Here is a 72,089-nt window from a genome sequence, read left to right as displayed (position 1 = left end):
AATATAAGTTAAAAGAGTTTAATAAAAATATTTGATATGTAAAAGAGTTTGTAAAACAGTTTGAAGTAAAACAGTTTGATAACACAGTTTGAAAAGTAAGAAATCCACTTGTTTGGTAGTTATTAATCACATGTGATTGATATAATAACTATAATAGTTCAACTTGTATTCCCCCCCATAAAAGCATTTAAAAACATTTAAAAGGTTAATTAAGGGGTATGAACTCACCTGTAGTGAGTGGTTTGGATGAACTGATGATATAGGATTGCTAGGTGTCAAGTGAAGACTTGTACACACACAATGATCCTAGTTAACATATAATAACACATATATGTATCCAATTAGTCTTTAAACAACTAATTAACAAATTTAAGACATCCTAGGACATGTAAAACACCTTATTTAAGTGCTATAAGTCCTAAGGATCGCATCTAAGTGTTGTAGGACATTGCTATTGAGTTTAGGGTTCAAGGGGACCCTTTATTGGAGTTTACGGTTTTGTGACCATAACTCATTGAGTTTATGGTCGTAAACCCATGAGTTTACGGCCGTAAACTCATGTTTCTTTGACCGTTTTGTGTTTTGAAGCCTTAAAGATCACAAGAAGCATTCCTACTTCATGTTTAAGCCTTAGGAAGAGATTAGGGCACCATTTCACTCCTTTTAGGAGTTTACGTTCCTTGGACCATTTCCCTTTGGGTTTACGGCCGTAAACCCAAATGGTTTGTGGTCTTTTGATGTTTTCAAGTACTAAGCACATCAAGGAAGGGATCTAGGCTAGTTTCAAAGGCTTAGAAGGGACTAGGGCACACTTTGGCACCCTTTTTGGGGTTTACGGTCCAAGAACATCTTGGACCGTAAACACCTTTGATCCTTGGTTTCTTGGGTGTTTTCTTGATGTTTAGAAGTGTAACAAGCTCTATAATACTCTAGGATAGAAGTACTTACTAGGTAGAAGCTTGAAAAGGTGCTAAAAGTCCAAGAACACTAGTGTGTGTTCTTGGTGAAACTTGAAGATCTACACTTTTGGAATGATTTCATGGATGGAATCATGTTAGATCACTAGATTAAGGTATATATCAACTTATTAGGGTAAGAAACACCTACAAGTTGAAGATCTTGAAGAAATGTTGGATGATACTTGAGAGAGAATTGAGATTTGGATCTTGAAAATGTGAAAAATGGTAAAATATGACTAAGTGTCATATTTATACCCCCTTTTAGGGTTTACAGCCGTAAACACCCTTGTTTAGGCCGTAAGCTCCAAACTCTTGGAGTTTTGGAATAATATTGTTGCACAATAAACCCTAGGGCATCCTCTCTCTGGTTATCTCCTGAAGTACTAATCTTAAAATACTCAAACTTATTCCAAAAACCTTGAAAATTAGCAGAAACAGTTTTGACTCCTATTGAAGTGAATGGTTGTACAGAATAGAAATTTCGGGTTGTCACATCATCCCCCCGTTAGAAGGAATTTCGTCTCGAAATTAGAATTTAAGCAAATAAGTAGTTACAAATAACTAAGTAAAAAGACGAGGATATTTCAGTTTCATCTGATCCTCTCGTTCCCAAGTGAATTCAGGTCCTCGCTTGGCGTTATAGCGAACCTTCACTATCGGGATACGGCTTTGTTTCGTTTGCTTGACCTCCCGGTCCATGATCTCTACAGGTTCTTCCATGAAGTTGAGGCTCTCGTTGATCTCGATCTCGTCGAGTGGGATTACAAGAGTCTCGTCGGACAGACACTTTTTCAAGTTCGTGGCGTGGAAAGTAGAATGTACGTTACTGAGTTCGCGCGGTAAGTTAAGTTTGTAAGCTACAGGGCCGATTCTTGCGAGAATCTCGAAAGGCCCTATGTACCTTGGATTTAGCTTTCCACGCTTTCCGAAGCGTATCAAGCCCTTCAAGGGTGAGACCTTCAATAGAACACGGTCGCCCACCTGGAATTCCAACGGTTTCCTTCGTTTATCAGCGTAGCTTTTCTGTCGGTCTCTAGAGGCTTTCAATCATTCACGAATCTGAACGATCTTCTTTGTCGTTTCCCGTATGATCTTCGGGCCCGTGAGAGTGCTTTCAGGAACTCGTCCTTTAGCTAACTGGGTATCACCCACCTCAGCCCAGCACAGAGGGGATTTTCACTTTCGGCCATAGAGGGCCTCGAATGGAGCAGCCTTTATGCTCGTGTGATAACTGTTGTTGTAGGAAAATTCGACAAAGGGTAAATCAGTATCCCATGCTTTCCCAAAGTCGATCACACAGGCTCGCAGCATATCTTCCAAGGTTTGGATAGTCCTCTCACTTTGCCCATCTGTCTGTGGATGGTAGGCTGTACTCATGTCCAGCCTAGTTCCTAGGGAACTTTGTAACGACTGCCAGAACCTCGAAGTGAATCTACTATCTCTGTCTGAGATAATGGATATGGGAACACCGTGCAGTCGTACAATCTCCCTAATGTAAGTTCTTGTATGCTTCTCCATCTTGTCTATTTCCTTGATAGGCAGGAAGTGTGCGGACTTGGTCAATCTGTCGACGATGACCCATATGGTATCAAGTCCACCCGTTGTCTTGGGCAACTTGGTTATGAAATCCATAGTGATCCGCTCCCACTTCCATTCTGGTATCTCTGGCTGTTGTAGTAGACCGGAGGGTTTCTGGTATTCGACCTTGACCTTGGCGCAAGTAAGGCATTTACTCACGAAGGTAGCAATCTCTGCTTTCATGTTAGGCCACCAGTATAGCTTTTAAGATCCAGATACATCTTATCTGAACCTGGGTGGACGGAATAACGAGTGTTGTGCGCCTCGTTCATGACCAAGTCTCTGAAACCACCAAGTTTCGGGATCCAGATCCGATCCATGAGGAAATAAGCTCCGCCACCCTTCACCTCCAAGTTCTTATCCATCCCTCTCAGGGATTCACCCGCCACATTTTCAGATTTCAAAGCGTCGAGCTGAGCCTCCTTAATTTGCATGGACAAGTGTGAATGGATAGTCATAGTCAATGATTTGACTCTACGACCAGAATATTCTTTCCGACTTAGGGCGTCAGCTACTACGTTGGCTTTACCCAGATGATAACGAATTTCGCATTCGTAATCACTTAGTAGCTCGACTCACCGTCGTTGTCTCATGTTGAGCTCCTTCTGGTCGAATATGTGTTGTAGGCTTTTGTGGTCTGTAAAGATTGTGCTCTTTGTACCGTACAGGTAGTGTCTCCAGATCTTCAGAGCAAACACAATTGCTCCTAGTTCAAGATCGTGTGTGGTGTAGTTGACCTTATGTGTCTTCAGCTGTCTCGAGGCATAGGCGATGACCTTACCTCGCTGCATCAGAACACATCCGAGTCCTTGATTCGACGCATCGCAATAGACAATGAAGTCTTCTATCCCTTCGGGGAGGGATAGTATTGGTGCGGTGCACAAGGCTCGTTTGAGCGTTTGGAACGCTATCTCCTGCTTCTCTTCCCAGTAAAAGGCCACGCCCTTCTGGGTCAGTGTCGTAAGAGGTTTCGCAATGCGGGAGAAGTTCTGAATGAACCTGCGATAGTAGCCAGCGAGGCCTAGAAATGGACGAATTTCTGTAGGCGTCTTCGGTGCTGACCAGCTCTCAATGGCTTTGATTTTGGAAGGGTCCACGTGTATTCCCTCTTCGCTAACCACGTGCCCTAAGAATTCGACTCTTCGGATCCAAAATTCGCATTTTGAGAACTTCGCATAAAGCTTCTCCGCACACAGGGTTTCTAAGACTAGTCGCAGATGTTGACTATGCTCCTCCTCACTAAGAGAGTAGATAAGTATGTCATCGATGAAGATGATGACGAACTGATCCAAGTAAGGACGACACACCCTATTCATTAAGTCCATGAATACAGCGGGCGCGTTTGTTAATCCGAACGGCATCACTACGAATTCGTAGTACCCATAACGAGTTCGGAAGGATGTCTTCGGAACATCCTCCCCTAGCACTCGTAGTTGGTGATATCCGGACCTTAAGTCGATTTTTGAAAAGAAGTTCGCCCCTTGGAGTTGATCGAATAAATCGTCAATCCGAGGCACAGGATAACGATTTTTGATGGTCAGTTTGTTGAGCTCCCTGTAGTCGATGCACATACGAAACGATCCGTCTTTCTTCTTGACGAACAAGACTGGAGCTCCCCAGGGTGAGAAGCTTGGTCTTATAAAGCCCTTGCTGAGCAGCTTGTTAAGTTGACAGGATAGTTCTTGCATCTCTGCAGGTGCTAGACGATAGGGCGATTTGGCTACGGGGGTAGCCCCTGGAACTAAGTCGATTCGAAACTCGACTTGACGTTGCGGAGGTAGTCCTGGGAGTTCTTCTGGAAAGATGTCGGGATAATCGCGTACTACTGGAATGTTCTGAATGTCTTTCATTTCTTGGCTCACGTCGACCACATGAGCAAGGAATGCACGACATTCCTTTCGCAAGAATTTTTGAGCTTGAATGCTCGAGATGATACGAAGGTTCGTGCCGGGTTTGTCGCCATATACTACTAGAGTTTCGCCAGACGACAGATTAAGGCGTACAGCCTTTTCGTAACACATGATGTCGGCACGATGAAGACTCAACCAATCCATGCCGATAATGATGTCGAAACTTTTAATTGAGACCGGTATGAGATCGATTGAAAAAGAATGGTCATATAAAGTTAGGGTACACCCTACGTATATACTGCTAGTTCTCTCTGTCTTTCCATTAGCCATTTCTACAGTGAACGGTTCTTTAAGTGCTCGTGATTTTTGCTTAAGTAAATGAGCAAATTTTTGGTTCACGAAGCTCCTCTCCGCTCCACTATCAAACAGTATGCATGCATAAGAGTTATCGAGGAGAAACGTACCAGTGACCACTGTGGGGTCGGCAACTGCTTCCTCGTGGCCTATGGCCAGAACTCTTGCCACTCCACCGGCATTCCCTGCCTTCGGGCAGTTCCTTTTGTAGTCGCCTACCTCGCCACAACCGTAGCAAGTTTGGCTCACACCAACGCCTGGGACTTGGGTGATTGGCCTCGCCGGAGCTTTGCAGAAACGGGCAGTGTGCCCCTTCCTGTTGCAGTTCAAACACTGCATTTCCCGGCAGGCTCCTACGTGGTGGAAGTTGCACTTGTTGCACTTGGGTAAACTTCCAACATACTGCTTTACTGGAGCAGCAGCAGTGGCAGGTGCTATCACACTATGAACTGCCACGATCTGCTGCTTTTTGGGAGCCTTCATCTTTCTCTTGTCATCCCAAAACTTCCGCTAGGAATCAGCGGTTCTGGCGGGTTCCGAGATGGACAGGGTTGTTGTTGCGGCCGGGGTACAAATCCCATGGTCTATAAGTCGTTGTACCAATCGCTTGGCACTATCGAATGTAGTGGGGTTTGAAGCCAAAACATTTCCCTGGAATGGAGGCACCAGCCCCCATATGTATCTTTCAATCTTCTTCCCCTCTGTATGAACCATGTTGGGACAGAGGGCCACCAGTTCATAGAACCTGGCGGTGTAGGAGACTATGTTGGAGCCCTTCATGGTTAGGCTCCACAGTTCTTCCTCCAGTTTTTGGATTTCGCCCCTCGGGCAGTACTCTTCAACCATTAGCTCTCTCAGAGCTTCCCAGCCCATAGAATTTGCCACTATAAGGGATAGTGACTTGACATGGCTATTCCACTATGTTAGGGCTTTTGCCTCGAAGGTACAAGAAGCAAATTTGACTTTGCTTCCCTACGGGCATGAGCAGATCTCAAAGACCGACTCTGTCTTTTCGAACCATTACGAGAGGGCAATGACTCCGCCAGTCCCCTTAAAGGACAATGGCTTGCAGTTTGTGAAGTCCTTGTAGGAGCACTCTGTGGAGCGCACAGGGATTTCACCATGAGTAGATAGGACAGGGGTTCCTCCTCCAGTGGAACCAGAAGAATGATATTGTGCCATGGCTGTAGCCACAGCCGCAGCTACATCAGCATTTAGAGCTACCGTATCGAATTGAGGAGTAGGTGGTGTTGGTGCAGGAGGATCGCGTCTTGTCGATCGACGTGGAGGCATCTTTCAACTATAAGAGTAGAAAAATAAAGATATTGATAAGAATTTGATAGGGAAATTGATGAAAATGACTCATGAACTAACTCTCCATAGCCCAACAGCACAATTGAATAGCACGATTGAGTAGTATGATTGAATGAAGATCTAGTACTAACAGATGATAGCAATTGGATATTGATTTCCATAAGATTAGATATTTGTCAATAATACAGGAATTACAGATGTAATGAGTTCGGGAAAAATGACCTAGAAGTAGGTCTTACATCAACCAAGATGGAAAATTTTGACAGACTACTACCTAATCAAGACCTAACGGGTCTAAGATTTACAAAGATAGGAAATTAGACCAGAGTTTTTACATAACTAGGTTATATCCAAAAGAGAAGTCGATGAGACTCTATCGACGACGAGAACTACTAGAGTGAGTTCTTGAATCCGACAGAAGGCGTTCTATGTCCCTCATACGTCTTTCAGACCTTGCCTGCTGAGCTCGAAGTTCCCTGACTTCAGCTTGGGTTTCAGTAAGTTCCCTCTATAGAACTGCATTGCGGACCTGAGTCCTTTCATGAGCAGACTCTAGCTGGCGAATGCGGACTGTGTTAACGCTAGAGTTGGCGTCAATCTCCACGACTCGGTCGATAGTCGCTCGACCTTGCTCGGTGTTCCGAGCAATCATACGAATCATGATGGGTAGGACCCTGTCAGCTGAACCTCCCTCGGTGAGGTTGTAGAAGCTTCTGTCTCCAATGTAGGGAATGGGTTGACCCTGTTCCTGACTCCATCTATTCAAGTTTGTGGCCCACAGAGGAGTGGGTCCTTGAAATGTTGGACGAAGATTCAGGTTTGGGTCTAGAGCAGCTGGAGGTAGGTTGTTGACTTCAGGCTCTGAGTCAGAACCATCAGAAAAGCCTTCAGCTTCGTGATCATCCAAAGGGATTGGGTGATCATCTTCTGGCTCTTCTCCCAGCCATCTTGCATTGCCGTGGTTGGGATAGTACGGGTCTCCGGGGATATGGAATCCAGCCATGAAATCTACGTGAGAAAAGGGATAAGGAAATAATTAATAGACGAACTAACTAGATAATTATAAGATGATCTTTATGTTGGATTAATGTCTAAGTCCATAACTATATTTGGTATGTACTTGACCCGACCTGGCATGGTCCATTTGGGTTGCACTTCACCGGCACAATTTATATGGATAGTCTTTTGAGAATAGTATATTTATGATTTATATTAATATATTATAAGTTCTAATATATTAATATGGAATTATATTATTTAATTAGTATTGATCAAGAATTAATTTAGAATTAATTAAGTGATCAAAAAATGACTAATTAAATATGGACTCTTATATATATGGAATGGGCCAAGTTCATTTAGGTTGGGCTAAGCTTTCATGGATGGTCCATGGAGCTTTTAACCCATGGATCCTATGTAAATGAAAGGTCATGGGTATTAGGGTTTACATGGATGTAACCCTAATCCTCCATAATATATAAATGGGTCCTTGGCTCACAAAATTGGCACAAGTGTGTGAAAATAAGAGTGGGCCGATTTTAGTGTGAATACATATTCTCTCAAGTTCTTCCAAGGTGTTTTGGTGATTTGTGATTCCATTTGAGGCTTCCACACTATTGGGGCTAAGCTCATAAAGCTTGAAGACATCAAGCTACATCAAAAGGTATGTCATCTAACTACAACTTTGTAGTATAGGTGCTTCATAATATGCTAGTTAGGATGAAACCTTGGAATAGTTAATATTTGCATGTATAATAGAGAAAACATAGATCCAAGGTTTATAGGGTTGCATGTACACCATAGGAGTGTTAGAATGCTCAAAACCCAACAGTGGTATCAGAGCCATGGGTTGTTTTCTGTTATATTGATGCAAATGTTTTATTTTCAAGTTGGAAAAAAAAGGAAAAAACATGACGTTTGTCAAATTTTAAGATAATTACTTGTCTTGTGAAAAACGAATTATTTGTAAAATTTGAATCATTTGTTATATGAGTTGAATTAGGTCAAATTTAGTAAAAGATAAAATGATATGATTATTTTATTAGTTTTAAAAGTTTGATCTAAATGTTTTAAGGAGTTACAAATTTTGTCATAAAATTTTGGAGCTCAAAAGTTTTTTTTTTAAGTTGTGATCTTAAGGGTTTTTGAAACTTCCATAAGTTATGGATATGAAAGTTTTTTTTTTTTTTAAAAAAAAAATTTGATTCAAAGTTTTTATGGAGTTACAAAATTTGGTGTTAATGTTTTAAAGAATTCCCTAACTTGTTCTTAAGTTATGGAACATGGAAAGTTTCATCATAAAAACACCATTAATTCCATAAGTTATGGAATCCAAAGGTTTTCAAGAATTACAAAACTTGCCCTCAAGTTTTGGAATTTGAGAAAAGTTTTTTATGAAAAAAAGAATTGAATTCTAAAACTCTTGGGTTCATAACTTAAACAATTAATTAAATGGTTTTAATTTCGAGTTTAATAATTGGAATTATGATGTTTTGTTGAATAGTTCAAATTAACTCTAATGTACTTTATTAATAGTTAATTAAAACGTTTAATTAAAAGAGTATTATTAAATCCATAAATATATGGTTTGAGTTTAATTAAATTAAAAGCCTAGTTTAATTAATAGATTAAACCATCAAGTATTTTAAATGTCTAAAATACACCCTTATACTATTAATATATTATATGTATAAGAGCAAGTCGTCTTACCATTAGTAGGCCTCATTCACGAAACCGGTCTATAAGGGGGTATAAGGTTGTTGCCTATAAAATGGCAGCTTAATGGGTGTCCACTCTCATCCACCGCTTCCTTGACTGGTGGAGGGTCGTTAGCCGAACAGGTAGGACAATGACTATAATTCTCCCTTCATTAAAAGTATTAATGATAAATACTAAGTAACTAAACCTTTTATTAATTCCCAATCTTAGTTACTTAGGAAAATGTGAATAAGGTGCTAATCCATGAAATTACACTTTGCACTTTGTTTAAACCGTTAGTGGAGCGTGTGTGGTTAACCGGCACACTAACCTGGATTTAACAAAGTAGGCAAAGGGTAACTTAATATTTATCATAGTATCGGTGGAGCTCGTGTGGTTAACCGGCACATCGATTGAGGGGTAAATATTAAGGGTACCAAGTATATTTGCATGGTTACTTCACACCTTGTTTTGTGATCCTCGGCATCCCAGTCACAAAACCTGAAGGGCACACTCGAGATTGAAACATGCCATTGAAAAGTTCAATGAATCTCAAAAGATCTAGGAGTTTCAAATCCAAGTAAAAACCTAATTAAATTATTTCGTTTTTCATGGTGGAAATTGGTAAATCGTCATTTACCTACCTTCAACTATTTTATAACTCGGATTACGGCATCCCTCTTCCAGTTATAAATAGGTTGTTGGATCCTAGCCTTAATATTTCATATTGGGTGTTATATTAAGGACTTTAGATCAACTATCTTGAATATCTCCCAAAAGATGTCGAGTTCAGACATCTATGATCTTCCCAAATCTCTTGGAACTTTACTTCCTCCGCCTCCTCCAATTATTCTCCCTAACCCACAAGTTCAAGGTCACTCAAGCCCTAATGGCAAGCAAGGTCTATGTGTGATCACATCTTAGAGATGAAGTCACATATTGACAAGCCGGGAGAGTTGGGTTTCAAAGTCTTGAGAAAGTTGGATGTTCAATCATTTTCTAAGTCACTTATTGCTGTAATTTCTAGAATTGTTTAGACACACATGTGAATTATCTAAGGAAAGGTGTATGAGAAGCTTAGATAAAGGCTTATCAAAGGCTTATCGTATTAGAAATATGAACTTTAGAAGTCAATAAGTATTGCCTTCTAGAAGTCCAATGGTTTTTTGAATACGTGTCAAAGCTAGTGGGAGCATAAATGTTATGTTGGTATGGAGATAATTATCATGTTAGTGGGAGCATGATTATTATTTTAAGTGTTGCAAGTTAACAATATTAATTATAGAAACCAAAGTTTAATTCGCAAAGTTGCAAAGGTTGAATAGTTGTTTTGCTATAATTAAGGGAGAGAATATTATACTTCATTTCAAATCTAAAGGCTTAGATCGGGAAATTTTAATTAAATTTAGTCAAAAGACATATATGGATGTTATGTTGAAAAGATTCAACTTAAAAGCATTCTATATATGGCAGTATTATAGCAAGGAACCGGTAAGGTATCACGTTTTCGTTATGAATCGTGTCCCATACGCTTCGGGTATAGGATCGATTGCATATGCTGTAATAATCGACCGTTCTAAAATTTTCCAAATGCCTAAGAGAGAAAAGGGACTAGAACCGGTTTGACTAAAATGATTGAACAACTATTAAGGACAATCTAAGGTTCGCTAAGGATTGGTCGCTTGTGAGCAGTTGGAAGTATAGTGATGAATGGACCATAATGACATTATTATGATTAGATATGATTCTATTAATAATGAGTTGTCATATGGCAAATATGGAAATGTTTTCATATTAGAGTTGGATATTGAGAATCCATGTCTAGATTAGAAACTTTTATGCAAGAAGGATGTTCAAATGAATGTACTTTGAATGTGAGACTTTGTATCTATGGAATTGCCTTGTAGCAATCTCCAATAGAGAACTTTGTAATATCATTGGCAAAGTCTTGGTGGCTTTGGTGTTGTGACATTACGAAAGGATCGTTGCATAAAATGTTAGAATCTAACATATTCTAGTAGTGGCGAGAATTTTGTGTTCTTACACTAACGATAAGGATTAGGGATTGTGAAATGAGCATCACTGGAAATGTTTTCAATTGATCCATTTCACAAAGTATGGACCATAGGTAAACAGAGTGTGCATGCTTGGTGCATGGGAAAACTGCTGTTATAATTCAATTAATAAGTTGATTATCCGAAACATTATACAATGAATAATGTGTAATCAATATGGTGACTAAATAAAAGGAGTTTTATTTATACTCAAAAGTTTGGGGCCATATTGGATTCGATTATTCTTGTGTTTCACTTTGCATGTTTTGACTTACTGAATAATAAGATTATTCAAACGTTCCACAGTCGCTCATACTTTGGGAGTAGGTATGAAAGAAGATTGTCATGAATTGGTTTGTAGATTGTCTAAAGTGTATTAGACATAGCAAAAGTTTGCTGCAACGTTCATGAGTGCTTGTGAATATGATTTGAGCATTGGATTAAACCCACGCTCACTTGAATCACTTCATGGATTTTATCACGGGTGATTAGTGAGACGATAATATATTATATTCTTGAAACCGAGACGTGTGAGCTGTATTCTAAAAGTTGGTTGCACATTAATAATATGTAAACGCACCAGTAACTTGGTGTTATAAAACATATTGTTGTATGTGATTTGATGAGTAGGTACAAGCGAGCATTGAGTCAAAGTTTATCCGTTCCTTTTACCTAAAGTGGGATAAAAGCGATATTTGTGGGCCCCTCGATAATTTAGTGATGACACCCCTAAGCGCTTGGCCAAGCCGGGACTGAGTTGATGTGTTCATTTGTAGTCTGTTGTCAGTCGTCATAAATCGGAAATCGGGAAACAACACATGAACAGAGAGTATGATTAAAATCCATGTCTCAGTTCATACGATATCTAGAATGGAGGAATATATGATCCCTTATCTAAAGGACACGTTTCTGATAAGATCAGAGTTCGACCGTGTGTAAGGTCCTAAAACGGATATTTACCAATGATCAAGCAACAAACAATCACAATAGAAGTAGAAGAAGAAAAGAAATCAAGCTTGCACACGTTTATAGCATAAAACGTAAACGTCTGGTACAACTCGACAGAATGAACCATGAACACTATGGCATCAACAACCAGACAAAGACGTACAACTCTTATATATATACTCGACTTGGGCCGCAAACTGGGTTTACGGCCGTAAACGTGTTTACGGCCGTAAACTCACTATCCGACCGTAAACTGCTAAACAACCCACAAAATGACTTTAAGGACACAAAAGAACAAATACAATGAAAGCCTAGACCAAACCATTAACTGGACCCTTCAATCTCCCCCTTGGTTTGGTGCTAGCTTGGACTCGGTTTTTGTCGACCACCAGCACATCAGATTTTCCCATAGCTCCATTCCACATCTCCTTCTCGATAATCTCAGCAACCATCGAAGTGTACTCCTTTGCAGAGGACGCAAAAAGGTCTTCAGCCACCTTGATCTGATGAATGGAGAGCTGATGTATATCCCACCTACCAAATTGAAGCAGATCCCTCTTGTCATACAAACGGATACAATCGTCTTTAAGCTTGATGACAACAGAAGCTGTAGTTTCATCAAACACCCAGTATTGCATGGATTTGAGATATCCATCTGGATGATTTTGAAGAACGGGAATCTGCTTTACTTGAGCAGTAGCGGGCCACATCACTGACCGAAGTGGCTGATTTGTTTTGGGATCGATAACGCTAGGGTAAATCTTGATGATAGACTCTGCAGTCTTCATTGAAGGAAAGCCCTTAGCCACTTGATATTCCAAAAATGTCTTGAACTGAGTCGCCATGGGATTGTTTGATGGATTTGAGAAATGAGCATTAGACAGCTCCGTAAGATCAACCCTAGTAAAAGAGTGAAAATCGTGAGCATCTTTGTACATTTCAGTATTGCCGCTCTTTCTTCTCACGATCCACATGTTCATAGTGTCATGGAATCCCCACGAAATGATCCCTAACCTATCACCATAAACGTCTCTGAAACGATTTTCTCCCAGATCCGTAAAGGTTACTGACGGCCTAGAGCCGCCAGAAGAGTTATATGGACAGGCGACGATTTGAGCTGGAGTTTCAGGTCTGAGACATTGTGCTCCTGAAGGTATCCCCATGAAGGGGGTGATCCGGTTCAGGAAGCGGGTCAAGCTGGGCCACCGATACATCGGTACGTTCAGAGTGATTGCCAGAGTGGGTAAGGTAGCATACCAGTTGGAGCTACCCGCGGAATTGAGTCAGATTCATAACACCTTCCACGTGTCCCAGCTGAGGAACTGTGTGGCCGACGAGACGACAATGGTACCGCTAGAGTACACTCAGGTGGATGCGAGCCTGAATTATATTGAAAGGCCGATCACGATTTTGGACCGAAAAGTGAAAGTTCTAAGGAACAAGGAAGTGCCCCTGGTTCAGGTCCAATGGCAACATCGAAGAGGATCCGATTTGACTTGGGAGCCGGAGTCAGAGATGCGGGAGCAGCATCCAGAGTTATTTGCGGAACATGACTTCGAGGACGAAGTCTGATTCTAGTGAGGGAGAATTGTAACATCCGGATTCCCAGGTATGTTATTTTAAGTATTTATTTTTGAGGTTCATTGACCAACTCGACGAGTTGGTGCTATAACTCGCCGAGTAGAGACGGGATGGTCACGTGGGTTTAATGATCTACTCGACGAGTCCGGGAGTAGACTCGCCGAGTAAGCTGGGAGTGAAAACCCTAAATCCCCGGGTTTGAGACCTATTTAAAGGCACTTATAGCCTCTTTAGCGGCCACCTTCCCCAGAGAGAAACCCTAACCTGCCCTATTCGTGCATAGAGAGAGAGAGAGAGGCCATCTTGAGCATTCTTGAGCTTTTTGGAAGAAAGATTGGAAGAGTTGGTGAATCTAATCAAGAGGAGGTTGTGGATCTTGCATTCTTCTGTTATTGGCTGCTATTCAGAGGTATAAAGCTCTCATATTGACCTCTTGTTTGTTAGATCCCATTTTGGGAGCTTTTAGGGTTTTCTTCCAATTATCTTATGTCCTTGAGTTATTTGAGCATGGTATGAGGTTAGGACCTCAGATCTGGACTATAGGAGGCCTTGAGAGCCCAAAGAGTCAAGCTTTATTGAGCTAGAGGCAAGCTCATGTACTTTAAACCTTCTTTGGAGCTTGTAATGGCATATTGGAGCAAATATGCCATGCATGAACGTAAAGATCGAAGCTTTACGTGACATTCGAGCCTAGGGAGCCTAGATCTAGAGTTTGGAGTGATGGATCTGCCCTAAAACGTTTGAATGGGAATATAGACTGGATGAACTCGCCGAGTCCATGAACTGACTCGGCGAGTCGCTTAGGGTTTGCCCCGATGAGAGTGAGCACGCTATGACTCGACGAGTTGGCGGGCCTACTCGAAGTGTAGAGTTGGTCTTCATAAGGTCCCTGAGGGAACGAGGGAACTCGGCGAGTCTCCCCGATGCACTCGACGAGTTGAGTCAACACGGACTGTTGACTCAAGTCTCACTTCTGTTGACTTTTGGAGCTTTGACCAAATACGAGCGATGGGGACCATGGAGGGGTAGAAGGGTCTTTTGCCCTTACCAAGAGTTAAAGAGGGGTTAGAATGAGTTTATTAGAATTATGGTTTAATTAGAGATATTATCCTTATGATTTTTATGATATATAATATATGAGTTTTATGAGATTTAAAAATGAAAATTTGGTTTGAAAATTTACGTCGTTACATTACACATAATTCCTATGATCTTCTAAAACTCATAAGTATAAACATTCATATCAAACAATTTTCAAGAATCATATTAACACATATAAAACTTGAAATTTGATAATAACCATTGAATATGGATTAGCATAATCATTACCACTTCAAAAAACAGATTTTATAAGTCCAAAACAGTTTAGGGTAATGATTTTAGTCCATTTCCAGCAGCAAAACTCGAAAAAACTGCTCACAGGGACTTCTACTCGTCGAGTGCATGAACCTACTCCATGAGTAGGATGAATTTACTCATGGACTCGTCGAGTCCCCCCATGGACTCGGCGAGTTCATACGAATAGTGAACAGTTTTCGACTTTTTCAAGCAGTTTGCATCAAGTATCCAGAAAACAAGACTACCATCTGATACCACTGATGGGTTTTGAGCATTTTAACACTCCTATGGTGTACATGCAACCCTAGAAACCTTGGATTTATGTTTTCTCTAATATACATGCAAATTTAATTTTCCAAGGTTTACATCCTAACTAGCATGTTATGGGGAACTTGTAATACAAAAATCAAGTGGAATAACATACCTTTTAGTAGCTTGGATTCCTTGATGACTTTGTGAGCCTAGCACCCTAAATGTGATGCCTCAAATGCTTCACACAACACCACAATACTTGGAATAACTTGAGAGAAGTTCACTACGACACAAAATCGGCTTGTCCTCTAGTTCTTACACTTAGTGCCGATTTTAGAAGCTTATGGGGTCCTTTTATAGTTGTGCCACAATTAGGGTTACACCATGTAAACCCTAATTGACATGGATTTTCATTTCCCATGATCCATGGGTTTATAACCCCCATGGACTATCCATGGAGCACCTTATGGGTTTTAGCCCAACTCCATAAACCATGGATCATTAGCCTACTACATAAGAATGGATGATTTACACAATCAACCCTATATATTTAATTAGTCTCCTTTTGATCACCAAATTAATTCTAAATTAATTCTTGACCAGTACTAATTAAATAATATTATTAATATATTAGAACTTATAATATATTAATAAACCTTAAGTGTCCTTTTTCTCATTTTTGTCTATCCAAGTGTTGCAATGCCATGCAACCCAAATGGACCATGCCGGGTCGGGTCAAGTACATACCAAATATAGTTATGGACTTAGACACTATATCCAACAGTTAAACCTTAGTGCACTAGTATGGCTAAGAAGAGGAATCGGAAATTGTTGAAATTGTTAAATCAAAAGGTGAATCATACTTCGTTCCAAAATCAAGTCTTAGAGTCATACTCCAATATTGTGACTTAAGTGACACATCTTAAGAAGTTTTAACACACTCATCAAATGTAGAGTAGAAAATTGTTTTTCTTACTCTTGCACGTTTGAAATTTGTAAGTTGTGATGTTTTGGATAAGACAAAGACCAACTAAGACCAATTGTGTGTAGTAGTTTGTCTTGATAAGAATCCACACTAACGCTTGAATATTTGTTTGTCAAAAAATGTTTTTTGACAAGAGAATCTTATATGTCAAGAGGTCAGTGGGAGTCTAAATGATCTTGAAAAGTTTCAAGAACTAATCAAGAGTAAACCTATTAGAAACTAGCACACGACTTGAGGTTTGTAACCTATCGTGTTGACATATTGTTGTTTTTGTGCCTATTTCATTTAAAGTTACTTATGCATATGAGTTCTACGAGTTCTCAATTGACTACATAAAGGCATGCACCCTATTCAATGAAAGTACATTAACTAGTAGGGGTGAGCTGCTAAATATCTTGGAAGCAATGGTGGGACCCTTGATGGCAAGAAATTAAGAATGAACAAGTTTTGTCCAAAAGAGTTTGGATTTGTCACAAAAATTATCTTATGATTATGGTTATGACAAATTCACATGGATAGGAACACATACACCATAAAATCTAAGTGTCATAAGGTTTCTCTCCTTCATGAAAATGATTGTGAGGAAACGCTTTCACAAAGAGAGATTTTATGGAGATAGTGATTGTGTAAATTACATTCTTAAATTCGATTATGATTAAGGCATCCATCTTCATAGTTCAAATTGTGAGATTTGGCAATTAGTTTGAACATTCGAGACTTATTGCTGTAATTTCTAGAATTGTTTAGACACACATGTGAGTTATCTAAGGAAAGGTGTATGAGAAGCTTAGATAAAGGCTTATCAAAGGCTTATCGTATTATAAATATGAACTTTAGAAGTCAATAAGTATTGCCTTCTAGAAGTCCAATGGTTTTCTGAATACGTGTCAAAGCTAGTGGGAGCATAAATGTTATGTTGGTATGGAGATAATTATCATGTTAGTGGGAGCATGATTATTATTTTAAGTGTTGCAAGTTAACAATATTAATTATAGAAAACAAAGTTTAATTCGCAAAGTTGCAAAGGCTGAATAGTTGTTTTGCTATAATTAAGGGAGAAAATATTATACTTCATTTCAAATCTAAAGGCTTAGATCGGGAAATTTTAATTAAATTTAGTCAAAAGACATATATGGATGTTATGTTGAAAAGATTCAACTTAAAAGCATTCTATATATGGCAGTATTATAGCAAGGAACTGGTAAGGTATCACGTTTTCGTTATGAATCGTGTCCCATACGCTTCGGGTATAGGATCGATTGCATATGCTGTAATAATCGACCGTTCTAAAATTTTCCAAATGCCTAAGAGAGAAAAGGGACTAGAACCGGTTTGACTAAAATGATTGAACAACTATTAAGGACAATCTAAGGTTCGCTAAGGATTGGTCGCTTGTGAGCAGTTGGAAGTATAGTGATGAATGGACCATAATGACATTATTATGATTAGATATGATTCTATTAATAATGAGTTGTCATATGGCAAATATGGAAATATTTTCATATTGGAGTTGGATATTGAGAATCCATGTCTAGATTAGAAACTTTTATGCAAGAAGGATGTTCAAATGAATGTACTTTGAATGTGAGACTTTGTATCTATGGAATTGCCTTGTAGCAATCTCCAATAGAGAACTTTGTAATATCATTGGCAAAGTCTTGGTGGCTTTGGTGTTGTGACATTACGAAAGGATCGTTGCATAAAATGTTAGAATCTAACATATTCTAGTAGTGGTGAGAATTTTGTGTTCTTACACTAACGAGAAGGATTAGGGATTGTGAAATGAGCATCACTGGAAATGTTTTCAATTGATCCATTTCACAAAGTATGGACCATAGGTAAACAGAGTGTGCATGCTTGGTGCATGGGACAACTGCTGTTATAATTCAAGTAAAAAAGTTGATTATCCGAAACATTATACAATGAATAATGTGTAATCAATATGGTGACTAAATAAAAGGAGTTTTATTTATACTCAAAAGTTTGGGGCCATATTGGATTCGATTATTCTTGTGTTTCACTTTGCATGTTTTGACTTACTGAATAATAAGATTATTCAAACGTTCCACAGTCGCTCATACTTTGGGAGTAGGTATGAAAGAAGATTGTCATGAATTGGTTTGTAGATTGTCTAAAGTGTATTAGACATAGCAAAAGTTTGCTGCAACGTTCATGAGTGCTTGTGAATATGATTTGAGCATTGGATTAAACCCACGCTCACTTGAATCACTTCATGGATTTTATCACGGGTGATTAGTGAGACGATAATATATTATATTCTTGAAACCGAGACGTGTGAGCTGTATTCTAAAAGTTGGTTGCACATTAATAATATTTAAACGCACCAGTAACTTGGTGTTATAAAACATATTGTTGTGTGTGATTTAATGAGTAGGTACAAGCGAGCATTGAGTCAAAGTTTATCCGTTCCTTTTACCTAAAGTGGGATAAAAGCGATATTTGTGGGCCCCTTGATAATTTAGTGATGACACCCCTAAGCGCTTAGCCAAGCCGGGACTGAGTTGGTGTGTTCATTTGTAGTCTGTTGTCAGTCGTCATAAATTGGAAATCGGGAAACAACACATAAACAGAGAGTATGATTAAAATCCATGTCTCAGTTCATACGATATCTAGAATGGAGGAATATATGATCCCTTATCTAAAGGACACGTTTCTGATAAGATCAGAGTTCGACCGTGTGTAAGGTCCTGAAACGGATCTTTACCAATGATCAAGCAACAAACAATCACAATAGAAGTAGAAGAAGAAAAGAAATCAAGCTTGCACACGTTTATAGCATAAAACGTAAACGTCTGGTACAACTCGACAGAATGAACCGTGAACACTATGGCATCAACAACCAGACAAAGACCTACAACTCTTCTATATATACTCGACTTGGGCCGTAAACTCACTATCCGACCGTAAACTGCTAAACAACCCACAAAATGACTTTAAGGACACAAAATAACAAATACAATGAAAGCCTAGACCAAACCATTAATTGGACCCTTCAATCTCCCCCTTGGTTTGGTGCTAGCTTGGACTCGGTTTTTGTTGACCACCAGCACATCAAATTTTCCCATAGCTCCATTGCACATCTCCTTCTCGATAATCTCAGCAACCATCGAAGTGTACTCCTTTGCAGCAGACTCAAAAAGGTCTTCAGCCACCTTGATCTGATGAATGGAGAGCTGATGTATATCCCACCTACCAAATTGAAGCAGATCCCTCTTGTCATACAAACGGATACAATCGTCTTTAAGCTTGATGACAGCAGAAGCTGTAGTTTCATTAAACACCCAGTATTGCATGGATTTGAGAGATCCATCTGGATGATTTTGAAGAACGGGAATCTGCTTTACTTGAGCAGTAGCGGGCCACATCACTGACCGAAGTGGCTGATTTGTTTTGGGATCGATAACGCTAGGGTAATCTTGATGATAGACTCTGCAGTCTTCATTGAAGGAAAGCCCTTAGCCACTTGATATTCCAAAAATGTCTTGAACTGAGTCGCCATGGGATTGTTTGATGGATTTGAGAAAGGAGCATTAGACAGCTCCGTAAGATCAACCCTAGTAAAAGAGCGAAAATCGTGAGCATCTTTGTACATTTCAGTATTGCCGCTCTTTCTTCTCACGATCCACATGTTCATAGTGCCATGGAATCCCCACGAAATGATCCCTAACCTATCACCATAAACGTCTCTGATTTTCTCCCAGATCCGTAAAGGTGATCTTTGATTGATCCCATGGAGCATTGTGATATGAGCTCCTTTTGAATAAAAATTGACCCTTTTCAGCTGACTTGGCCAATTTAGCACGTTTCAATGCCACTATACTCGGAGCCTGCGCCAGTTCCTTGTCAAAACGATCAACAACGGTGGTTGTTCTTGTAGGTTGTGGAACTATGGGAGCATCTTGATCAGGAAGATAGATCTTTGGCTCATCGACAGATGACTTGAATTTGTCGCCAAAATCTTCTTCCAGCTTCTTCTTTAGATCGTAGTAGCTGGCGGTCAATAAGCCGAAATACGTCTGAAGATCAGTAATCTGCTTCGTCTTCAGAGCTTCATCTTCAATAAGTTCGGCAACTTGAATATTGAGCTTTGCATTTTCAGTCTGAAGGTCTGCAACCTTGATATCCAGCTCAATATTTTTCTGATCTAAATCAATATTTTTCTGATTCAGAGCATCGATCTCCTTCTGAAGTCCAAGTATTGAAGGATTCTCTTCTCCTGAGCTGCCACCCGCAATAGAAATTCCTTTTCCGCGCGAGGGAGGCGTTGTAAATTGTTCTTCGGCCAAAAACCTGGCTAGCTTCACAGAAGCAGCATCATGGCCTGGCCTGGGAGGAGAGAAACCTGTGGGGAAGGAAGAGCCACCAGCTTCATAGAAGGTACTAGGACCTTCACTGACGGGTTCAGATGAAACAATGGCAGGAGTAGTTGTTGGTGGAGTTGTAAAGCTTTGAAATACACCCGAATCAGGAATTCCCTGTCTAGGGTCAAGTCTTCGTCTTTTTGTTGGAGGTTGAGAGGCCTGTGTAGTTGTGCGATCACTTTCTAATGGCTCAGATGTAGGTGGAACAACATCAAGGGGAAGAGTCCCTGACACTGTCACCATAGGAATTGTTATTTCCACCATTGGATTGGTAAGAGGAGGCGTGGCTTCGAGAACGTCTTCATTTTCCCTTATCTCTGTTGCTAGATGGGCAACTTCATCGATATTGTCAAGTAGCGTGTTGAGGTTTTCACCGGTCATGAAGTCTTCATTACTACCAAAATTTAAAGGAATTTCATCGTTATCAAACCCAGTGAGATTGAGGTCTTCATATAAATCAGTCTCCGTTCCACTTTTTGAAGACCCCTCATTATAATCACTTTGGACCTGGACAGATGTCAGTTCATGTTCCTCAGCTACTTGTGCATTAGGAGATGGAGTTTCTTCTTCTTCAGCACGATCTGACACTGTAATAACATCATCTTCCGAAATGACTCTCTCAGAAGAAGTGGGCTTAGATGACATTTTGTCTGACGTTCCATGAGATTCGGAGGATTCATTTATCTCAGCAAATTTTCCGAATTTCACAAGAGGATGTAATCCTTGGAAGACGACCTTGCCCTTGCGATTCTGCTTAATAAGACCAACTGTGTGGGGGCCTAACGACTTCATATCTAGTGTGTCTCCCTCTTTGACCATCTCCGGAAATTGGGTGTCAATGAACAGCTGAATGAACCTAGGATACAGCAAGAAAGAATCTCTGGTCTCCCGGTTTATAGCATTGATGTTTACTAAGAACTTATCCAATATGAACTTTGAGAAGTTGAATTTGATACCAGCAGCCAGTGATACAATTGCCCCTGTGTTCCTGAGCGAGATTTCATCAGCACCTAATCTTCTGCCCGAGATACAGCTCACAAACACATGAGCCAAGAATCTCCAGTAGGGTGGTAGAAGCTTTTTCACTGTGGGAGGATAGATGCCTTCATACCCCATCTTCTTGAGAATCTTTTGCACATCTTCAATCCTGATTTCAGTAGGAAAATCAGATTGATCGTTAATCAGCCAAACAAGGAAAGCCTTCAGCTTCGTGATCATCCAAAGGGATTGGGTGATCATCTTCTGGCTCTTCTCCCAGCCATCTTGCATTGCCATGGTTGGGATAGTACGGGTCTCCGGGGATATGGAATCCAACCATGAAATCTACGCGAGAAAAGGGATAAGGAAATAATTAATAGACGAACTAACTAGATAATTATAAGATGATCTTTATCAGTTACTCCAACATTTGCGTAGTGCATACCAGTCATATGTAACCTAGACAGGATAGACCTTCGAATAAGTGACCCTAACTCTAAGCCCACAACCAAACAAGGAACAGGAAGTAAAGCAAAGATCACAGATTCTAAGTCTATGCCATCCTAGTTACCTATAACCTTAATGTATCCACCCCGCAACTATTGACATACTAATAAAGACCTTTTTAGTTCTCAGATAAGTAATTAATAGTCACACAAAATACTCCTATAGTATTTTAAGTTTATGTTCTGTTCTACTGTTCTTGTTGTAGAAGTGTTGGTAAGTTTTTAGACTTGTTGCAACCTCACAACCATACTTAGGCACATTCTAATCACTCCTCGGATAATGTAGTTGATCAGGCTTTATCTTCCCAGGGTTGACCATATGTCTCTAAGTCTACTTGTACTGTCCAAAAATCGTAATACTTTTGTTCTGTCCTAGTGACACTGATTTTAGTATGAATGCAGGTATGTATACTTGGTTAAATATTTTATCATTTAAAAGTATAAACTCTTTATCAAAGTATTTTAATCCCGCTGTGTTTATAGTTCGTATGTCTTTTATGGGTTGATACACTCGATTCACGATAAACAATGCTCTGATACCAATCTGTCACACCCAAAAACCGGAACGGCGGAAACGTTCGGGGGTGGAGGACGTCATGTTCAGTATCACAACAATGCAAAGTAGTAAACAAGCAACAACATCATCCATTGAATTAATAATATAATTTCATACAAGTGTGTTCTGTCAAGTTTTATAGACACCAAAAATATACATCAAAATAAAAGATGAGTCTTGAACGAGCTCCATCTTCTCAAAAACCTGACTCCGGTACCTGTCTACTGGCGACCTGAGAATACAAGTTATTTTGAAAGAGTTTATCAGCTTTAAAGCTGGTGAGTTCATAAGTATATTAGTGTCTGCATTTGTATGAAAGTGTTTGTAAGTCTGTAATGTATAAGTTTTGTAAAAGTTTGTAATTGTTTGAACTCTCCTAGAAAACCCTATGTTTCCTACTAAAAGTAGCCTTCTACCAAGGCATCTAGTATTTGTGTGTGTGTCTCTTGTAAGAGTGTGTATTTTCCCAAATCTGACTATCATTTAACCAAAAATATAGTTTTTACATTATTGTTTATTGTGTGAATATCACAAAGTAAATGTAAAGGGAAAATGAAACAGTACTGTAGTGTTGTATTAAGTAACTACTGATGTACTAATTACTTTAAACCAATTGTTATTTAAAGTACCATGTGATGGGCCTGTATCCTGCTACCAACTCTATAGAAAAACGACGATGTAAGACGTCGTAAGAAATGACGTTTGGCACCCGTAGACTTGCAAGTCCCACTGTAGCGAGCAACAAGGTGTAGGATAGTCAATCCAGTATAGATCTATACACAAACTCATACGCTCTCCTCTTAAGGAGATTCTGGATACAAAACGGGTCATGACAGGTAGTGCCATGCCCCCGCTAAGTGGCTCACATAACTGTAAGTAATGTATATGTATATGTATATGTATGTGCTAGCTGTATTGTGTGTTCTTTCTCTGTCTAGCCTGTATGTTTTGTTTCTCATCACTGTGTATTATGTTTGTTTCTCATCACTATGTATTATGTTTGTTTCTCATTACTATGTATTATGTTTGTTTCTCATCACTATGTATTATGTTGGTTTCTCATCACTATGTATTATGTTTGTTTCTCATCACTATGTATTACTCATGAATGAACTGACTCATTGTATGTTTCATTGTTCTAGTAATAGTATCTTCCTAAACTATACCTATTATAGTTTACTAGTAATGTTGTTTGTGTATATGAACATGTTTGTATACCTTTGCTACCCAAAGGCATTGAACTGAATGAAAGAAGTAACCTTTTATATCTATACACATATACATGATATATAACTAGGATTCAAACGACCTTCGGACAAATAACCCGAATACCCTAAGTCCACAACCAAACAAGGAACAGGAAGTAAGGTGAGCTATCAGTCCTAAGTCCTTTCAATCCTACTTATATAATTATATCCATATAGATACACAGAATATAAGTTAAAAGAGTTTAATAAAAGTATTTGATATGTAAAAGAGTTTGTAAAACAGTTTGAAGTAAAATAGTTTGATAACACAGTTTGAAAAGTAAGAAATCCACTTGTTTGGTAGTTATTAATCACATGTGATTGATATAATAACTATAATAGTTCAACTTGTATTCCCCCCCATAAAAGCATTTAAAAACATTTAAAAGGTTAATTAAAGGGTATGAACTCACCTGTAGTGAGTGGTTTGGATGAATTGATGATATAGGATTGCTAGGTGTCAAGTGAAGACTTGTACACACACAATGATCCTAGTTAACATATAATAACACATATATGTATCCAATTAGTCTTTAAACAACTAAATAATAAAGTTAAGACATCCTAGGACATGTAAAACACCTTATTTAAGTGCTATAAGTCCTAAGGATCGCATCTAAGTGTTGTACGACATTGCTATTGAGTTTAGGGTTCAAGGGGACCCTTTATTGGAGTTTACGGTTTTGTGACCATAACTCATTGAGTTTACGGTCGTAAACCCATGAGTTTATGGCCGTAAACTCATATTTCTTTGACCGTTTTGTGTTTTGAAGCCTTAAAGATCAGAAGAAGCATTCCTACTTCATGTTTAAGCCTTAGGAAGAGATTAGGGCACCATTTCACTCCTTTTAGGAGTTTACGGTCCTTGGACCATTTCCCTTTGGGTTTACGGCCGTAAACCCAAATGGTTTGTGGTCTTTTGATGTTTTCAAGTACTAAGCACATCAAGGAAGGGATCTAGGCTAGTTTCCAAGGCTTAGAAGGGACTAGGGCACACTTTGGCACCCTTTTTGGGGTTTACGATCCAAGAACATCTTGGACCGTAAACACCTTTGATCCTTGGTTTCTTGGGTGTTTTCTTGATGTTTAGAAGTGTAACAAGCTCTATAATACTCTAGGATAGAAGTACTTACTAGGTAGAAGCTTGAAAAGGTGCTAAAAGTCCAAGAACACTAGTGTGTGTTCTTGGTGTTCTTGGTGAAACTTGAAGATCTACACTTTTGGAATGATTTCACGGATGGAATCATGTTAGATCACTAGATTAAGGTATATATCAACTTATTAGGGTAAGAAACACTTACAAGTTGAAGATCTTGAAGAAATGTTGGATGATACTTGAGAGAGAATTGAGATTTGGATCTTGAAAATGTGAAAAATGGTAAAATATGACTAAGTGTCATATTTATACCCCCTTTTAGGGTTTACGGCCGTAAACACCCTTGTTTAGGCCGTAAACTCCAAACTCTTGGAGTTTTGGAATAATATTGTTGCACAATAAACCCTAGGCCATCCTCTCTCATGTTATCTCCTGAAGTACTAATCTTAAAATACTCAAACTTATTCCAAAAAGCTTGAAAATTAGCAGAAACAGTTTTGACTCCTATTGAAGTGAATGGTTGTACAGAATAGAAATTTCGGGTTGTCACAGACAGCCTTAATCCACTTGTCGGTACCTTTATCTTCACGTCTTTGTCTGGTCGATCGTCGGTATTATGGTCCACTTAAACACGAAAAATTGTGACAGAATTAGGACATACTATTACTTACAAGACAAAGTGATCCTAAGTTCCTAGATAATATTTCTTAAGGACCGTTCAGCTGACGACGACCAGGGATATTGTTGTCCACCTAAATTGAGCAGCGAGATCTATAGACAATCTGTAAGTGTTCAATTTTAATTGTACTGGAACATGTTTCCCGCTTCCTGATATGCTCCAGTAATCAAGGACTTCCAGAATACTCCTTACATCGGGTGAGCAGACAATTATTAAGAGAGAAGATAGATTTAGAATGCATATGCTATACACCCAGGTCGGATCTCTTCCAATCACGCAGAGGGTGAAACATATGACTAACTGAAGTTTTTAGAGGGATTGAGAAAAAAAAGGATGCATATACTGTGTACCAGGTCGGATTGTGAGTCACGCAGAGGAGACATTATATGGCTAACAGATAGAAAGAATTGCATAGATAGAGGATGCAGAGAAATAGAGTTGCATATGTTACAGTCCAGGTCGGATCTCTCGATCACGCAAAGGAAGCAACATATGACTAACAGACAGATAGAGAGAAAACAATTTTCTACAGACCTAATTTATCGGAATTCACCAGTCACCCCATCAATACTAGAATTAAGGACAGAATCTGCACATCGAGGAAAAGTTAATCCACGGTTCCAGATACAGGTTCTTTTAATGTGACCAGTAGATTCCCATATTTATCTCCCTGCTCAACCTATCCAAGCGTCGTATTGTCAGGCTAAACGGATCTAACTAGGTCAAGATTTGTCAAGTCTATGAATTCCTTAAGTTCAACTCTGCCTAGTCATGTCCATTTATAATCTTTCGTGCCTACCAGCGCATCAAACACAGAGCATAGACAATTTAATTTTGGGCACGTTACGCAGACTCAGATTGCCTGTTATCACTTGATAATATCACTTCCCACTACCATGTCTACAAGCAAAACTATTAGCGACAATATTTTTGATTTTTCTGAATTTTTTAATGTTTTTGGATTTTTGAATGTTTTCTGAAAAAATAAAACATAAACAAAAGGTTTTTGGATTTTTTTTTTTTTTTTTAATTTTTTTGTTTGGTTTTTGTTTATTTCTCCCCCTAAATTTGTGCATGGGTGAGAATGAAATCACTAAAATGCGCAAATTTAAACTAACCTAATCAATAACAAAAATTTAATCCTCAAAACGAATCATTTTCAAAAATCCCACAAGCACATCGAATCGAGCTTTGTTAAAAGGCTTGGTGAACAGATCCGCCACATTATTAGCAGTGAGAACCTGTTATAGCCGGATGAGCGAGCGCTCATAACAATCTCTGATAAAATGAATTTTGATATCAATGTGCTTGGTTTTGGAATGTTGGACAGGATTTTTAGTAATCTGAATCGCGGCCTCATTATCACAGTGAATGGGGGTTTCTAGATAATTCAAACCGTAGTCCAACAGCTGATGTTGGATCCAGATAACTTGAGAATAGCAAGCAGATGCAGCAACATATTATGCTTCTGCTGTTGAGGTGGAGACGGTATGTTGTTTCTTGCACTGCCACGACACCAGCCTATCTCCAAGGAATTGGCACCCTCCTGATGTAGATTTCCTGTCAAGCTCACAGCCTCCATAATTACTGTCAGCAAAAGCATATAAATCAAATTCAGAATTCTTCAGATACCAAAGACCCAATTTTGGGCTGCCTTTGATATACCGAAAAATCCTTTTGACAGCAATAAGATGTGAAAGTTTAGGATTAGCCTGATAGCGAGCGCATTGACAAACTGCAAACATGATGTCTGGACGACTTGCAGTAAGATACATCAACGATCCGATCATCGATCTGTACTGTGTCTGATCTACGGATTCGCCATCAATATCTGGATTCAGCAGGGGTCTTTCAGCCATTGGTGTCGATGCAGGTTTTGCGTCTTGAAACCCGAACTTCTCAAGAATATCTTCCACATACTTAGCTTGATGTAGCAGGATTCCGGTTGAATTTTGTTTGACCTGAAGCCCCAGAAACATGGTCATTTCACCCAGTGAACTCATCTCAAACCGCTTTTTCATCACGCCTTCAAACTCTTTGCATAGCTGTGGACTGGTAGACCCGAAGATAATGTCGTCAACGTAGATCTGGACTAGAATCTGATCATTACCAACATGCTTGATGAATAAAGTTTGATCAATAGTGTCGCAAGAGTATCCATGCTCGAGCAAGTGCTTTGTTAGAGTCGCATACCATGCTCGAGGAGCTTGATGTAACCCATACAACGCCTTGTCCAACTTGTAGACATGATTAGGAAACTTTGAGTTAACGAACCCAGGGGGTTGATCAACGTAGATTTCTTCCTTCACCTTGCCATACAAGAAGGCAGTCTTGACATCCATTTGGTAAACCGTGAATTTCATGTAAGAAGCATATGCAAGGAAGATACGAATAGCCTCCAAGCGAGCCACGGGAGCATAAACCTCAGTATAATCAAGACCCTCAACTTGTAGAAACCCGCAAACCACCAACCTTGCTTTATTGCACACTATTACACCAGAATCATCCTGCTTGTTTCGATAGACCCAACGTGTGTCAAGAGACCTTTTGCCCTTTGGTAACTCAACCAATTTCCAAACCCCGAGCTTTTCAAACTGATTTAGCTCTTCATGCATCGCATCTACCCAGCTGGGCTCATTCAAAGCCATTTCAACGTTCTTGGGCTCTATTTGAGATATAAAGCAAGAATAGAGACATGCATTGACATCTCCACTCTGACTTCTGGTTTTAACTCCATCACCCAGCTGACCAATGACGTTTTCGATCGGATGATCGCGTTGAATTCTCGAAGGTATGTCTTGGCTGATATCATTGAGTGAAACAGGAAGAGTGTGAATGTTGAAACCTCCATCATTTGCTGATTGAACCACATTAGATGAATTTGCTACAAACTCATTAGCAATTTCTTCAGGAAAGAGTAGTTCCATAAAAGTTGGAGTGACAGCGGAAGCATCTCTAGACATGAACTCTCTTTCAATAGGGGTAAGAGGTGTAGCGTCAGCATCAGGAGTTTCATTTTGAACTTTAGACTCTGGACTATCAAGTCGATCAGATGACTCCCCCTTAGGTGGAGCAGAGGACTCCCCCTCAGATGGAGCAGAAGACTCCCCCTCAACCGTTGGAGGTCTGTAAACAACTTCTTCGTCTTCGTCTTCAGAAACAATCTTCGAACCAGAAGAGGATCCATTTGAACCATCTGAAGACACATTTAAGGATTTGAAAAGTGATGTGTAATCAAATAACCAGTCAGGATCCACTTGAGCGTCTGTTTCATTCTCCTCCAACCAGCGCACGTCATAGGATTCGACAATCTGCTTAGTCTTCTTGTTGTAAACCCTATACGTGGTGCGCGCAACATATCCTATGAAATAACAATCATCGGCTTTGGCATTGAATTTAGGGTTGGATTCCAAGTGAAGAAGGGTGCAAGGGCAGCCAAATACATGGAAATGGCTGACTAAAGGCTTGTGTTCATAGAGAATCTCGTACGGTGTCTTCATCTGAGCTTTGTTGATTAGAACACGATTCTGCACGTAGCAAGCAGTGTTAATCGCCTCGGCCCAAAAGAAAACAGGTAATTTAGAATCACAAAGCATTGTCCTTGCAGCGTCTTTTAAAGTTCTATTTCTCCTTTCACCAACACCGTTTTGTTGAGGCGTGTGAGCAGAGCTGTATTGACGCACGATCCCTTTTTCTGCACAAAAATGGTCAAGAACTGCATTCTTGAACTCAGTGCCATTGTCAGTACGAAGCGCCTTCACCTGGTTGTTGGTTTGATTCTCAATCATCACAATGAACTTCTTTATCAGATCAGCAACCCCAGCTTTGTTGGATAAGAAGAAGACCCACGTAAAACGAGAGAAATCATCGATCACAACTAGACAATACGAACTTCTGTTGATGCTCAGGACGTTGACCGGACCAAATAAGTCCATATGCAATAATTGGAGCACCTGACTGATTGAGTTGACTTGCTTTGGCAGGTGTGGTTTTCTATGATGTTTTCCTTGGGCACAGGACACACACTTCTCAAATGTAATAAAGTCTCTGACAGGTAAGCCTCAGACCATCTCATTCTTAGCAAGGCGATTCAGGTTTTTCGCGTTAGCATGACCGAGTCGTCGGTGCCACAACATTGCATTTTGTTCGGACACTTTTGAAAATAGGCAAGTGACTTGTTCAGGTATGTTACTGTTCATGTCAATAATGTAAGCATTCCCATCCCGCTTAGATTTGACAAGAATCCACTCTTCCGGGATGACAATGCCTGGCTTGAGAATCATGCATTCTTTATCGGTAAAATGGGTAGAATAGCCTTTGTCGCAAATTTGGGAAAGACTCAACAAGCTATGCTTTAACTCGGGAGCAAAGTTGACATTTTCAAAGCTTAGCACTCCATTTGTAACTGTTCCTCTCCGAGTGATCTTGCCACCATCTCCGCCCGCGAAGGAAACATACCCCCCATTAAAAGATTGAATGTCGCTCAATTGGGAGATGTCTCCTGTCATATGCCGGGAGCAGCCGCTGTCGACGTACCAAGGACGGACGACATTCCTCCGCAACTGTCCCTACAAAATGAGCGAGATCATTTAGATTTGGGAACCCAGGTCATCACTGTCCTGGGTTTCCTTTTCGCTTTCTCTAATTTATCTTTTAATGTTTTCAATATAGGATCCTCATTTCTAATCACTTCAGAGGAGCGTGATGATGGATTGGAAATTGATTTGGGCATCCAATGATATTTAGGTTTTATAACATTCCCAGGTGGTTTTTAAATAGGTTTCTTATTAGTTTGCACTGAGCCTCTGGATGTTCTACTAGAAGTGGTTGAAGATCCAGAATTGCTTTTTAACGAAACCGATCTTGGCGGAGCCTTGTTCGGTTTTGGCAAACTATTTGGAGCTTTGTTATTACAAACCTTTTTATTCTTTTGAAAAACAGCCCTTTTTCTGCTTCGATCATCTTTCCAATCATCATTTCGAGAACGAGTTCTTGAGGATTTTCTAATTAAAGACCTTCCTCGAGATTCGTTCTCTCCTCTTGGTGACATATAGTTCACAAAGATCCTATTTTGACAATTCCTAGCTATATGGCCACCAAAACCACAATTAAAACAAATCTGTTTATTATTTGAACTTGTACTGCATTTCTCACGTTTATTTTCTTGACAGACACTCTTACTCTTCTCAGAAGAACATGCATGAGAAATAGGTTGTGAGATAAGTGAGGGTGCCTCAGATGGTGTGACTTGTGGAATTGATGGGTTTTCATGAGAATCACAAGCATCAGAATTACCAAACAGTTCATCAAACATATCAAAGAAATTAAGTTCAACAGTAGCAGATGTGGAAGCATCACACGAAATATTCTCAGTTTTAACATCAGAAACAAAAACTTTTTCATTTGAAACAAAAATATCAGAATCAGAAACAGAAACAGAAACAGATTCTCCAACTTCACGCTTTGCCTGATCTAAGGGTTGATCTGCAGGGGAAGTAGAAATGTTAGTACTTTCAACATTAATAAATCCTCCTGAAACGAAACCAGATGGCTTGCCATAAACCATAAATGGTTCGTTGGCAATCTCATCCTTGGATAGGGGTTGATACTGATATGTATGATTATAAGGAGGAGGTACACTATCATATCCTAAACCCTTTTGTTGGTTTTGTTTGAACTGCATGCAGTGATCAATCATGTTGGCAACTACCTCGCTTGATCCATCAAATTTTCTAAAATCAAAATTTGCAGTTTCAAATTGTCTTTTTAATGTATCAAGTTCGGTAATTAACTCATCATTTTGTCTCTTAACATAATCATAAAGCTCACATTTTTCACTGTATTCTGTCTGAATTCTTTTAAAATCTTTTATTTTTGTCTCTAACTGGGCCTTAAGGGGTTTATGTCCTTTCCTAAGCTGATAGCCCTCATATCTAAGGTCCTCTACTTCTCTACGTAATAATTGAATTTCATCATGAAGAAGTTTAACATATTCATTACATGCCTGAGAGCAAAAAGGTAGATTTACCTCATTCTTCCTGGGCTCGGAAGTAGAAGACACCATCATAGCAAACTGCAGCTCCATCATTTCTGCTTCAGGATCAGCTACATCATTCTTCAGAGGAGCATCATCAATTTGAGCTAGGTGAGCGTTTTCTGGCCCTGAAATATTCAGCGCCTGAATCTGGTTCTCCCAGTCAAAGGACTGAGCGACCATAGCAGTTTTACCATTAACCGCAGCACCTGCACGATTGTTTCCCACTGCAACCATCGTCCTGTTGTTGTTCGTCCTACGATCTGGTTTTGGACACTCACGAGCAAAGTGACCCGGCTCGTGGCAGTTGAAACATCGCAGCATGCCCTTGTTGAATTCCACCTTCTTGTCAGCATTCATGCCCCAGTTGTTCTTCCCTGTCTTTTTAGCAAACTGCTTGGCCCTGAAAATAGCCATAACAATCTGCCATGTAATGTCCATCTCTTCCACGTCTTCTGGATGAATCTGATCCAGGTCAGCAAATGACAGCTGAGGTGGAAGCTCTCCAGCTACAAAAGCATTGTAGCAGTTAACAAGCCCAGTGGCTAGAGCCAGAATTTCATCAGTGTCTTTCGTGTTTGAGGAAGAGGCTACAACTGGCACATTTGGAGGGGGAACAGCTTGTGGAGTGACAAATGGCTGGTTTTGAGAATGAGGAATGGATGATGCAGCAGCGAAGGTCTGAATCTGAGGTTGTTGAGCAGCAAATACTTGACCTGAGGAAGTCATGATTGATGAGAGAGCATTGTTGGATGAGATTCCAAGATTTGCAGTAGAGTACGAGTTCACATGGTTAATTTCTCTCTCTTTGTCATCAATATCACAAGCTTTGATGATCGCCATGATTTCAGCAAGAGTGAGGCGATTTAGATCCTTGGTCTTCTTAATCACAGCAACATTCATGTCCCATGATCTAGGAAGAGCATTCAGAAGCTTCTTCTTAATCTCTGACTTGGTCAAGAAAATCCCAGATATATTCATGTCAGTGGTGAGTGTTGTGAACCGCTGCAGCTGTACCTCAAGAGTCTCTCCGGGAATGTAGTTGAACATATTGAACTTTTGTCTCGACATGTCCTGGCGACTCTCCTTCATATCTTCATTGCCTTCATATACCTCAATTAGGGCTTCCCACAAATCTTTAGCTGAAGTATACTCTCGGAAACCTTGAGCAATATCAGGAGATAATGCCATGGTTAGAGTGGCTAAAGCACTTTCCAGTTCTTCCACTTTTTCAAACTCTTCATCTGTGTAGTTTTCAACAACTTTGTCAATCACTTGTCCTCCAACCGTCATAGTGATTCTAACAGGGCCTCTAAGAATGCTTCTCCAGACTTTAAAGTCCTTCATTTTAATGTACTTTTCAATCCTGTATTTCCACTCAGGAAAACCATCTGCAGACATTAATCTTGGAATACGCGTAGTTGTGCCCATGACAGTATCAAGTTCGTGAAAATGAGTTTGACTTTGAGATTCCATTAGAAATTAAAGCAGAATAAAGTCAGAAAAGAGTTTACGGTTGATGAGATTACGACCGTAAACTGCGTTTACGGTTTATGAGATTACGACCGTAAACTGGGTTTACGGTTGAAGTGTTTACGACCGTAAACTGTGTTTACGGTTTGGATGATTACGACTTGGACGTTTACGGTTTAAGTGTTTACGATTATTGAAGCTTAGTTTACGGTTAATGAAGATTCACAGTTTGCGGTTGATTAAGGTTCTTGTGTTTACAGCCGTAAACTGAGTTTACGGTCGGCAGTAAACTCCCAAAAGTTCTTCAAAAACGAGATTTTGGAGTAGATTCAATCCCTTTAACCACGAAAACACTAAAGCCAATCTCGAACAATAAAGAATGTCAGTCTAAACAGCCGAAAACTCGATTGAATGAAGCTTTGACACCGGTTTTTGCTCTGATACCAATTGTAAGGTCCTGAAACGGATCTTTACCAATGATTAAGCAACAAACAATCACAATAGAAGTAGAAGAAGAAAAGAAATCAAGCTTGCACATGTTTATAGCATAAAACGTCTGGTACAACTTGACAGAATGAACCGTGAACACTATAGCATCAACAACCAGACAAAGACCTACAACTCTTCTATATATACTCGACTTGGGCCGCAAACTGGGTTTAAACTCACTATCCGACCGTAAACTGCTAAACAACCCACAAAATGACTTTAAAGACACAAAAGAACAAATACAATGAAAGCCTAGACCAAACCATTAACTGGACCCTTCACAGTGGCTTTTGAAAGCTACGATTGCTGATCAGGTTTCGAAGTCATATGCAGAATAGTTATTAGACTTATCTAAGTGGGAGACTGTTGGATTAGGTGTCTAAGCCCATAATTATTTTGGTATGTACTTGACCCGATTGTGAGCATGGTCCTTTTGGGTTGCCTTCACCATAGCAACTAATAGGATGAAATAAGGAGAAAGACGATTAATTATGATTTATTAATATATTATATGAATAATATATTAAAAGATAAATCATATGGTTTAATTAATATTAGTCAAGAATTAATAAGAATTAATTTTGTGGCTGAAAGAGATTAATTAAATAAAGGGGATTGATTGTGCAATTATAAGATAGTTGAATATTGGGCTAATGGACTCCATAGAAGTTGGAGTGGATGAAATCTATGGGGAAACCCATTAGAATTCGTCCAAGGCTTCTAAGGAGGGAGTCCATGGGCTGCTTAGGGCCTAAGCAGTCAAATTAGGGTTTCCTAGTTGAAAACCCTAATAGCCTACCTATATAAGGAACCCCTAAGGCCCCAAAAACGTGGTGAAGTAATCCCTAAGGGTTCTTGGACGTTTTTGGTGCTCCTCCTCCTTCTCCTAGGTCATCTTGTTGCTCATGGTGTTTGTGACTCCATTAGAGGTGCAACATTTGAGGCACTAGGCTTTCAGAAGTCAATTACAAGAAGGATTCATATTGTTATTGCAACATAACAATCAAGGTAAGATCTAAACTCTATTCTTTTGTCAATTTCAATTATTGTATGCTAGAATTAGGGTTTATGAGCTTTGGATGATTATTGCATGTATATTAGACAAACTAGATCCAAAGCTTTAGGGTTTGCATGTACACCATAGGATTGATGTAGTGCTCATAACCCATCACTAATCTCAATCCAATCATCCTATTGATGGATTTGATGGTTTGGGTAAAAAGCTCCATGAACCCCAAAAAACCCAAATTGGGGGATATTGCAATTGATGATGAAATGAGATTGGATTCTATGACCTAGATGATATTTAATAACAATAAAACCAATTGGAATGCTCAAATTCATCCATGGTGGTAGAATCAAGCATAAAGATGGGTTTTAGATGGTTATGAGAGAAATTGTGATGAATACAATGAAATTTCTTGTAATGTGAGCATTTGATGAGTATATGATACTCATAATCATGAGTTGATACTAACAATATGATTTGAATGCAATAACATGAAGGATTGAGTGATCTATAGTTGAATTTATGGAATAATTGGCCATAAGGGCATTTTGGGAAATCTATTGATAATTACATAATGAATCTCATTTAAGAAGTGAATGATATTCATGAACATGAATTGACACTCAAGAGATGATAGTGAAACATAAACATGAAGGAATGTTAGCAAAAATGCATCTCTAGTGATTGTTATGACCCAAGGCCAATTTTGGAACATGGAATGGAATTGACAATTCCATAGTTAGATTGGGCATTTTCAATGAGATTAATGGGGGGCTTTATGTGCTTAACAAAATTTATTTGAGTGTTCAATAAGTTGGGAACAAGCCTTGTGAGCTTTTGAATGTTCAAGTGAAAAATGGACTAGTTTACCCTTCTTTTAAACACTTGAGGATCATCATGATCTTAAGGTTTCAATGAACACTTAATGGATTAAGTGGAGTGTTTTAAGATGATAAAACACCCCCTAAACATGTGTGAGAACCTATACAAATGGTACAAAGTGATTTGGAAAAGGGTCTTCAAGAACTATGCAAAGTATAGTGTTATTTTGAGAAAAATCGAGTTTTGTGTGTGTGCAGACACGAAAACACGGCCCGTGTAAATGCATGCTTTAATTTACACGACCCATGTAAGTCCCTGATTTGGAGATTTTCTTTTTTTCTTCATAACTTTTGCATACGGACTCGGATTTACGTACGATTTTCGCCTACATTCATATTTTTTGCATGAGGAATGATTTGAAACAATAAAACTTAAAAATAGAAGCTATGAGGGGTATTTTGTCATTTTAATGACTTGTGTCCATATATGGTGTAGTTAGTGTTTGGAGAGGAATGATCTAGGGAAAGGAACTAGAAGAGCATTAGCTAACCTACGTGTGATTGAGGTGAGTACGTGTTGGTATTTTTCCCACTTTGGGGTACATGGAAAAATGATTTTATGATAATGAAATGCAATGCTTTGATATATGAAATATTTTGAAAAGAAAGTGTTAAATGTTTTTGGAAATAATTGTTTTGAAAGAACGCCTTGAAGGCAAGAATGTTTTTGAAGGAAAGAAAGTTTTGGAAGAACGAATGTTTTATTAACGTGTTTGAAATGTTTTGAAATATAGATGCTTTGCTTTTTTAAATGAGTATTTTGATACTAATGTATGAACTATGTAAAGCATGGAAAGCAATGAAAAGAACGAAAAGAAATGAAAAGAAACATATGGTAATGAATAGAACGGAAAGAAATGAAAAGTAATGAAAAGAATGGAAATAGATGGAAAGTAATGATTAGAATGGAAGAAATGGAAAGTAATGAAAAGAATATATTGCTCGATCCATGATGTCCCCGTAACGGGATATAGAGGCATCTATCGGGGTGGCGCCTCCCCTGCGCGAGATAGACGTCCTAACGGAAATGATGCCTTGGTGGACTGATTTTGTTCTTTCCACCTTGGTATAGACTTGGGGATATTGCTAGGCCATAAGTAGAAAAATGGCAACGGTTTAATACCAGAATTAGCCCTTAATGGAAAAATGGAAATGGAAATGGAAAATAAGCTAATGAAATGATAAGATAAGAAATGATACTTAAGATATGATATGTTATGACATGTATGAAATGAGTTTTCCTTGAAAATGCTTGAAAATGTTTTGTGGTCTAAAACTATGTTTTGCAAAGATGAAATGTTTTTGGTAAAAATGTGATTAAATGTTTTGGGTCACAAACCCACTTAGCTCACGAGACATTATTGTCTTACGTATCTCTTTTTAATGCCATGTGTCTCAGGTTACCTTTAAGGATAGAGGATGGTAGATGGAAGTTAGAAGTCAAGTCATAGAGAATGGAGTGGAACTTGATAAGTTCCTTATTATTTTGTATTGATGTAATTCTTATTTGCTTGCTATGGATTTATTGATGCTTAATGGTAACACCCAATGTTTTAATTTATAAAGGTTTTTGTGGGACCGGTTTTTGTTAAATGTGGGTTAATACCCGAATGTTTATAAAACCATAGCATGAAAAAGTTTGAAAATTTTGGGGTGTTACACAAACAATGAACAGGAAATAAGGCTAACCCAAACATTCTCAAACTATAAAATCTTAGTTATATACAACTATGATGCATACACTAAGCAAATACAATAATGATGTCAATTCCATACAAGAAGTTCTGCTAGGCTATCATGAATCATACATCAGGAAATTCTATCATGCAATTCCTGAAGATCCTAGCCTATCACTAGCATGCAGTGCTATCGTAAACATCATATCAAATAACAATGTGGTAACTCGGGGTATACTTTCTTGCTCTAACTGATCGTACACATCGCATCATGCATTGGTTACTTTTGAAAACAATTTTGAAAACCATTTTTAAAACTTTTGCAGTTCCTTAGTTTGAGTCTGGATTCACATGGATGTTCATCTAATTCTCTCAAACCAAGGCTCTGATATCAACTTGTAACATCCCAAAAATCAGAGTAAAATTTTCGTTTTTCAAAAATAACCCAAACACCATAATTGTTTACAAAACATTGTTTCAAAAGTATAAGTCATAAATAAGAGTATCCCAAAATCCAATAACATAAAATCCGAAGGAATGTGCATGATCACGCCTTTGCTTTCCCCCGATCCTATGAAGTACCTAAAACAACAAACTGAAACCGTAAGACAAAACTTAGTGAGTTCCCCCAAAGTACCACACACAACCATACAAAACAACAACATGCATACATGAGCCTTCAATATGCCTGGACTGCCTCGCAGCCCTACAGACTATCTGGACCGCTCTCAGAGCCTTCGACCTGACTGGACCTTCTTGCAGGCCTTCAGTTTATCCGGGCCGCCTTGGGTGTCTTGGCCTTCAACACCAGCTGGTCTGCGTCAACCCATCAAACCATATCATGTCGACATATACAAATATCAATCAATAATTAACAAACACATGTAGTCCTATAGATCTACTAATCACATAACCAGTAAACACATATATCAGCATAACAACACAAAAAAACATGATATCTAATCCAATGGGTCGGCCTTGGTGTCTTCGACCCATAAGTCCAGTGAGGAAAACTCATATCTCAGTCTGAAAAGATTGTTGAACATGACACAACTCTGAATATCAGCTCTACCGGTCACCTATTCATCGGAACATGACCAACTTAACTTATAATCAAAATACCCAAAATACCCTTAGGTCAAACATGGTCAAATCCTGGTCAAAGTCAAAAAGTCAAACCTGGTCAACACATATGAGTATGCGTACTCAGCTTTAGGGGTGTGCAAAAAAAACCGCAAAACCGAAAAGCCGATCCGGCCGACCCGAAACCGAAATAAATCGAAACAAAAAAAAAACCGAAACCGAAAAACCCGGATACCTACGGGTCGGTTTCGGTTTAGATATTTAGATATTCGCGGATACCCGAACCGAACCGTCATATATATATATATATATATATATATATATATATATATATATATATATATATATATATATATATTCCAGTTTTAAAATGAGTAAACAATAATAATGCCAAATGGCCATGCCATACTCAGATCGTAATGTAATGATGTTTGTTTTTTTTAATCAATTAATATGTTTAATGTCTACGTATGTTTTATATAATTGAATTTATTTATAAAAGGTATGTTTTGTCATATTAATAAAATATATGTATTTATAAACAAGCATTGAATTTATTATAATTATTTTTTACAAATTTTGTGAGTTTTTGATTGTCAGAAAAAAAAAACGGTTGAAATGGAGTTTTTAGTTTTGATTGATTCTTATTTTTTATATTTAACGGATACCCGTGAACCGAACCGTGGTTACCCGCCTTTATACGGTTCGGTTCGGTTCGGGTTTTTTAACATTCAGTTCGGTTTCGGTTAGTGCATACAAGGTACCCGCCCCGCTGTCACAGTTAATAATTTTATTAATATCTGATCTGAACCGCCCCGTGAACACCCCTACTCAGCTTGTATGATTAGCATACACAAGCTTGACCAGAAAAAGGGCTTGTTGACCTACGTACGCCCAACATACCTGGGTTACACCCAACGTACACGATGGGTTCCTTTCCTTTCTTTATTAAGATCTTAATCCTTAAGCTCTTTTGCCCAAATTCCAGATCTAGTCCTACACTAACGTCCTTAACCATAAAGTTTCCAACTTTATGGTCTTGCATGGCTACTAAGTGCCCAATAACAAAACCCTAACTTCTTAACTCATCAAGACATTGAAACTCATGCATGGAAAGAAACTAACAATCAAGATTGCATTTTTATGACCTTAGACACTCCAAAACGTCTTGAAGGACAATCCATTTGGGTCTAAAGCATGCCGTACTTAAGAACATCATTGATTGGGGAAAAGCACATAATAACATCATAAAAGCTAGATCTAATCAAATAAGCCTCAAGGTATGAACTTTATACCTTCTGGAGATGTTGGAAGGTGCAAAACTTCCAGATCCAAGATTGTTCCAAGCTTCCAAGTTGTTCTCCTTTCTCTATGAACACCAAAACACACACTAATGGCTCAAAATGCTCTTAAATGGATTAGGGTTTGCAAAGGGGTCGAAAATGGGGCTGGAGGTTGATGAAAGAAAGAAGTCTCGGGGGTTAAGGATGTTTAAATATGGTCCAAACCCTAAAAATTAGGGTTTACACCCTGGCCACGTACGCCCAATGTACTCAACAAAACCCATGTACGCCCATCGTACTCATGTGGCTCCCCCAAAATTACAAAAATGCCACTGAAGACCAATTTTCAAACAATTATCATTCTAAGGGGTTAAAAGGTAAATACCTGGAAATCGAGATGTTACAGCGCACTTTCGTACCGAAACTTCGAAAAATCATAATTTCCTCATACGAAGTCAAATTTGGACGTTCTTTATATGCACACTCTCGCTTTTACGAATACTACATTTTTTTTGGATTACTTAAGCTAATAATCAACCTATATCCGGTTCACTTTTTACGACACGCGTTGTCATATAGGGTTGAACGCAAAACTTCGAACAATCATAACTTCTTCATACAAAGTCAAATTTAAGAGTTCTATATATCTACGGAATTCACATTGACGTTTTCTACATGTTTCTGATGATTAATTTGGCAAAAAAGTAATATATTTCTACTTCAAATTTTATAAACCAACAATTTATATTAAAACCTACTAAAGAGTGAAAACGGGGTGTTACAACTACGATATGATCCTTGTGTATGATGTGAACATGTTGTAGTAAGCTGTTAGACAGGTAGACCAGTTTAGACAGTTTAATGTGTTGTTGAATTGTCTTTTTGTCTGTTTGTTATATATGTCGACATAGCTTGTGGTGGGTTGAGGTCGGTCTTGGTCTGTGTAGTAGGTCAATATACACGGGGGGGGGGGGGGGGAATGTTACACTGAAGGCTAGAGACGTACCAGTCATGGATTGAAGGCCAATGTTTGTATGTTTGTATGTATATTGTTGTCGCACCCCCAGCCGGCGGCGGAAACACCGGGCGGTGTAACTTCATCTTTGTATCCCAGTTATATAACATACATTGAACAGTACAAAAGAGTTTTATAAACTACATACATTTATTCATTATAAAAAAGTTACATTATTCCTGTTTCCTAGTGATTATTACATAGTATATGAACTATCTCACACATCCTAACACACATATATATATATATATATATATATATATATATATATATATATCCCATATGAACAGAAAGGATACTAGTAAAATTTCCCTTGTTCGAGTAACATTCCAGCTTATCAAGTTTCTGAAAACACATGCGTTTTGAAAATACGTCAACATAAAGTTGGCGAGTCCACTGTGACATCCCCAATTTCACGGCCAGAAAAGACCGATTTGTTTATGCTTTGTTTATAAAATCAGAGTAATCTTTTAAAGAAAACAGTTGCGAAATTTGTTCCCAAAACAAAAATATGATAAGAATTTATCAAAGCATTCCTTTAAAGAAATGTATTTTCATTATATAACAAAATCTCGGGATGTCATGTTCAATACAGACCAAAAGCATAAACAGAACAAAATAGACCTTACAACAGTTATTCATAACTATTGGCCTATAATCCAAATTTTCTCGTTATGTCAGCCAACTTATGCTCTCGTGCCATAACCTGTAATATAAAGAAAACTGAGAGGGTCAGGCTGGGGAGCCTGGTGAGCATATAGGGTTTTCAACCCACAATAATATAGTTATTATATTCACTTATCAAACAATCAATCCAATTACCCACCCCCATTATCTTCATTTATTTCTTAAAGATTTACCCTAAGAACCGTTTACCCTTCTCCCATTCATTCCTAAGGATTGCCCTAAGGAATTGGCACAAAGTTTAATGCTGCCAAGGTTCTTAGATTACCTCTGATGAACACGTAGTTCACAATAATTAATGAACGCTTAGTTCAAAAACACCTAATGAACACTTAGTTCAAATATCCCTGGTGAACCCAATCACCTAAGGAACACAGAGTACGAAAGCTCTTAGTTCAAACAATGTGATAATAATGTATATCTCGATCTTGCAAAACCACTAATATTATTAACACCTATAAATCATATTTCTAAAACAATCTATCCCATCCCGTCGATCCTCACACACTGACCCTATACAATGATCTTACGAGATCTAGCCTTAGGAATCGATATGAACAACAACTGACGAAGCTGCTTCGGAAATTCCCTGACAGCAAACGAGGATCAATAAAGACATCAAATGAGGGGAATGGAATAAGTTTCACCACGAACCTTCGTTCGTAAAAGAAAGAACCACAAGACAGTTAAGTCAGGGGTAGTTATCTAGATAACAATGCCTAGGCGTGGTCCGACTATCATGAGGTATTATACCCCCAGACTCTACCTATCCCAACATCGAACTTTGCCTAGCAGTGGCCTGAATACATGAGGTATTTCACCCCCAGACGCACCCTATCCAACAATATAACACCAGACATACCTAGCAGTGGTCTATTACCGACACACTTTATTAGGCAGTCTACGAAGTTCCCTTAATTACTTCGTGAAAGAAAACGCTGACATATAAAGCTCGGTCGATCACTTCATAAAAGAAACGATGAATCCAAAGCTCTCTCAAAATAAAAGTATGGGGAAATACTACTACAGTACTCCCGTACGCTCCCGTAACCGACACACAAAATTGTCAAAAAGACTTTGTACATGATAGTACTTCTGGCACATTATAGTACTCTGATATGCGAAAGACTCGTACCCGAGAACATAATAGTACCCTGGCACAAGCAGCACCCAAGACACAGAGCTTTGAAAAGGACTTCGTACATAAAATGTACTTTTGTACGTAAGACGTACTCCACCGATCATCGATCTCACCACACACGTACTCTTAATAAGAGACTACCCAATGTCCAAACTTAATTGAACTAAACATCCCATTTAAGTCTTAACCCATCACTAGGCAAACCTACAATGCTTATAATCAATTTTTGATACTATCTCCGTTTAGGCAACGCCAACTAGTGTATACTTAACACAAGGTTTTAAGTAATAATATCATATATGAACATCTTAACACATATTGAACCATAACCGATTTGCACGTTGTATATCATCAAATATATCTAACACGTATTTCGGACAATAACAAATACTTCACATACATATGTATATTTCATACTTTAATCAATACTCGTATTAAAATCACGTTCCTAAAAGGGACTATACACATGATACCTTATCGAATGAACACATAATTCAAAAATACATAATTCGTACTCCCGAATCTAAAATTTACCTCCTTACCTAATCCATATTCCCGGATCTAAAACTAACCTCTTGATCTGATCCATACTCTCGGATCTAAAACTAGTTTATCTCTTTATCCTTTTGTCTCATGGTCCAACCCATCTTTTATCACCTACCAACAACCTCATCTACCCATGTTCTACCCAACATATTTTTAGATACAAAATACATATATAGTTTAACTCATTAAAACTTATATAATTCATCCATTCCACAATCATCTCAAATAAACAACAATATATTATACACATAACACGTATATCATAGTAAATACTTAATATTTATGTGTTAGAAGAAAGTAACTACACACTCACTTGATCAGAAGATGATCGGGCAGAACTACGGCTTGTAGAAGTAGTATCCTTCGGTGAAACTGTGATCTCTTCACACACCGGACTTCTCGCGGGCAGAGCTTCGGCTCGGAAACTCTTTTCTTCTCGGGATCTTCGGGCTTCGGGACTTGCTTCGGGTCTCGGGATGAACACCGGGGATTCGGGGGGTTAAAATAGGGCTTAGAGAGAGTATCGGGAGTGGGAGAGTAAGAGATGAGCAACCAAACTCGGCTGCCCCTTGAGTTCTATTTATAGGGCAAAAATGCTAGGTTCACCTTGTGAACCATATATGTTCACCTCCTGAACTGACTCACCTCGTGAGTTTCTAATATTCACCTCGTGAGCTCGATACGTCATTGCGTTCGTCATGGCCACTTGCCTTGGAAGACGTCCATCATCTGTTCACCTCGTGAGTCACTAATGCTCACCTCGTGAACTGGCTCACCTCGTGAGTTTCTAATATTCACCTCGTGAGCTCTGACACAGCCTTGGGGTTCACGCTCCGAACTTCAGAAATTTATAACTTTCGCATACGAGCTCCGTTTTCGACGTTCTTTATATCCACGCGTAGGTAAGATTATTCTCTACAACTCTCGTTTAGACTCCGTTGGCTAATTTTGACTTTAATTTTATTATATTATTTTTAGTAGGCCGGGACAAGAAAACTCCGTTATAAATTCATAACTTCTTCATCCGACGTCCGTTTTCGTCTGTCTTTTTACCGTTGCACTACCATTGACGAGATCTTTGATTCTCGTTTAGATTGTTTCGGCTAAAAAGCACTCGATCTCAAATCGAGTATTCGGGCTGCACACTGCTAAGTCGAAACTTCGGAAAAATCATAACTTCCTCATACGAAGTCAGATTTGGGCGTTCTTTTTATGCACGCTCTCGGTTTAACTAATTCTACAACTTTCATTTAGATCGCTAAGGCCAAATATCGCTCTAACGTAAATTCACTATTTACGTGTGTCGTGCCGGTTCTGTCGCGAAACTTCGACATGTCATAACTTCTTCGTTATAACTCGGATTTCGGCGTTCTTTATATGTACGGAATCCTTGTAACATATACTACAACTTAGTTAAGATTACTCCTTCTAAATAATCTTCCATAAAAAAGTCATTTTTGATGCTTATCGTCTCTAAATTGACTAGCCCGGATCTACGGGCGTTACATCCATAGGTTATGACTATGAGTAAAAATAGTACTTTTTCCAAGTTTCAAAAGTATAGAACATAGTTTGAAAATATCATTCTGACTCATACTTGTTTCTAACATATAGTATATATATCCTAGGTATAATGGTTTACTTACTAAATAAGTAGTATACATGTAAGTTTCATATATTATGAATATAAGTGTTTGTAATCCCATACAAACGAAGGTTGCTACGTATAAATCTTATTTCAATTCTATACGAGTAAAAATCGCTACGTATAAATATTATTTCAATTCTATACGAGTATGTGTGCTAGGTATAATTGTTTACTTAATGAATAAGTAAAATACCTACAAGTTCCTTGTACTTAGAGTATAACTGTTTAGGAAACTTATACTTAACATTAATACTTGTATATCAACAAAGTATAATGTTTCTAAAATTGTGCTACCATGATTCCATAACCGCTGCTATATGACATACAAGACCTCTGATTGGTGCTACAAGTGTCGCACCTTGGTAATAGATTCCGCACACTTCATCGACGTCGGAATTGAATAAATTGGGCAAGTTCGTCACCCGCAAACCGTTGGGTTATAGCTAGCAACCACGGGTGGGGGTGTCAACCCGTATAGATCTATACACAACTTCCTTGTCACCCGAAATAAACCGTCGGGTTGTAGCTAGCAACCACGGGTGGGGGTGTTAACCCGCATAAATCTATACACAACTTCCTCGCTCTCACAGGATTAGCGGTTACAGGTCAAAGGATTTCCCCTAATATTTCAAATATTAGTTGATGTATAAGGTAGCTCATGTAGACTTCGTTGAGTTCTTATAGTTCTAATAGTGAAAGCATATTCGTGTCGAAAACCCTAAGTTACTAGACTATGCTTTAAACGTTACTCCTAATTTCTATAATACTTAGGCAGTACAACAACTATAACTTGAAGTAAAACTAGGTTTTATCTACATAAAACCAATAATAGCAACATACTTAACAAGTCTATATAGAACTCCCGAGTATCACTCTGGGCTGTAACACAAAATAGTATATAGAACTCCCGAGTATAACTCCGAGGCTATAACACAAATAGTATATATAGAACTCCCGAGTATAACTCCGGGGCTATATTAGTAAAATCTATGATAACAATATGCTAACAAGTTTAAGATAGATGTATGATTTAGATATATCAGATATATTCTAGGTATATATAATACAAAACAACTATATCCCGGTTAATATAACTATCTATGTTGATACGAATATACTATCATATAAACTTAATATTAACTTGTATACAATATCTAACATGCGTTTTCCCCCGGAAACATTAAAAAGTGGGGCCGTGAAATTCACCCTAGTAGCGTGATCTATAGAATCTAACTGAAAAACGGTCAGAAGCTCGTCGTTGTCAGGCTCGGGAAGGGAAACGACCTTCAGAAAACGAGAGAGAATGAAAGTAGAAGGTGTAACGATTGAACGGGCCTCGTTTGCTATTTATAGGTTGTTCAAGGCCCATTCACGTCGTGACAAACATATGGTTACGTCGTGAGCTTCCATGAGTCCTCCCGTAGCCTTAACACGTGTTTTCTAGTCTCGATTAGTGTCCTGGACTACTTTCACGCCGTGAACATGCATGTTCACGTCGTGAACCAAGGTGGCTAGGGTTTCTGCCACGTGTAATGCTCTCAGACAACTACATCTTCGGAAGATCATAACTTTTGCATACGAGCTCTATTTCTGACGTTCTTTATATCCACACGTAGGTATTTCTGAGTACTACAACTTTCTTTTAGACTCTAGTAGCTAATTCTAAGTCTATTTTAAATTCCTCTTATTATAGAGGCTATAGTGTTAGAATTTATCATAACTTCTTCATGCAAAGTCAGATTTAGACGTTCTATATATTTTTGGAATCGTATAGACTTATAGTGTTGAATGAAAATTTCATTAAAGATTAAAGTAAATTGATTATAATATGTGTTTTTTATATTTATGGGAATTATCTTTGACATAAATTTGACCGATGTTACAATTGTGGTGTGTGGTATTTTGGGGAACTCACTAAGCTTTGACTTGCAGTTGTGGATTAAAATTTTCAGATACTTCAGATGATTGTGGAAAGACGAAAGCGTCACTGTACACACATCAACAACTTTCGTATTATGTGATTTTGTGTTTCTGATCATACTCTGATTTTTTTTGGGATGTAACCTTTTGGAACAAATGATTTTATGATGATACTTTATGAAAATGGTTTATATATTTAAATTAAATATCAAAAGTTTTGACTTGAAATATTGGGACGTTACAATGTTACTTGAATGGCAACAAATAACATTGTACTTTCTCTGTTTTGTAAAATATAGCATCCTACTTACATTACACCTAAATTGTGTAAATTGTTTATTAATATTTTTTTTTCTATTAAACCACTGTGCTTTGAAGTTGTATTTACGAACTATTTTTGAAATAGCATCCTACTTATTAATTTTAATATTTTTTTTCCTATTTTTTCTTATTTGCTTAAACACAGACCATTTCCAACACATGCACATAAAGACTTCATATTACAACATTGTACTTTCATAAGAGTAACTTTGGGGACACAAAGTTACTCTTATGAAAGTACAGTGCACACATAGAGAATCTTATGATTATAACATTGTACTTTTTTGTTTTTACAGCACACATATAGAGAATCTTATGATTATACCATTGTACTTTAAAACTACAATGCTCTAACTGGTATGAACATTTTTTCTCAAAAAATGAAAGTACGTTGATATTTAATGCTATAATTGTACTTCAAAAGTCCAATGCTATATTTGTGTTGGTTGTCCATTTACAAATTACTGTGTATGTTTCCATTTATTTACGTTTTTGCTAACATCCAATTATAACATTATACTTTCGATAATTATTTAACAATATTTTTTAATCTGATTTTTGTTACTCTTTAAGTTTCATCTGAATTTTTTTAAATAAAGGGTCATTCCTGTTTAATAGTTTACACCAGGACCATTCATGTACTTTAGTTATGTACGAACCATTCCTATAATATTTTTAAAATGGTTCATTTTAGCTAATTTTTTAAAACAAGTACTAAATTAAAGATTCATTAATTTTCTTTATTTATTTATCTAAATTATTTGTTTAAATTTAAAAGAGTAAAAAAAAACACTTTAATTTTTATAATTCAATATTTTCTCACTTTTCTTATAAATTCATACTTTTCAAATGTTTATAATTTTATATTTAATTTTTTTTAAATAAACCCATGTAATATATGGATCTCACACGGTCACACCTAATAACCTAATATATAATAAAAAAATACATATAAATAACCCCAAAAATAAATGAAAAACATTTTAAATAAAAAGCCAACAATTTCGTTGGAAATAGCCTTAATAAAATCCAACGTGCTATGCATATCAATCAGATCGGTTCTATTCAAAATATTGAATGTGAACAAATGAGATAAGGCAATGAACTTGTATTCGGGTTTCGGTCTTCGTTACGGGCTACTCAAATGGGCCTATCAACCTTAGTGGCTTAGTCCTTAGACCCTTATCAAGGGTGTTTAAGAGGGCCGGCAGTCCGGCACGATCAAAGGCAGGCTAAAGTCTAAATCTCTATAAGAATTAACCTCCGTCGCCTCCGTCTGCGTCTGCATCTGCATCTGCATCTGTCGTCTGTTGTCTATACGCTCACAAATTAATCCTTTTTATGTTGGGTATCCGATACTCCTTTTTGAGATCTGTTCTTACTAGTGGTAGGTGAAAGTGAGATGGTGCTCAAAGACCAAAAATTCTTACGCTGCTTCTTCTTCGTTATCGTCTTCTCAATACACGTGGTTGCACTCGATTCTGCCGATGCGATCCAAGGTTGCGGTGGCTTTGTCGAGGTGCAGACTTTCTTCTTCATCAGACTCTGTATATAACATGTTTTGATACTTTCTAGTTGTAGTTTATTTATGCTTAATTTCTTTTAACCTTGGTAGGCGAGGTCGTCTTTGATTAACTCAAGGAAGCCAACTGATGCGAAATTGAATTATTCACACATCGCGGTATGAGTCTAAATTAGTTTCTAGTTAATTTCACTGAAGCAATATTTTAGTCTTACGGTTTTCACTGGAATTTTGTTTAAAGTTCCAAATTAAATTTGTCTACGCCAAATTCAAAGTAATTATGGATGAAGCTATTATGTACTTGAGGACATATATAGCTGGGGATGTCTTAGAACTCCAAACAACCGTGCTTACTAATATGCTATTTATCTAACTAAAGGTTGAGCTGCGTACCTTGGATGGTTTGGTGAAGGATAGAACGCAATGTGCTCCTAATGGTTACTACTTCATCCCGGTTTATGAGAAGGTACGGAAACATACACTATTGGCCTACTCACTTACTCATGGTGTGCAAGTTTGTATCCAGTGATAACATACACTATTAGTGAAGGATAAAACTTTTTACCCCCTCATGTTAACTTTTTAATGATTTCAATTTTCAAAGTATAATTTTGAGTCTCAATGTTGATATAAAATTATGATGGTTTAATTTAATTTGTTTTAACATTTATATATAGTTATGATGGTTCAACTTAAAATTGTTTGAACGTTCTCTATTGAATTTTTTATGTATATAAATCGTGGAGAATAAAAAAAAATGTTTCTAACGTTAACCATGGCACACGACGTTCTATGAACTTGCAACCTAATCGGTTTTTAATAGTTTTTAACTCAATTTAATATTCATCTTTTTAGTTTCAGTACTTTTGGAAACTAAAACCAAATAGTAGAATCATTTTAAACTTTGCGACAAAACATGTTTTTAGACTTTGAAAACCATGTTATGATCAAGGTTAGGCATAAGTTAATGTTATCACCTCAAAAATTGCCATGCATTTGTTTAACCTGGTCTGGTTAATTAAAGATGATATTCCCCTCAGGCTCCATCCCAAATAAAATGTTATGCATGCTAGGATGTCTATATGATCAACCAACAAAGTTCTTGTTTAGTCATCATTAAGTTTGGTACTCCACTGAGAATCTTGAGGGGAATTAAGATGATAATCGTGGATGACACATTATTGCCCTCTCTCTCTCTCACACACACACACACTCATTAACTTCACCCTGCTCAAACTATCTACCCACCATCAGAACTACTAAAACTGAAAATATGGATACCCTAAAGGATTGGTAGTTTAGGACTTTAACCTTCCCCCTGAATTAATCTTCATGAAGTCAAATTTATAAACTTTATTAGTGGGAATACTGTCACGTTCTCTTTGAATTGATTACATGAGATTTAAGGTCACCTTTTCCTTTTGTCCTATTGTAATTAATATTAAAGTTTTTTGTTGTTCTTTGTCTTTGGCATATTGCATCAATACGTGTTTGGTTGTTATGGACGGTTTCTTGTATTATATTACACAAGTTGCATTTAGAGGCTCAGCTTCAATATATGTGTTTATATTTATTTTCTTTGGTGTAGGGTTCTTATGTTATCAAAGTTAAGGGACCTGAAGGATGGTCGTGGGACCCAGATCAGGTATGTACTTTTGATTTATTGAAATACTATATACATATATCTTTATATATAATGTATATATGTATGTATATATAAGGAAAAGTGAATATGGGGCTGTTATGCCCTAACATTTGGTGTGGAATCCATCAAACTTATTTTGAGAAAAAAAACAAAACCTTTAATTTATTCTTTTACATAAGTACATAACAAATCAAAACCCTAAAATTCAATTTTTTTTTTTTTCGTTTCAAAACTGTACATGCGACTGGTGCTCCCCGATTGTGCGACCATCGAAATTCCATCTTTGGCCTCTTTTACCACTAGCCATAATTCCATCATCATCACACTTTTGGATAAGCATGCCAATTATAAATTTGTTAAGTGCTGCAGCACCACAACAAGGGAGCTCTCTTAGTAGTGTGGAATTCTGGATGTGTGTCAGTAGGGTGTAGAATGTATACCAAGCACCATGGGATATAGCATTGGCCCAACAGTAACCAGTAAGAGCTGCTAGTTAAATTTACACAAAAATATGATATATAATGTATGAGGAGCCATTTTCGCCTTAAAATACCCAAAAGTTGTCAACAAAAGGGACTCCAAAATACACACAAAATCGAACCATTCACACACTATTCAGCTACTTAAATTCAGTATGTTTTCTCCAAATTTTTTTTACTGATCTTAAGTTTAACCTTCTTAAGTTCAAATCAGGAAGGGAATTAGAATCCATTTGGTGATGAATATATTGCCGGCACATCAACCAATTATAAACAGGTAAACAACATGATAAAGAGCTAAAAACTGAACTCCAATCACAACCATTTTAGTGAACCAACATAGCATGTAAATAAAACTAGAACATAAACAAATCATATAATGCCTCAGTTTACTAAGGGTATTGCATATTTACAACACTTGGTATGCTCTATGCATCTCTATATTTTCCTAAAAAAGTTAAAAGCTAACAACCCATTAACAAACATTACCAAAATCCAGATAGAGTTCCTAGATACTGCTCCTTCAATGAAGAAGCAAATCAACTAGCAAAAACACCAACAAGATTGATAGATATAGAAAAAGTTTACATGTCCTAATAAACCTGATCCAAACACAAAACAATAAAAGTCGGAACATAATTGAGATCCAATTAAGAATATCCACAACCAAATAATTAAACCTAAACATCAATTCATATTGTTCAAACACATCAATAAAAAATAGAAAGAAAAACAAGAAACGAGAAGATTGAAATGAAAGAGGGAATGATGTAATTATTATATAATACATGGTCTAGGGCGAACGGCCTAACTCCAGGTTTGCACTCTGCTCATTATCTAATAAATGAACAAAAAGTTAAGTAGCAGGGTAAGATGATATCTGAAGATCTTTTTTTGGTGGAGTAGGTGTGGTCGATTCTAGAAGATATGCTGCCTGCAAACCTTCAACGGGTGCAACAACCAAATCTGGCGAGTATCAGTTTAGGTGAAAGATGAGGCATCAAGACTGACAGAATCACGTGTTGCCAAACTTGGATATTTTTATTTATCACAAATATTTTTTTGTCTATTCGATATCAGTAGCCAAACTTGGAAAAATTAGGTGAAGCAAAAGAGTAAGATAAAGGTTCAATTTTTTTTTCTTCAAAACGACATAGTTTGATGGGTTCCACACCTAATGCTAGGTGTATAACAGCCCCATATTCACTTTTCCCATATATATATATATATATATATATATATATATATATATATATATATATAATTCTGCCAGGTGATTTATGTGAAGTAGTTTAGGATACACAATGCGGAAGTCTGATGTCTTTACTTTTGTAGGTTCCCGTGCTTGTCGATCATACTGGATGTAATAGAAATGAAGATATAAATTTCCGGTTCACAGGGTTGGTTTAGCTTATTAGTCATTTCCATACTTATCTCTAAATCTTTTTTGTAGAATTTATTTCACTTTATGTGGAATATTTTTTAGGAGCTTATGTGGTCTATATCGTGTTGGACTTGAGCTTCTACTGTGTGGTGTCTTTGCAGATTCAGTATTAGTGGAAAAGTTGTGGGAGCAGTTGGCGGTGAGAGCTGTTCGTCTACCGATGGCGGTCCATCAAATGTAAATGTTGAGCTTCTGGATTCCAGTGGGAATATTGTATCGTCTGTTTTGACATCAATAGCAGGAAGTTATTCTTTCACCAACATAATTCCAGGTTAAATTTTTTCTTGTGTGGACCTAACTATGCTAGGAGTTAATCATTCTAAGAGCTCATGACACGTATTATAGTTTTTATTATCTTATGAATTATGTACATAACAAATCCACAAACAAAAAGCTATTTTTAAGATTTATATCATATTTATTAAATTTGGATCCTTGATGTTTTTGTTTGATGAATTTCGTGCTTGTTACATGATATTGTTGGTGGGTTTGCTTTCATTATCTAATTGCATTATATTTTTTGGTGTAGGAAGGTACAACCTACGCGCCTCCCATGCTGATCTTAATATTGAAGTTAAAGGTTCCACAGAGGTCATATACATATACCTATCTTTTCTATTATCTTTCTCATCCATTATGTTTCCACTCAATTGGGAATGCAAAAGCAATTTACATGGTTCTCATCCCGCATATAAACTGTTAGGTTGACTTGGGGTTTGGAAATAGCCAAGTTGAAGATGTCTTCTTTGTCTTTGGTTACAATATACGTGGATTGGTAGTTGCACAAGTGAGTCTTCCTCTTTTTAATGCTTTTGAAATGCAAAATTGCTCATCCTGAGTCCATAATGTGCTTCACACTTTAATGGACTGAAATACTTTTCATTTATTCAGTTTGAATAGCGAGTTAGATTACTAATATCTATCATGTTGCCTCAGGGAAACCCCATTTTAGGGGTTCACTTTTATCTGTACTCTGATGATGTCAAGGAAGTGCACTGCCCACAGGGTTCTGGTAACCCCTCTGGACATAGAACTGCACTTTGCCATGCCCTATCTGATGCTGATGGAACATTTATATTTAAGTCAATTCCATGCGGTAATATTTTAGATTCTTTTCCTCCGTCTCTCTTGATTAGATATGGCACTGAATCTGTTCATTCCAGCGACATTTGCATGGATAAAACCTTCCTCTAGAAAGGTGTATCTTTTCATGTTTTTGAGGGTTCATGCTAATTTGCTTTACCCTTTAAAAAGATTCATAAGTTGTAGGATTATTGTAAAACTTGAAAATATACTCTGAACTACCATATCATTTAGTGTTTAGTGATTCCAACCTCTTAATGGTTAAGAGAAGGTAGGGTTCCTTCACCGTTTAGAGGCCATTCATAGGCTTTTGATTCCTTCAAAGATTGTATCAAACATGCGGAATGCTGACTGATCAAGAGGTGACACTCTGAATGGTTTGGTTAATACGTTATCAAACATCCCCTAAGAGCATCCACAACGGTCATTAATTTGACCTTTCAAAAGTCTTGCAAGTGACATGGCTTAGGCCATGTCACCAAACTTTCAAACAAACTTTCATGTACTGCAAGACTTGCAAAGATTAGTTTATAATATCTAATTATATATGAATTATGTATGTTAAAATACTTAAATAGTAATTCAAAATATCTTTCGTAATTACAGACTATATAAACATATTTACACAAACATAATAGATATAAATTCTATACATATATTTATATAAAGAGTCGTAAGTTCTATATTGTATTGATATCACGTAATAGGGTTACATAGACACACACACACACATATATATATATATATATATATATATATATATATATATATATATATATATATATATATAGAGTCAAGATCAAATAAGAAGGAAATTTTTGGTAGGAAGGTAAGAAGTTTTTTTTCTACATATTTTTTTCGCGAACAAACAAAATGAATCATTAGATGATTCATTTGTAAGATGATTCACAAGAAAAAATTCTCAAAAAAACATCTCGATGATTCATTTATACAATGATTTTGTTGTTATTCACTAAAATTGTCATAAAAGTGAATTTTTTCTTAATTTACTTAAAAATGAATCAAAAAGATGTTTTTTTGGGAATTTTTTCTTGTGAATCATCTTACAAATGAATCATCTAGTGATTCATTTATTTTGTTCGTCAAAAAAATATGTAGAAAAAAAACTTCTTACCTTCCTACCAAAAAAAATTTCTTACCGGATCTATATTATATATATATATATATATAATGTTAACAATTACATATAAGTACCCTCTAGTCTATATTATTATAATTATGTCTATATTATTATAATTATGTCTGATACGCCCCCGCAAGCTAAGGACGGGGAACGACTTGCAACTTGGATCGAAGAGATACAAATCTTGGAGTTGGCAGCGGCTTTGTGAAGATATCAACTATTTGATCATGCGTTGATATGTGTTGAACTCGTAGTTCTCCTTTAGTAACCTTTTCTCTAACAAAGTGAAAATCAACCTCCACATGTTTCGTACGAGCATGAAAGACTGGATTAGCAGAAAGGTAGGTTGCGCCAAGATTGTCACACCACAAGACGGGAGATGAGGGACTGTTCACACTAAGTTCACGAAGAAGAGCTTGAAGCCAGATGAGCTCGGCAACCGTGTCAGCTAGGGCTTTGTATTCGGATTTTGTGGAAGATTGGGAAACAGTACGTTGTTTTCGTGCGGTCCAAGAGATTAGGTTGGAACCAAGATATATAGCAAATCCCCCTGTGGACCGACGGTCATCTGGGTCACCAGCCCAATCAGCATCTGAGAAAGCAGTCAAATTATCGGTTCCCTGCCAGTGAGAGTCAGTAAAAGCCTGTAATTGAGTGTTGGAGGTTTGGCGAATTAACATGCCATAAGCAACACTGCCATGAAGATAGCGAAGAATGCGCTTGACCGCAGACCAATGATTATCAGTTGGAGCATGCATGAAGTGACACACCTTGTTTACTGCAAATGTGATATCGGGCCTGGACAAAGTAACATATTGAAGGGCTCCGACGACCTGGCGATACCGTACATGATCAGAGTAGAGAGGACTGTCATTAGTCGCCAAAGGAATGGAGGTAGTCATCGGAGATGGAGTTGGTTTTGACTCTGACAGGCCAGCTTTTCGTAGTAGTTCCATAATGTATTTCCGTTGAGAGAGGATGATGTCAGAACCCCGGGGAACAATTTCAATGCCCAAAAAATATGAGAGATTGCCGAGATCTTTAATGGCAAATGTGACACTGAGTTGTGTAATAATTTTGTTGATGACATCATTGTTGTTACCCGTGATGATGATATCATCAACATAAATTAACATGTAAATAGTGATGCCGGTGTGGGAGTAAATGAACAAAGAAGGATCGGTTTTGGAGCCTTTGAATCCGAGAAGGTGAAGAGCTTGTGTAAGTCGTTGAAACCAAGCTCGAGGAGCCTGCTTAAGACCATATATTGATTTGTGAAGCAGACATACATGGTTCGGATGCTTTGGGTCAATGAAGCCTGGTGGTTGCTTCATGTACACAGTTTCAGTGAGTGTGCTATGCAGAAAGGTGTTCTGAACATCAAGCTGTCGAAGGGACCATTTTTGGGTAATGGCAAGAGAGAGTACCACTCTAATGGTTGTAGATTTAACCACGGGGCTGAAAGTCTCGTGATAATCTATGCCTGGTTGTTGACGAAAACCTTTTGCAACAAATCTTGCTTTGTAGCGAGTGACAGCTCTATCCTTGTCTCGCTTTAACCTGTAAACCCACTTGCAATCAATAATGTTAGTATTGGGTACCATAGGTACCAGTGACCAAGTGCCATTTTTTTGTAAGGCAGAGTACTCGTCTTCCATGGCTTTGCGCCATTCAGGAGATTCATTGGCAATAGAGAAGGATGTTGGTTCAGTAATGGAGGTGGTAGTGTGATGAGCACTCGGTTGAAAGGGAACCTTTTGTTTCGGGTTTTGGCGAAGGTGGGAGGGACGAGTACAGGGTGTAGGTGCTGATATAGGTTTAGGTGAGGTTGTAGGTGCTGAAGTAGGTTTAGGTGTAGGTGATGGTGAGGGTGAAGGTGATGACGGTTGGGAGATAGGAACTGTGGATGGATGGGGTGAACTCGAGGGTTGAGTGTCGGGTGGGTAAGGTGGAATATGATTCTTGGCAAAAGGAAAGGAAGATTCATCGAAGCGGACATGACGAGCTATATAAATTCGATCGGAAGATTAGTCAAGGCATCTGTAGCCATGATGAAATGGGCTGTATCCAAGAAAGAGACAAGGAGTAGATCGAAAATCCATTTTGTGATGATTATAGGGTCGTAGGTAAGGAAAGCACAAACAACCGAAGACTCGAAGGAATGAGTAATCAGGTGGGCGTTTAAAAACATGTTGGAATGGAGACTCGTTGTAGGATGTGCGAGAAGGCATCCTATTGATGAGGTAAACGGCTGTTTCAAAGGCAAAATGCCAAAAGCGTTGAGGAGTGCTGGATTGAGCCATTAAGGTAAGACCTGTCTCGACGATATGTCGGTGTCGTTGCTCAACAAAACCATTTTGAGCACTAGTATGGGGGCATGATCGTTGATGAACAATGCCAAGTGATGTAAGGAAGGAGGAGGTGTTGCGAAATTCACCACCCCAATCAGTTTGAACTTTCTTTAGTTTTGTAGAAAATTGTCGTTCAACTATGGTGACAAAAGTTTTGAAAAGATTGTAAACATCAGATTTTTGAGACATTGGAAAGAGCCACATATATCTAGTATGATGATCAACACATAATAAAAAGTAACGATGGCCATCTGATGAAAGAACAGGAGCGGGACCCCAAACATCACAATAAACAAGATCTAATATATTATTGTTTTGATAAGAAGAAACAGGTAAAGATAGTTTTGATGATTTGCCAGTTGACATGAAGAGCAAAAACTTGGTAAAGTTTTATCTGTAACAGGAAGCGAAAAACTAGAAATCATAAATTGAAAGAGACGGTGTGGATGCCCGAGTCGTCTATGCCAAGTTGTGGAAGATGCACGAGTTGCAGAGAAAACTTGTTGATGAGTGGATCGAAGTTGTGGCAGACGAAGGGAATAGAGACCTTGCTCACTGGGGCCCGTGAGAAGTATAGTGTGTGAGCTCGTCCTTAACAACAAAAAAAGTAGAGTGAAATTCAAAGAAAACATTATTGTCAATGCAAAATTGTTGAACAGAAAGTAGATGTTTTGTGATGTTGGGTACGTGAAGAATTTTTGAGAGATGAAACGTTTTATTTGGTGAGTGAAAGCGAGATGAACCAATATGAAGAATAGGGAGTCCCTTACCATCACCGACATGGAGGCTGTCATGGCCATGATATGCGCGGTTGTCATCCATGCTTGCTAAGATCCGGCGTGACATGGCTGTTGGCACCGGTGTCGGGATACCAAGTGGCTGATGTGGATGGTATGGAGGGATCACGGTTGGGGCACTGAGATGGTAAGTGACCAATACCACAACGGTTGCATGTGCCAAAAACAGTATTCTGGTTGGAGGCCCAGCTGAAGGAGCGAGTACTATCACCACGATTGTTGTTACTACGGCTGTTGTTGGTGCCACGGTAAGAGCCACGTCGCCCTCTGTTGTTTCCACGGTTGTAGGTGGGGGGCTGTCAAGAACCATATAAAGCTTGAGATGTGGCTGGTAGTGTGCTGGAGGGCGAGATTGGTTGAAGTTGGAGACCAAGAGCAGAAGCTATCGATCCTAGTTGAGCAGCGAGAGAAGCCATCGAATCATTGGTGTGTTTGGTGAGTTCTTGAGTGGCATGAAAGGCTTGAATGAAAGGCTGTCGGGATTTTGCAATCATAAAGTCATGATCACTTAACAATGCATGAAGTTCAGTGAAGGCAGTGGGACATTGGCGGGCGGTGATGGTGGACTTGAGACCGTTGTATTCATCGCGAAGACCAGAAACAGCAAGCATGACAAGGTCTTTTATCCTTGACTGGTTCACCAATGGCGGCTAGGGCACCAGCATATTCTTGTGCTCGGTTAAGGTAGGCATCAGGAGTCTCATCTCCTTTCATCTCAATCCGCAAGAGTTGAGTTTTTAAAGTGTATTCTCTTGAAGATGAATGTGATGCAAAGGCACGTTCTAGAGAGAATTACAAATCATAAGAAGTGTCACCTTATACATGACGGAAGGCTGATTCAGAGATGGTAGAGATGATCAACATGCGATTGTGCGCATCATTGGCGATCCAAATCGAGTAATTTGGATTGTCTCTTGGTTCTGGTTTGGGATCAGCAACAGTGGCAGCAACAGGTGGGAGTTGTTTGGGTGGGCATGGAATTGTGCCATCCACATAATCGAACAACTTGTGTGCAAGAAGAGAAGGATGTATCATATTCTTCCGGTAGCCATAGTTGGTTGGTGTGAGGTTGAAGGCAAACTTATGGGAGTAGTGGGATTTCTTTTCATCGGATCGATGCTAACCCTAGCTGTTTATCGGATTGAGTGGGGAGCAAGAATCCTTCGGCTTTGATACCATAAAGAGCCGTAAGTTGTATATTGTATTGATATCATGTAATAGGGTTACACACACACACACATATACATATATATATATATATATATATATATATATATATATATAATATTAACAATTACATATAAGTACCCTCTAGTCTATATTATTGTAATTATGTCTGATATTATATATAAACAAAAAGATTATATTAAATATAATTTTGTATATTTGTAATACTAATCATATGTTGAATTAGTATATGTGTTATCAATATCTTAATAAATATTTGTTAACTATAAATAATTCAAGATATATTTGTTATAAGCTATAAAATAGTTGTTGAGGTGGGAGTGGGGTCCATTCTGTAAGACTGTTGGCATTGAAGTGGTGTATTAGGTAATTGCAAAAGATGATGTGATACAATTGAAAGAGTATTATCATTGAATGGGTTTGGATGCTTTAATTAAAATGTTCTCTATATTGGGTTCTATAAGTTAGTTAAATCATTGTGGTTTATTTTTGTGATATACCTACAGGGGTTTATGAGCTTGTACCTTATTATAAGGGTGAGAATACAGTTTTTGATGTTTCCCCTGCCTCTGTCGCTGTAACTGTCCAACATGGTCATGCAACAATATCTGAAAAGTTTCAGGTACGTAATCATCGCTTGGTTGGTCACTAGTTTAAGTTCTTGCTATTTAATCACTAATCATGGTTATATGCTTGGCTGGTTTAACTGTACCTGTAAAAAAAACTAAACCTGAGCAGGTCACTGGTTTCTCTGTTGGGGGTCGTGTTGTTGATACTAATGGCAAGGGAGTGGATGGCGTAAAAATTGTGGTAGATGGAGTTGACAGGTCTTTCACTGATAAACAAGGATATTATAAGCTTGATCAGGTAATTTCATTATCAGTTTTTTCTCTTATGTTCTTTTAGGTTTTGGAAAAACTGTTGCTGTTTGTTCTTGCTTTATCGTGTAAAATGTCTCACTCCTACCATCTGCCATCATTTATGCTCCTCTACAGGTTACATCTAAGCAGTATCAGATCGAAGCTATAAAGGACCACTACAAGTTTGAAAAACTGGTTAACTTAATGGCAAGTGCACCAGAACTGAGGCACATTTTACATTTTGTCTTTATTTTTTTCCTAATTTCTCCCACCTTTAATGCCTACCGATTTCAGGTTTTACCAAATATGGCATCAGTTGTTGATATCAAAGCGTTGTCTTATGGTGTTTGTGGCTCAGTGCAGATAGTTGATTCTGGTAACAAAGCAAAGGTAATTTAATATTTTATATTCTTCATAAATCTCATTTGTACTTAATTCACTCGTTATATTTTTCCAGGTAGCTCTTACTCATGGACCACAGAATGTTAAGCCACAAATGAAACAGACTGATGATAGCGGCTATTTCTGCTTTGAGGTACTTGACATAATCTTCAGTTAACAGCAAATTGCTATGAACCAACTTGTAAGATGAAACCAAAAAACAAGAACAGATAAACAAATGGCTTTACTGTATTGATTGAAATCACTCAAAATAACGCCAAATTGAAGACCGATGCACGCGATGCGCTCCAAATTGAAAAAATATAAAAAAAAATATGGAAATACTTAAAAATCTCATATAATCATAGTAGTGTCATATTAAATCCTAAGTACTGATAAGTTATAACTAGAAATCGTCTAAACTATCATGCATGATAACAAATAACTTATGAATTATGTGTATGACTTAAGAGTTAAGTAACACAAGTAAACAGCTAACAACTTAACAGAAAACATATAAATAATATGACCAAAGTTCATACTTCAGACCATCAGAGTTTATAGTTTCAGACTTGAGAAGAGAATAGAATATGTAGATTAGTATAATGGAATGGAAGTAGAAAACCTTAGCAGAGTTGATTTCCAATTACTTGGAGAAGATGAGTTGGAGCGATGATACGATTTGCTCTGTTTTGTGTAATTGGGTTTACCGCCTCTGACAAGATTCTTCGTTTCCATCCTTTTTATTTATTTATTTTTTTAAATTTATATAAACCTATTGGCCCACCTAACTTAATTAAAAGCCCATTTTCTATTAATTACCCTAAGCGCAAAGCGGTAAAAAGTGGAAAAGGCGACTGAGTAAGGGAATCACATCGCATCTCATTACTTGAAGCGTTTTAGGTCATCACTTGGGCGCCTAGCGCATTAAGTGCGCCTAGTCGGCGCGTTTTAAACCAAGCTGTCCGGAAGTTGAGAGTGACCCCAACATACTCATCAATGGGCATCAACCCTATACACAACTTCATAACCTTCGTGGTCTCACCAGTAGTGTAGTAAATATCATTATGCTCATCCTTCATTCTTGTAACATAATTCTTCAAGCTTGTCATTTCATCACCACTTTTGTGGAGTAGTAGCTTGGTCTTGCGTAGAATCCTCATGGATTCCATGCTTTTGGCTTCGTTTGGCAGATTAGTTGATAACCTAGCTGGTAGCTGATAAACTAGCTTATGAATTAATTATGTTTGGTATTAAGTAGCTTATAAGCTAGATTGCAATGTAAAATGACATAAATGGACATATAGATATATAACTAAAAGAAAAAAGAAAAAATGTAATTAAGGGTATATTTGGAATATTTTTGAAAAAACTTCATAGGCGTATCAAAAGGTAGCTTTTAAGCTAGTGAATAAGCTACTTTTGTGGTTTTACCAAACAGTAAATTGCAATCTCCTTGGAAGGCTGGAAAAGCTCTAACACAAATCTTCTCCAGATTTGTGCGAATAATTTTCAAGATCTTGTCCTGTTGCAACATCTCTTTTGATATGTTCAAAGGAAGATTATGAGAATCTACGATACCTTTGACAAACGTGAGGTATTCGGGAATGATCTCCTCGCAGTTGTCCATGTGGACGACACGACGAACATACAGTTTGATGTAGTTTGATCTTGCTGGGCTTCTTCTTTGTGTCAAATAGATCACAAGGAGCTCCTTTTGGTACAAAGAGAGCATATTTGAATTCGACTGGAAAGTGCTTCTCGTTCACCATATCATTTAAAGTGTTCACGAAAGACCGCTCATGTGACATTTCCTTGATCTTCTTTAGAGACAAACATTTGTCTCGACTCCCCCTGGTCGCCATTCCTTCGCCGGGTTTCTTCCCACTGTGGCAATGGTTGGAGGAAACAGATAAGAGATGGAGCGACCGGATGAATACGTCGCCTATTGGTGAGATTTGGTCGTTGTTGACTTCAATGGACATGGGCTTAATTTTCTCTCTAATTTAATATAGCCAAGTCCATGTATGTTTTGCAGGCTCAAAGTTCTTATTTCACCATTTAGGACGTGACCTAGAGATAACTCTTCCGCTAAATCTATTAACGGAGCCGTCATCTCAATGAATTTTTTGTTGGTACTCTGCGACCTAAGGAAGATGCCCCGGGATTACGACAACTCTGTTCGGTCTTTGCTTCTAATCCCGGCGGTGCTGGTGGTGATGACAGTGGTGGTCTGCCTCTGCTGCCTTGGCTAACTTCCAATGCAATGGTGAGACAGAAGATCTCTCCCTGAATTGCCAACGTATTAGTGATTTCATCTATTCCCATCTTCTCATTGCTTGTCGACGGTGTTCCCATCCCTTATTTATTTCAACTGCCATCTTGTCATCTTCTAGCAGTCGGTACCATTCAACCTTAAGGATCAGCTTTGAGCTTCTCGTGAATTACACCCTGCTACTATTCTCGAACCCCGGTGGAAGTGGAATTGATGAATGGAGTTGCATCTCTGCTATGGAAGAACACATTTCTTTCAATCCTTCATATATTGTTTCTACCCTTTGAGCCACAGTTCTCAGGGCCATTGTCTGACACCAATTGCTATGAACTGACTTGTAAGATTGAAATCACTTAAAACAGCAAATAAAAAAGAGATAACCTTAATGCTTTGCTAGAGATTCGAGAGCCTCTTTCCGAGGTATAATGACCATATTTCACAAAAGCTACCATACTCTCTTCCCCTCTAGTCCTCTTATAAGCACCGTGCGTAACAAACTCAAACAAAGTAACATACCTAACTTACCCCTCCACAAATAAGACGCCCCTTATTTTGCTGATTTCCAATCTTACCCCTTTCTATAATACATGACTTAAGTGAATGCGTAGCACAAATATTATAAAATGCTTTTAATGATAGCGATGAGTTTGATGTTGTGGTTGCTGTGACCCAAGTTACTATATGTAATCATTTTGGCAATTGGCATGTTGGAGAAGGATTGTTTTGTAATTTCATGCTGCCATGATTTATAAACTGACTATTAAAGCTAATGTGTTTCAGGTTACACCTGGCGACTATCGGTTATCGGCTATTGCAGCCACACCTGCAACTACTCCGGATCTTCTGTTTTTGCCCCCACATATTGATGTCAATGTCAATGGTCCATTGCTGTCACTGAAATTTTATCAGGTGTGTATTAGATTGATAAGCCCCATGGACTTCTAGTTATTGTGGGCAGCCTGCTTCCAAAATTGATGTATGGAGGGCAGTTTGGTCTTTATTTATTTTGCAGGCTGGAGTTAGTGGTGGGACAAGGTAGGGGGGATATCACCTTGCCAAGCTGTTATTCCCTTTTGTCCTTTTCTTTAGTAGTAGTATGAGGGAGGTAGCTAAGAATTATTGTGTAAGAGAACTTTGTTCTTCTTTTGGAGAGACCATTCCTCTCGAATGAATGGAAATCTATCTTTAATTTTATCCTAGATTGAGTATCAGATCAAGAATGTATCAGGGCCTATCATAGATAAATATTTATCAGTATTGATCTAAGAAATATATTGGTATCTTACTTGATGGAACTCACATAAATCTCAGGCACAAGTTAATGTACATGGCTCAGTGACTTGCAAAGAAAAATGTGATTCATCTGTTTCTGTTGCTCTTGTGAGGTTGGATGCTAAAAGCCATGAAGAGAAGCTGACTGTTGGTTTGACTGACCAAAGTAGTGAATTTTTATTTCAAAATGTGCTACCTGGAAAATATGCACTTGAGGTATACCCCTCCTTTACCCTCAGATCTTATGGGAATTTTTGTTTATATCTTTGCGTGCTATTTCTGTAGGTGAATCACCTTTCAGAAGGAGCTATTAGTGGAGAAGATAAATGGTGTTGGGAACAGAGCTCTGCACATGTCAATATTAAGGCAGAAGATGTTGAAGGGATTAATTTTGTTCAGAAAGGTTATTGGGTTAACTTAGTTTCCACTCATGATGTAGATGCATATCTGCATCAATCAGATGGTTCTCGTGTGAATCTAAAAATTAAGGTAGGTCAATACTATAGTCAGTACACTTCCAAGTTGACCTTTTCCTCATATCATTTCATTGTCAATTGCAGAAAGGTCCACAACGCATATGCATTGAACCTCCTGGAGTGCATGAACTTCACCTTGTAAACTCTTGTATACTTTTTGGGAGCTCACCTGTGAAAATTGACACGGCCAACACATCGGTATTTTCTCCATTTGCTTATTTTCAGTATTGGAGCTCGTAAGCCTGCTTCCTTTTTTTTGCTTCATTTCTCATGATTAGCTTGTCTTTTGATTTTTTAGCCAATCTATCTGAAAGGAGAGAAGTATCTCGTCAAGGGACAAATAAGGGTTGAATTGAGTTCACAAGATGGTGTTCACCAGTTACCTGAAAATTTTTTGGTTGACATTTTGAACGATAAGGGAACTTCTATTGATGGCAGTTCTGCAAGACTTGTAGTCACTGGAAACGAGCAATCAGATACAGCTAATTATGAGTTTGAAGTATGGGCAAATCCTGGAGAAAGACTTACATTTGTACCTCGAGATATTCGGTAAATCTTGGGTGTTAATTAAAAGTTAAGAATTCATGCTACATGCCTAAACCAAGGCTAACTTGTAAATGATATGTTGCAGGAGCAAAAAGGAAAGGAAAATTTTATTTTATCCTAGTCAACATATGGTCAAAGTGGCAGAAAATGGGTGCCAAGCTTCAGTTCCTCCATTTTCTGGGCGACTGGGGTTGTACATTGAAGGATCAGTTTCTCCTCCGCTTCCAGATGTTGTTATTAGAATCATAGCCGCCGGAGATAGTCAAAATGGTCAAATCAAGAAAAATGAATTAGCTTTTTCAACCACCACGAACACAGACGGCCTGTTTGTTGTGGGACCTCTATATGATGACATAACTTACCATATTGAGGCTTCAAAGGTTTGAAGTCCTACTACTTTAAGAATACAACTGTTGCTATAACTGCAATTTACATAATCAGCTAATTTTTTTTTAATAATAGCCTGGATATCATGTAAAGGAGATTGGACCCTATTCCTTTTCATGTCAGAAGCTTGGTCAAATCTCTGTACATATACATTCTAAAGAAGATGCCAATGAATTATTTCCTTCTGTGTTGTTATCATTGAGTGGGGAAGATGGTTATAGAAATAACTCAATATCTGCTGCTGGTGGAACTTTTGTTTTTGATAATTTGTTTCCAGGGAGCTTTTATCTTCGTCCGTTGTTAAAGGTACCTGCCTGCCCGCCTTGTCATCTCCAAAGTTATTTTAATTTTTTTTAACCAGCTCATTAATTAGTTGTAATTTCTAGGAGTATGCTTTCTCACCACCAGCGGAAGCAGTTGAACTTGGTTCAGGGGAGTCCAGGGAAGTTGTCTTCCAAGCCACACGGGTTGCTTACAGGTATCTCTCTTTTTTCATGGGAACTTGTAAAATGACTTTGTAAAACAAACTTATAGAAAACTGATTTGAAATGTTGTTAAAAAACAAAGATGTAAAAACGAAATTTGTAAAAAAATGGATATGTAAAAACATGTAAGAACAATTTTGAGAAAACAACATACGTAGCAGGTCATAATAATGACTTATTTTAAACAAATTTTGTAGTTGGTTGGCTTTTTCATCAAGGACTCATGAATTAATCGAGACTGGTTGTGCTTATTTATTTATTTCTTTTCATTCACAGTGCCATGGGTATGGTTACTCTGTTGTCTGGTGAACCAAAAGAAGGTGTTTTAGTTGAGGCCCGATCGGAGTTGAAAAGTTTTTATGAAGAGACTGTAACAGATTCATCAGGAAGTTATCGCCTAAGAGGGCTTCACCCCGATACAACTTACACAATTAAAGTAGCAAGGAAAAGTGGGTTTGACACCTCTACCATTGAACGCGCTTCTCCAGATTCTGTTGTGGTTCAGGTCAGCTCCAAGATACAATGGCATAATCGTAATTTTCTTCCTTTCAAATTTCAAACATTTATCTGAAAAATAAATTGGTGTAGGTTGGATATGAAGATATGAGGGGATTAGACTTTTTAGTTTTTGAGAAGCCAGATGTGACTTTAGTAACGGGCACCATTGATGGAGAGAGAATGAAGGAGCTTCATGAATACCTACGGTTGGAAGTCAGATCTGCAACTGATCCATCCAATATAGAATCCCTGTTACCTTTGTCACTTTCAAATTTCTTTCAGGTGAAAGGCTTGCCTAAGGGCAAACACCTTCTGCAGCTTCGATCTTCTCTGTCATCAACTACCATCAAATTTGAATCTCAAGTGATTGAGGTTGATTTGGAAAAACATACACAAATTCACGTGGGTCACCTCGGATACAAAGTTGAAGATGATAACCATAAACAGGTTTGTTTGTTTGCTTGTTTTTCTTTTTCCTTTTAGCCATGAGTTGTTCGCATTAATAACAAAAGACATTTTACACACTTTAATATACCGAGAGGTAACCATCAAATTTGTTTTTCTTTTTTTTTTTTTCCTTTTAGCTATGAGTTGCTATCTATGGCAACCAACTATTCTCAACTATTTTTTTCAAATTTCTATCAATATTTTTTTCTTTCTAAAACTTTGTTTTTACATGTTTTTTAAAGTTGTATTTTTTTGCAAATTAGTTTTTTAAAGTTAATTCTTTTTTTACAAATTTGTTTTCTGAATATTTTCACATATTTGTTTTTATGCATATGTTTTTATAAACTTTTTTTTTGCAACTTTTTCATGTTCTTAAATAAATTATAAAAAACGAATTTGTAATAAAAAGAAGATTGGATTTACAATTTTGTTTTTCTGTAAAAATGGTAATAAAATGATTTTTTGTAAAACGAAGATTGGATCTACAATTTCGTTGTTTGTAAAAACTAATCTTCGTTTTTACAAATTCGTAGTTGTAAAACCGAATTAGTGCATGTTTTTTTATGAATTTTTACATGGTTTTTACAACCATTACACGCATAAAAAGTGAATGTGTAAAAGATTTAGGAAATGAGTTTGTAAAAACGAAAAATTCTTTAAAAAAGAATGAATAAAAACGGATATCTAAAAAAAAACTAATTTGTAAAAAAAACCAACTTTTAACAAAAACAGATAAACACAAAGTTGGGACAATTTTAAAAAAAAAATACAGACAAAAGTCATTCCAAAAATTAAAAATTGGGCCAAAGTTGTAAAAAAGAAAATTTTGGTAACTTGTAAACCTGCTATAGTTGGTCATTGCCAAAAATAGCATCATCTCTAAGACTATGTTTATCAGTGACCTCTCCAAAACTCCAACCCACAATTAAGAAAAATAGTTTCTCTTATCCGCATATCCAACCAACCAAATTCAAAATTTCCCATTTATCAACAACCAAAAATATATACCTTATGTGGGAGTTTCAGATACATATACAAATATATCAGTATTATACTCTATTTATAGAGAAATAAAGACCATGAATTTTGATATATTTTCATAATTTTTCAGTAAACACATTATCTAATAAAGCGTCAATGCAACAATAAACATAGTCTAACAAAAATTATCATATACTTATTTGATTGCAGGAATTGACCCCGGCACCTGTGTATCCATTAATTATTGGAGTATCAGTAATTGCTTTGTTTATCAGTATGCCAAGGTTGGTGGTTGTTAAGATTCTTTTTTAATTGCATAAAAGAGTGAAAAATTTGTTTGATTTAGCAGTTGGTGTCATATTATTCTTTGCAGATTAAAAGACATGTACCAAACAAATGTAGGAGCCAGTGCGTCAACTAAGAAAGATGTAAGAAAGATACCAGTGAGAAAAAGGACTTACTGAAGACCTTCCTACAATTTTAAATGTGGAACTCATAATCTGTGATTTAGCCATCATAAAACTTGAGTAACCTACGTTTCACGTTCTCTAGCCATTTTTGTTAATTGAAGAGTAAGCTGATGCACAGTGTATTCTTGTAACCAGGGGTAGAAAGATAAGAACAATTTATGTATTTCTTGTAGTTTCTGATTTAAATTTCATTTCTCGCTAAATGTTCAATCAGGTGTTCTTAAATTAATGCTAATTTTGATCATGTTAATCTATATAAAAGAACAATACAAATTGTCCTTGTATGATGTGACTTATTTTTAAGTTATGTTTGACGGACTAGCTGAAATCGTAGATGATAGATGTAAAGCTAACTGCTAATTGATAAAAAAAACAATATTTGGTAAAACTAGTTGAAATATATAAAATGACAAAATGGTATGTAGAAGATTGGTTTTTTTTTTTTTTTTAATTAGTAAATTGTAAATTTGAGAGTATTTAAAAAAAGCTGAATAAACTCTTTGAAACTATTCTGGATAGCTTGAAAAATAAGTTAGATGTAGCTTGCTAAAAATAATTTTATAAAACATAAAGTATACAATTTTTTTTTGTCATATTTAAACAAAGGAAGTGAAAGAATTAAAGACCGATCTCCAACAAACCCTTCAAACTCAAGCAAGCAACTCCAAGCAGCTTGTTGATGAAACTCACACTGCATGAGTCAGGGTTTGTGGTACTCCAAGAAACAATCAAGGGATTGAGAAGATCACTCACTGCCAAACAAAGTGTTGATGAAATTCTCCGTCTCACAAAGGAGATTTATCAACATCTTTTCAATCATGCGATCCCCAACAAGTGTGTTAAAATGAAAACTCATTTTGATGCCAAATTTCAGAAGATTGATGAATTGAAACACTGGTTTGAGGAGCAGATGGAGCTTGCTTCCTCAAAAGGGGGAAATGATCAACAAAATCAAAATCAATCAGATAATCACTCTATCACTCCTCCTCATGATCCACTCTCTCCGGTGCACTGCAGAGAACAAACTCCTCCTCAGAACCAACCTCCAACCACCAAAGAGGTCAACAAAGAACCAACTCCACGGTCATCTCCTCAAATTCCAACTCCTTAGGGTTCACCTCAACAAACTCCTCCTCATCTCAAGGACTTAGAAGAAGAAATGTCATCTGACCATACTGACGACTCCCCCGCTACAACTCAAAAGAAAAGTGACCGGAGGGCTACCAAGTTTGCAGAACAAGTATGGAGAGCTCAACGACAAAAGGAAGAGTTGTAGACTTTTACAATGGACGCACATGCACCGGATTATAACAAAACTCACTTCTTTTTTTTTAGGCCATGTTTTTTATCAAAAAAAAAAAAAAACCGAATATACCATTGTTCGTGATTTTTCGTCCTCTTTCCATAGAAATCCATATTGATATATAAAAAATGAATTTTTTTCCAGAAAACCCACTTCATTTTCTTTGTTTGTTGAAAAGTAGGTCTATTTTTTTATAGAAAAAATTAATAAATATATCAAAATTCATATTTTTTGGTACTCTTTAAACATAGATTCATATTGATGTTAAAAAAAATCGAAATTTCAGTTCAGATTCACATTGTGAACCTGTTCAGATTCATATTGTGAACCTGTTCAGATTCATATTGTGAACCTTCTCAGATTTACAGTGTGCATAATAATAAGTCAGATTCACAATGTGAATCTGAACTGATCGAGCTTTTTCACATTGTTAATGTTAAAAATTGAAATATTTACAGTTTAGATTCACAATGTGAATCTACACTGATCGAGGTTTTTTTTAGTCGGTGTTGATGTTTATTAATAGAGTACAAAAAATTAATATTTTTGGTATATTTAGTTTTTTTTTTTTTTTTTTTTTGATAAAAATAAACTTAAATATTGAAAAAATAACAAAATGAAGTGGTTTTTTTTCGAAAAAAAGTTTGTTTTTTATATATCAACATGGATCTTTATGGAAAGAGGACGGAAAATCGAGAACAACGGTATATTCCGTTTTTTTTTTTGATAAAAAATGTGGCCTAAAAAAAATTTTAAACGAAAAAAAGAGGTGAGTTTTTTTGGTATGGAGGTGAATTTTTTGGTATAATCCGGTGTGTGTGCGTCCAATGTAGAAGTGCATATCTATTTCTTTGGCCGTTGATCATTATGATTTCCGACGCTCACGATTGGTTTCTTGGTTCATTGTTAATTATGGTTCTCTATTGAACCTCACTCACTCTCTCTCTCTCTCTCTCTCTCTCTCTTTATATATATATATATATATATATATATATATATATATATATATATATATATATATATATATATATATATATATATATATATATATATATATATATATATATATATATATATATAAGACAAGTCAGTCGAACCGCTAGTACGCCTCATTCACGAAGCTGATCTATAAGGGGAGTTTAAGGAAGCGGCCTATAAAATGACCGCCATTGGGTATCCACTCTTACCCATCGCTCATTTGATTGGTGGATGGTCATTAGCCAAACGAGTTTGATAGGACAATTCATTCTCATTAATAAGTATAATGGAATTATAAAGTAACTAAATATTTTTATAAAATTCCCAATCTTAGTTACTTTAGGAAAAATGTGAATTTGATGCTAATCCATGAAATTGCATATTGCACTTTATAAGTCGTTAGTGGAGCGTGTGTGGTTAACCGACACACTAATATGGACTAATGATGGGTGGAAATTGGTGTCTCGTAAATTATCATTGATTGATGAAGCGCCTGTGGCTAACCGACACATTGATTAGATGATAAATGACATCGAGAGAACCAAGCTAATTTGCATGATTATTCACATCTCGTTTATGATCCTCGGCATCCCACTCACAAAGTGAGAGCATAATCGAGATTAAACGTGCCATTGAATAGTTCAATGAATCTCATAAGATCTAGGAGTTTCATAAGATTGAAATTGGTAAATGCTTTACCTAGCTAAAATAGATTCGAATTTGATTACGACATCCCTCTTCAAAGTTTGAATCGAAAATATGGATCCTAGCCTTAATTTAATTTTTTTAGGTTAATAATTAAGGATTAAAAATCAACTAACTTGAAATTCTCTTTTCTCCTATTATAGATGTCAAGTTCAGACAACAATGGTCTTCCTCATTCTTCTGGAAATGTTTTTCCTCTATCTGAAGATGATCTTCCACATATTGATCCAGGTGAAAGAATGTTCCCTTTTTCAAGCAATGGTGGAACTCGAGATCATCCTTCTCCAACTCTTCCTCCACTTCCTCCAGTGACTCTCCCCAAGTCATGTTTCCTTCAAGCTGAAAAATACGAAGTTACTCAAGCCCTGTTGGCATGCAAACATCAAGATGGAAAGTTTGTGTGTGCGCATGTTCTGAAAATGAAGTCGCACATTGACAGATTGGGGATGTTGGGTGTCGTTTTCCCAAGGGAGCTGGCCGTTGACATGGTTCTACTTTCGCTTCCTAAGTCATATAGTCAGTTCATTAAAGACTAGTATATGATGGACCACGACGTGACCCTAATTGATATGACACATATGTTAATTATTACTGAAGCAGAAATGCTTAAGAACACAATTGAAGCAAAAGTGTTTGAAGGATCTGTCTCCAAAATTTCCATGGACATTGATATTGGCAATAATGGTAGTCCATAAAAGGTTTCTCTTCCCAATGGAAAGGGATCGGCCAAGGTCAAACAATTTGACAATATGGTAAAGAGAAAGGCTAGTTCTGAGATAGTCTCATGTGCCATTCCTGAAAGGTCCATATGTTTCTATTGCCAACTGAAGGAGCATTGGATGCGAAGCTGCCTAGACTACCTGAAAGATCTTAAAGATAGTAAAGTCAAGTCGCGTGACTCTACTTCAGGTACATCCACTATATAACTCCATTATTTTATTAAGTTCCTATTCATAGATTATTAATACATGATGTGATAGTCATATTTTGATGTTTTGCAGGATCTAAGAGAAAGAAGGAAGCTTAAGAAGAGTGAGTTGAATCTGATCGCGAGAGATGGATTTCGGTCGCATGATTCGATTATCAGATTTTGGAAGCTACTCTTAAGAGTTATGATAACTTAATAGATTGCTTAGGAGATGTTTAGAAACATAGTTTTCATATTTTTGCATTGTAAGGATAAATTTTCCCGCCTTATTATCAATAAAGTGAATTTTTGATTTATCTAGTTTACTTTATATTTCCTTGCAATGACATTTATGAAAACTGGAGGTAATATTTCTATTATTAGCAATGTTAAAAGTGGATTTGATTCTTAATTATGTCGTTTGTGGTATTGTCATAATTAACCAAGTGATGTCACACCCCCAAACCAGACGACGGAAACGTCCGGGGGTGGAGGACTTCATTTGTAGTATCACAACACATGCATTATAGTAATCAGAGTACAAACAACCATTGTATTTAAAAAGTATAAGTATTTACATATGTTTCAACATTGTATACTGAAACTAAATAGTTGTACAAAAGAAGAAGACAAGACATAAATAGCTCCATCTTCTCAAAAGCATGGGGAGTACCTGTCTACTGGTTCCCTGAGAATACAAATAATTTGAAAAGAGAGTATCAACATAAAGTTGAGTGAGTGCATAAGTATTTATGTTCTGAAAGAATGTCTTCTGTTTCTTGAATATGTAAACTGTTTCCAGAAAATCCTATATTTTATGCTGTATTGTGAAAAGTAGTTTTAGTTGCATAAAACTGTTCTATTTATAAACCAATGTTCTGTATTTGTAATCCTTTTGTAAACGTGTA

The 72,089-nt window shown here is 37.5% G+C and overlaps 1 protein-coding gene across 1 annotated transcript; it reads left to right on the top strand.

Annotated features, from left to right (window-relative positions):
* Positions 1-47,787: 47,787 nt before the first annotated feature.
* On the top strand, positions 47,788-67,498 carry LOC145114652 (Carbohydrate-binding-like fold). The gene is made up of 26 exons (XM_079050709.1): positions 47,788-48,076; positions 48,173-48,238; positions 48,459-48,545; positions 49,668-49,724; positions 51,539-51,603; positions 51,749-51,918; positions 52,177-52,238; positions 52,351-52,434; positions 52,584-52,743; positions 58,717-58,832; positions 58,949-59,077; positions 59,206-59,277; positions 59,365-59,460; positions 59,528-59,605; positions 62,507-62,635; positions 63,038-63,214; positions 63,284-63,487; positions 63,559-63,672; positions 63,773-64,023; positions 64,106-64,400; positions 64,483-64,713; positions 64,794-64,885; positions 65,169-65,397; positions 65,481-65,837; positions 67,029-67,102; positions 67,192-67,498. Exons 1-26 carry the CDS (start codon positions 47,960-47,962, stop codon positions 67,280-67,282), a joined length of 3,603 nt encoding a protein of 1,200 aa, XP_078906835.1. The 5' UTR covers positions 47,788-47,959; the 3' UTR covers positions 67,283-67,498.
* The last annotated feature ends 4,591 nt before the right edge of the window (positions 67,499-72,089 follow it).

The sequence above is a fragment of the Lactuca virosa genome, chromosome 5 (assembly GCF_052849685.1).
Source record: "Lactuca virosa cultivar CGN04683 chromosome 5, Lactuca_virosa_CGN04683_v6, whole genome shotgun sequence".
Classification (NCBI taxonomy): Eukaryota; Viridiplantae; Streptophyta; class Magnoliopsida; order Asterales; family Asteraceae; genus Lactuca; species Lactuca virosa.
Note: the sequence above shows the minus strand (reverse complement) of the source record. Positions and strands in the feature narration are given on the sequence as shown.

What these genes read in the sequence shown, in the direction of transcription:
- LOC145114652 (XM_079050709.1), top strand. Translation starts at nt 47,960, where the DNA reads ATGGTGCTCAAAGACCAAAAATTCTTACGCTGCTTCTTCTTCGTTATC. An exon ending in TTTCACCAACATAATTCCAG is followed by an intron (nt 51,919 to 52,176) that starts GTTAAATTTTTT and finishes TTTTTGGTGTAG; the next exon opens with GAAGGTACAACCTACGCGCC. An exon ending in ATTTAAGTCAATTCCATGCG is followed by an intron (nt 52,744 to 58,716) that starts GTAATATTTTAG and finishes ATATACCTACAG; the next exon opens with GGGTTTATGAGCTTGTACCT.